The sequence below is a fragment of the Pinus tabuliformis genome, chromosome 9, assembly GCF_031772625.1.
Source record: "Pinus tabuliformis cultivar Carrire ecotype Pingquan chromosome 9, CPIR1, whole genome shotgun sequence".
Lineage (NCBI taxonomy): Eukaryota > Viridiplantae > Streptophyta > Pinopsida > Pinales > Pinaceae > Pinus > Pinus tabuliformis.
The window spans coordinates 1,406,313,853-1,406,385,941 of record NC_142307.1 but is presented as its reverse complement, the minus strand read 5'-3'; positions in this window follow the sequence as shown (position 1 = coordinate 1,406,385,941).

The window sequence follows — 72,089 nt, the reverse complement described above, 5'->3', positions numbered from 1 at the left end:
ACCAACTCATAGAAAAGATAGATCAACAACTTAAAAATTATCCTCTTTGAGGGGTAAACCTCCTTTACATTACATAAATAAACAACTATTTGATGATTCGAATGATAAGACCTCGTTGGTATATATACGAGTCTAAGGGGTCACAATATAATCAGAGCCTACACAAAAATAATAATGTAAGGGCACAGAAATAAAAATAGTGGGCTTCTATGGGGCAAAACAATGACAACATGGGGGATACATGGGCACAACAATAACAATAGGGGGCTACAGTGATAATAATAAGGGTAATACGCTAGTATTATAGGGACCTAACATGCTCCTCTCATTCAAAAAAGTCTTGCCCTCAAAGCTTGAGTAGTTCTAGATGATTTTGTATAAAATTCTCATCCTCCCATGTGGAATCTTCAGCGGGTAATTTCTTCCACTTAATGAGATACTACGGAATTAATTGATTACATAGCTGTCGGGTTCTTGTTTCTGTGACTGCTTTAGGCTTGAATATTATTTTTCCTTATTCGTTAAGGTCTGAAAACACTATTTAAACTGGGATCTTGTCACCGATAACCTTCTTTAAGCATGAGACATGGAAAACTAGGTGTACTTGGGAAGATGCAGGCAGCTCCAATTTGTATGCCATAGTACCAATATTTTGTAACACCTTGTAAGGACCATAGTACTTGGGTGATAATTTATTATCCTTCTTAGCTTGCTTAAGAGACCTTTTTTTGAATATTTGTAGTCGTAAAATTACCCAGTCACCTACATAAAAAAAAAGTTCACTGCAATAATGATCTGCATGTTGTTTCATTTGATTTTGTCCCAAAGTGATGTTATCCTTTAAGAGTTGGAGAACTTCTTGTTGATGCTCGATGTGATCTTACATTGATTGAACCTTAGTATCTTAAAGATGATGTGGTCGAATCATGGTGGATGATATCCATAAAGTGCCATAAATGGGGTCATTTTCGCTGCAGTATGGAAGGAAGTGCTATACCACCATTCAGCTAGAGGTAACCACTTGAACCATTATGTTTGTTTATCCGATACAAAGCAACAAATATATCCTTTTGAATATTTGTTCACTATCTCAGTTTTCCTATCAGAATGAGGATGATAAGGTGAGCTATGAGCTAGTTGAGTACCTAGACAAGAAATAATTTCATCCAAAAATTTCGAGTGAAAATGGGATCTTTGTCACTTATAATAATATTTTGGTTTCCATATAGATTTTGAATTGTTTCCATAAATGAAGTAGAAATTGTACTGGCTTTAAAAGGATGAGATAATGCACAAAAGTGTGCATACTTGGTAAGTTTATCAACTACCACCATGATTACAATATTTCCTTCAAACTTGGGTAACCCTGTGATAAAATCCGTTGAGAGCTCCTTCTAACATTGACCTGAGATGGGTAAAGGTTGTAAATGACCCGGGGTCTTAATTGTCTCAAATATATTTTGTTGGAAAACCAAACATTCTGCTACAAACTTTTGAATATCAGATTTAAGTCCATCCCAAAAAAAGTCCTTCTTGAACCTGTGGTAAGTTTTCAAAAATCCTGAGTGTCCTCCTAATGGAGAGGTGTGCAATTCAAAACTAATCGGTTTCTTGAGTTGGGAATTATTACAAAGATATAAGCGATTTTTGTACCATAATGAATCATTTTTCTAGCTAAATGTATCAGATGTAGTAGGATCTTGATGTAACTTTTGAATGAGTGCCCACACCTCTTTGTCATTCTTCCATTCATGCCTTGCTTCGATTTTCCAATAAGGTTGGATAAAAGAAATGCTTCCACATCTTGATTCTTTCTTGAGAGTGCATTTGCAACAACATTTTGCTTCCATTTTTTGTGGATGATTTCAAAGTCACTACCCAACATCTTCATGACACATTTTTGCTACTCTTCTGAAGTTAATATTTGTTCCAAAAAGTATTTAAGACTATCATGATCTGTCTTTAACTTGGAGTGTCTTCCCATTAGGTAAGGTCTCCATTTCTTTAGTGTATATAGTATTTCCAAACTTTCCTTCTCATAAATAGGTTTGTGTAAATACTTTCATTTGATTGGACAACTTTCAAAAGAAATGGTCTTCCTTCTTGCATTAAAACACCACCAATTCCACTTCTTGAGGCATCACATCCCACAATAAAGTTTTTTGTGAATTCAGGTGTAGCTAATACCAGTGCTTGGCACATTGCCTCTTTAAGATGTTCAAAGGCCTTAGTTGCTTCTAGAGTCCAAGAAAATGCATTTTTATTTAGTAGTTTTGTTATAGGTGTAGCTATTCTTGCATAATTATTAACAAACTTGCAATAATACCTTGTTAACCTGAGAAATCCTCGAAGATTATTTATGGTTGTGGGGATTTTCCATTCCTCAATGGATTTAATTTTGTTAGGGTCTACCTTAACACCCTCATGAAATACAATATGACCCAAATATTCCACCTCTTGTACTCCAAAGAAACATTTGGAGGTTTTTGCATATAATTGTTTCTCCTCCAATAATTTGAGTACCCTGTCAACATGTTGAATATGATCCTTCCAAGACTTGTTGTATATTAGTATATCATCAAAAAATACTAACACAAATTTTCTAAGGAAGGGCTTGAAAATGGAATTCATCAAACCTTGAAATGTCGAAGGTGCATTAGTAAGGTGAAAAGGCATGACCAAAATTTCATAATGACCATCATGAGTTTTGAATGTTGTTTTCAGAATGTCTTTAGTCTTCATTCTAATTTGATGATATCCTCTAAGAAGATCCAACTTGGTGAAGTAAATTTCTCCATGCAATTCATCCAACAATTCATCAATGAAAGGAATGGGAAATTTATCTTTAATAGTGAACTTGTTGAGAACCCTATAATCTGGACACATATGCCATGATCCATCCTTCTTATGCACCAATACTACTGGAGTAGAGAAACAACTTTGACTAGGTTGAATTATACCAACCTCTAGCATTTCTGCAACCATATGTTCAATTTCACTCTTTTGTGCATAGGGATATCTGTAAGGTCTGATGTTTGGAGGAACACTTCGTGGAATTAAATGAATAGCATGATCATGATCGCAAATAGGTGGGAGGCCTTTGGGATTCTCAAATACCTTGGAATGATTGTCTAAGACTTTTTGGATATTTGGAGAAATAGATGATTTTGATGTTTGAACCTCTAGTGAGCATAATTGTGCAATTACACCTCGTTGTTATTTCCTCAGAAGTTTTTTCATGCCATTAGGGTTGATTATCTTTCCTAGTTTTGTTGCGATACCCCTTAATTCAACTTCCTTTCCTTCCCAAAAAAAATTCAGGAAACTTTCTTGAAAATTAAAAGCTATCATCCCCAAAGATTGTAACCATTGGACTCCTAGTACAACATCAACACCACCCATTGGAATGGAAAGCATTGGACTATTCAATACATATTCCTCCATGGTTAAATTGATATTATTGCACTTTCTAGAGAAATTTATAGTTCCTTAATTTGCGAACATCACTTGATACTTTAGTGCTGGATATAGGAAGCAATTCAATTCCTTGGCTATCTTACAATGAATAAAATTATGAGTACTACCTGAATCAATCAACACTATTACCTTTTTCTTCTTGATAAATCCTTCTATATTGAGAGTTTGAGGAGTGGTAATTCTTATCAATGCATTTCAAGGTATGGTTGGATTCATTTCTTCTTTCTTAGGGGTTGGTTCCTTGTGTATATCCTCCTCTTTTGATGTTTCTTGTTCATTTTCTTCCTCCTCTTCACAATCTATGTAGAATAATTTCTTATCATCACACTTATGACCTTTAGTGTATTTTCTATCACAACTGTAACAAATCCCTTCTGATATTTTTTCCTCCAATTGTTGTGGAAACAACCTTGTAGGTTGTGGAAGGCTAGGAGCAGCAACAGTTCCATATTTATAGTTGTGAGTGGCAGACCTCCTTGTTGCCATAATTTTTCTTTCAAATTTTCTTGCCACCCTACATGCCTTCTCCAATGAATCAGGTTCCCAAAGGCGGACCTCGTGTTGGATGTTATCCTTCAAATTCCCTCTGAAGACATCAATCCTATGCTCCTATGGAATATCATTTACCCTGATATTCAATTTTTGGAATTCCTCAATGTGCTCGCCATTGAACCCTTTTGTTTGAGATTTATTAATTGGCTCAAGGACGTGTTTCTCTTTGTATCCTCATTTCCATAAAAATTAACCAAGTGACAAGTGGTTTACGAGAAAAAATCCATCGATACCATAAAAATTGATTGGGTTCTAAATATAAATTTGCAATGCATACCTTTTGTGTGTGTTTCACATCATGGAGATCAAAATATTGCTCCATCTGTAGTATCCATGTTACCAGATTCTTGCCATCCAACTTCCTCATATCTATCTTTGGAATGAAGTGGTTCTTAAACCCAACATTGGAGTCCCTAAAATAATAATTCATATTCCTTTTTCCTCATCGTGATTTTCATGGATTATCTTGTCAACACATGGAAGCCTTTCTTCTAGGAACTTCGCCAAACCTTCCTTCAACCCTTCTATCTTGGCATTCATCATTTCTTCCATGTATTGTTTTAAACCATCATTCAAAACTCCCATGTACCTTTTTATACCATTTATCTCAACATTTATCATGGATTCCAATTCATTTTTTGTTACTTTTTGCGAGAGAAAAATTTGTTGCACTTGGTTTCGTAAATTGGATATATCATGTTGCATTTCTTCTTCTTCTCCATGCCTCATATAAGATATTTTTGTTTGCTTACTAGATGTGTCCATTATTTTGTTTTGAGGCATTTTGGAATCAAACAATGATATCCATGCTTCACTATGCCCCTTGAATCACTTCAAACTAATTTTTCAAGCAAAAGTTATGCAAATTAAAAAACATATACACAACTATTTTCCTTGTTTTTTGGAGCTAGATACTAGAACTATTGTATCTCCTTAATTTCGGCTCTCCAAGATCTAAAATTCGGTCATGTGGTAGTCCTCTGAGTCTTGTTTCCAATGCCACAATTCAGACCAAATTTGGATTCTTCAAGGTAAAGGTATGCCCAATCTCCCACGATGACGGATTATGGACTAGTTCAGTAGAGCGAACTTGTACGAAGTGCCACGTGTCATTGTTTCAACCTTCAGCCCTAAAAACGATAGGAAAAATACTACATTCTGTGAAATGTTGGTCACATTTTACTAAATTCAAATCTGATGCTCGTAGAGGAAGTTATGACATTTTTCCCAAGGTCACCTATTTGAGATTGAATTCTAGAGCATGCAAAAAACCCTAACTTATTCGGAGCATATCACTGAAAATATAGCGAACCAAGATCTAAAATGTTTATAGGATGATCATCAGGATTTCAACTCCACATAGTAAAATTTTTAGTTTATGAATCTTCTTAGAAAAAAATGTATAGCGAAAATTCCAATATGACCTATTTGCAGCAGCAAAACCTTAGAATCCAAAGCTTTGGTCCCAAATGTTATGCAACCACCTCACAGAAAATATAGATCAACGACTTAAAAATTTCTTTCAGATTAATCACATTATTAGGATTTGGTCGGCGTTTCAAACCAACTAATGTGGTTCATCCTCAGGACAAGGTGAAAAAATCATACAATCTTCATGTATAAATAGCAAGGATGCATCATTGCCCCAGGGTCAGCTAATGAAAGCTAGTCGTTGAAATGATGAAAACTAGTTGTTGGAGATTAGTTAAATAGGTAAATAGAAATCATAAAAAGTTAGAAAGGAATTATTTAATATTCTATTTTTTTTTTAATATTATAAATTTAGTTATTAGTTGGTTGATATGAGCACGAATAATAGTTATATATAGTTAAGAAGATTAGAAGAGGGGATACGAATAAGCTCTTAATAAAATAGTTAGGAGATTATATATAATATTAGATCAAAATACAGTTGTAAGGGGGTAAGTTATAAGTATTAATAAAATAGTTGTTATATAATTAATAATCTGGTTTTAGAGTTTAAAATATTCTAAAACGGGGGATAGGAATTATTTACTATAAAAAATTTTTTAGTTATAAATTAACATTTAGGAGACAAGTAATGTATTGTTGAGAATAATCCAAAAATTAATCAGAGGGTTAAGAATGAGATAGGAGTTTATAATTAATATTAAAATAAAAGGTTTAGATCCAAAATCTTATATAAGAAGTAAAGAGAGGTTAAGAGTAAGATTCAAAATATTATATGTTAATGAAATAATTAGGAGCTTAATAATTTATTTTTTTAATTTTTAATTTTTTTAAAAGGATCAAAGAATGAATCAAAGTAACAATAAAAATATAAGTTATAAATATATAAATAAAATGAAAGGAGGGAATGTACTATAATATAAAGTACTACGTAGCTTAAGAAATTATTATACTTGAATTAACAAATAATATGATACAAATATATAAAAAGGGGGAAGGAGGGAAAAATATAAAAGGGGGGACAAAACAAGAGGATATAAGGAGAGAACTGGAATCCAACTCCTACTCAATTTCCAACCATCATATCTATTGATATTTCTAGTATGCCTCTCAATCTTGATAGCCTCCCTAAGCTTCCTATCGTGGAAATGATCAACTCTAGCAATGACTCTGGATTCCTCAATATAGACATGGTGCTTGGATTTCTCTGCATGCTCAGCTAGAGCTGAAGAGTGAGAATGATTGTGCCTTATGTCTGCAGCGTGCTCATGGATCCTTTGGTTAATTGATTGACCTATCTCTCCAATATATGGAATACCACAGGAGCAAGGAACCAGGTAAATGCCTTTCATGTCTTTCAGGTCGATAGGGTCCTTAACTAAACTAAGAGAATTTTGAATGGTTCTTACAGGCTTGAACGAAGAGGAAACATTATTCTTCCTAAGGATATGGGCAATCCTATCCGTGGTCCCTTGAATAAATGGGAGATGAACCTTGGAGATAGGATCAACACGAGCAATTTTAACTCTTGGTCCTTTACAGGCTCTTTGAAAGGCCTTGAGGATCTAAGTTCTATTGTACCCATTATTTTTAAGAACTTCAAGGAGAAGAGATTTCTCTTGCTCTAGGCGGTACTCATCAGAGATTCACAGAGCACGGGTAGCAAGGGTGCTAAGAACACCGATATTTTGAGTAGGAAAATGATGAGAACTAGCATGAAGATATTGTTCCTTGTGAGTTTTTTTGCGAAAAACTTGGTGAGAAACAAAACCATCATCCATTCTAGAGAGGCGAATACCAAGTTATTTCGCAAAAAAACTCACACAGAACAATATCTTCATGCTAGTTCTCATCATTTTATTGCTCAAAAATTCAGTGTTCTCAACACCCTTACTACCCTTGCTCTGAGAATCTCTGATGAGAACCACCTAGAGCAAGAGAAATCTCATCTCCTTGAAGTTTTTAAAAATAATGGGTACAACAGAATTGAGATCCTCAAGGCCTTTCAAACAGTCTATAAAGGACTCGTGTTCATGCTATCTCCAAGGTTCATCTCCCATTTATTCAAGGGACCACGGATAGGATAGCCCATATCCTTAGGAAGAATATTTTGTCCTCTTCATTCAAGCCTCTAAGGACCATTAGAAATTCTCTTGGTTCGGTTAAGGACCCTATCAACCTGAAAGACATGATAGGCGTTTACCTAGTTCCTTTCTCCTGTGGTATGCCATATATTGGAGAGATGGATCTATCAATTAACTAGAGGATACATGAGCACACTGTAGACATAAGTCACAATCGTTCCCTCTCTTTGGATCTAGATGAGCATGCAGAGAAATACAAGAACCATGTTTGTATTAAGGAATCTAGAGTCATTGCTAGAGTTGATCATTTCCACCATAGGAAGCTTAGGGACGCTATCGAGATTGAGAGGCATACTAGAAATTTCAACATAGATGATGGTTGGAAATTGAGTAGGAGTTGGATTCTGGACCTCTCCTTATGATCCTCTTGTTTCATCCCCCACTTTTATATTTTTCCCTCCTTCCCCATTTTTATATATTTGTATCATATTATTTGTTAATTCAAGTATAATAATTTCTCAAGCTACTTAGTACATTATATTATAATAAATTCCCTCCTCTCATTTTCTTTATATATTTATAACTTATATTTTTCTCTTTACTTTGATTCATTCTTTAAAAATAAAAAATAAAATTATTAAGCTCCTAATTATTTCATTAACATATAATATTTTGAATCTTATTCTTAACCTCTATTTACTTCTTATATAAGATTTTGGATCTAAAAATTTTAGTTTTAATATTAATTATAAACTCCTATCTCATTCTTAACCCTCTGATTAATTTTTGGATTATTCTCAACAGTATATTACTTGACTCCTAAATGTTAATTTATAACTAAAAGAAAACTTTTAATAGTAAATAATTCCTATCCCCTCTTTTTAGAATATTTTAAACCCTAGAAATAGTTATTAATTATATATAAACTATTTTATTAATACTTATAACTTACCCCCTTACAACTTTATTTTGATCTAATATTATATATAATCTCCTAACAACTATTTTATTAAGAGCTTATTCGTATCCCCCCTACTAATCTTCTTAACTATATATAACTATTATTCGTGCTCATATCAACCAACTTATAACTAAATTTAGAATATTAAAAAAAAAAATTAAAAAATTCCTTTATAAATTTTTATGATTTCTATTTACCTGTTTAACTAATTTCCAACTACTAGTTTTCAATGTCTAGTTCTCATCATTTGAACGGCCAGTTTTCATTAGCTGACCCTGGGGCAATGATGCATCCTTACTATTTATACATGAAGATTGTATGATTTTTTCATCTTGTCCTGAGGATGAACCACATTAGTTGGTTTGAAACGTCGACCAAATACTAATAATGTGATTAATCCGAAAGACATTTATCTACAATATGGATCACAAAAGTCTTAGATCTGACTTAAAAATTATCCTCTTTGAGGGGAAAACCTCCTTTACATTACATAAATGAGCATTTCTTGGATGATTCAAATGATAATACCTCCTTGGTATATATAGGAGTCTAAGGGGTCAAAATATAATCAGAGCCTACATAACAATAATAATGTAAGGGAACAACATTAACAATAGTGGGCTTCTATGGGGCACAACAATAAAAACATGGGGATACATGGGCACAACAATAACAATAGGGGAATACAATAATAACAATAAGGGGAATACACTAGTATTATAGGGACCTAACAATGTACCTTGGGGAAGTACACAAAAGCCACTTTCCATGATTGGGACAACAAAACACATGCAGTCCTTGAAAGGATCCACTTTGATGTCTGTGCACCTTTCTTGAAAGCATCCAGTTCCAGGCACAAATATTTTCTCATTTTTATTAATGACTTCTCACGGAAGTGCTTGATCTTCTTCACGCGGAATAAGGATAAGACATTCTCCAATTTTGTAGAATTCAAGGCATTGGTTGAGAAAGAAATGAGCAAGAAGGTGAAGACTCTTAGGAGATAATGGAGATGAGCATGTGTCGAATGAATTAAAAATAAAAAATTGTGCAAAAGAAGTCATTCAATGAGAGCTGACAACAACCCACAACCCACAGTAGAATAGGGTGGCCGAGAGCAAGAATCGTAGCATTATGGGAGCAATAAGGGCGATGTTGTATGATCAAGGAATACCCCTACATTTTTGGGACAAGGCATGCAACACAACATTCTATTTGCATAACTAGAGTCCACATCAGATTTTGGGCATGATTACATCGGAGGAGGCTTTGTCGGGGATAAATTCGGATGTGTCACAATTCATTATTTTTGGAGCCTTTGTTTACTGCCATGTCTCCAAAGAATCAAGGAAGAAGCTAGAGATGACAACAGAATTGGGGTTATTTGTGGGTTACATAGAAACTCCCCACAACTACCATGTGTACATGTCATCCCTCAGTATGAACTTGTGTGAAGGGATGTAAAATTTGATGAAGACAAAGTAATGCGATGCTCTCTTGAGAGAGAGATTTAGATCCCACCAAAAGAGGAGTTTTTAGCTCCAAAGGAGGAACCTCAAGAAGTTGTGGAGAAACCAAAAATTTAGGAGAAAAGAGTGGAGACAACCACTTAAGCAAAACCATCCAGAGAAGGCAGGAAAAGGACTTGGGAAGTTGAGATACTTGTGCAGGATGCGAGGGGAAATGTGGGTGCTCCTTCAAATCAGCGCATGCAGAGAAGGTCACTAGATCGATACACTGGCTACATGGATCTAATGATTGAGATTGTAGAGACTGAGCCATCCTCTTTCGAGGAAGTAGTAGAGAAACTTGTGCGGGTTGATGCAATTTTGGAGGAATACAAATCCATTGTAAACAACTGTGTTTGGGAAGTTGTCCCAAGACCAGCAGATGAATCAATTCTGGATTCGAGATGGATCTTTAAGGTAAATCATGTAGCAGATGTAAGCATAGAAAAATTAAAAGGCTATATTCTTGGCCAAGGGGTACTCTCAAGCTGAGGGGATTGATTATGAGAAGACCTTCGCTCTTGTAGCAAGGTACTCATCCATCAGTTCAATTCTTGCTCTGGCTTTGTAGATGGGGTGGAAGATCCATCATATGGATGTGAAAACAAAATTCCTCAATGGAGTTATTAAGGAGGAGGTGTATATCGACCAACCAGAAGGCTTCGAGACTTTTGATCAGGAGTCTCATGTGTGCAGACTCAAGTGAGCATTGTACGGTCTAAAGAAAGCACCCTGTGCTTGGTACACCAAGATCAATAGCTATCTCGCCAGTTTGGGCTTCACCAAAAGTGAAGTAGATGCAAACCTCTATCATATTTTCATAGAAGATAAATTGTTGATTATTATCTTATATGTTGATGAATTGATTTTAACTCATGATGAGCAACTGATTAGATCTTGCATGGAGGACGTTAAAAGAGTGTTTAAAATGAAGGACATGGGTCTCATGCACTACTTCCTTGGATTGGAAGTATGGAAAGGTGATGAGGAACTGTTTATCTCTTAGGGAAATTATGCCAACGTGATATTTTAGAGGTCTGCATGGATAGTTGCAAATCCATGGAGACTCCTTTAGAGATCAAATGGAGGAAAAAGGATGCCACATCATGTGAGGGAGTAGATGCTATTGTTTACCGACTGTTGGTGGGTTCACTAATGTATCTTGTGAACACATAACTAGATATGTGCTATGCAGTCAATCGACTAAGCCAAGCTATGGTTAGGCCAACCAAATTGTTTTAAAGGGTAGCTAACCATGTTCTACATTACCTTAGAGACACTACCTAGTTTGGACTATGGTATAGATGGACAAAGGGAGTGAAGTTTTATGGATTCCATCAAACCAAAAGAGTACATCAAGTGGAATTTTCAGTGTTGGGTCCACAACTATTTCTTAGTACAACAGGAAGCAAAGATTTGTGGCACTCAGCTCTGTTATCTCTCGGTTTGACCTCAGGCTGAAGGAAGGCTATTCCCAGGGTAACCACAAACCAAGCTTAACCTAGTAGCTAGCCCTACTAGGTCAGGAGAGGGCTCTCTCCTTTTGAATCTTAGTCAAGATGACTGGATTAGGAACAAAATTTTATGCTAGGTATAGTAGCTCAAGGGTTTTGATTGAAGTTGTTGGTGTTTCTGCTAGATCCAGAGGAGCTGAGCAATTTGGGTCTGGGAAATTAAGTCAAAATTGCAGGGGATTCTATGGGGCAAGGTAGGTATGAGCTTCATCACCTTAGGCTTGATGGGGTGAAATGCTAGACTGGTGAGGAGCTAAGAAGGGCGTGAGAAAGTCATGAAGCCTTCCTAAACAGCAGAAAATACGTGAAATAGTGGTGTTTTCCCAAGGTAGAGCATTAAAACCTAATGTATTCCACCTATCTGACTTGAAAACAACCAATCAGAAGCAATTATATGAAAGAGGCATACATAAATAACATGAGAACATAATAATAGAAGAAGAAACACATGCTAAAATCCATACCACATGGATCCCATAAAAATAGCTGCAACTTTATTAGTTTCCTGCCAAAACTGCTACAAAGTGATATGTGTTCAGTACATGAGCCTCCAGCTGAATCCAACCCTTTCCAATGACAAAGAAAATACATGATATAGACATTCAAATCAATCATCCTAACCATCAAGGGTCGAAACCATGAGAAGAGGAGCTGTTTCAACCATTTCTAAACAAGGAACAGGAATCTAGGCAGTCAAACAACTTGCCTCTAAAAGAGGGGAAACTGATTCATTACCCTCAAAACCACTTTTAATCTAATGAATCTACCATCTACTAGTGTTTTACCATCATATTTACAAGCCATTACATTAATTACATCATTAAATCCTCCACCATGAGAGAGAAATCAAGAAAATAGTCGAAAATTGGCAAACTAGGCATTCCTGAGAAAAATTGCCCTATGCGCAGCGCCACTTTCAAGCCACTTTTGGAGGCCTTCCCATCATTCAAATTGATACCAGGATAGCTCATTGGAAAGGTATTCAAGTCTACTTTCCAGAACATCTAGAATTTCTTCATTTGGAGCTCATTTGACCCCTCAAAAGTTGATTCTTCCAAGGCTGCTTCTGTGTGTCCAAAAATTAGTAGAAAGGTCAATTTTGGAGTGTTTTTGGACCTTCTGGTGGACTAATTCTGCTCCAAAAATTCTGAAAATTTCTAGGGTGCATGTCCTTGATGCCCTAAATCCAAAAATGCAAGCCATTTGTCCATTGGGTGCCCCTAGAAAAAGCGTAGCACCGGTGGCACTGTGCTTCTGGGCAGTTTTTCTGTGTATTGAATTTCAAAAATTCAAAAATGACAAAATTTTCTCAAAAAATGCCCAAAATTGGTATGAAGCACCACCATCATGTGATTTGATTAGCCAAGGAGGCTTCAACCAACATCTTAAGTCTATCCTCCTCCTTTTTGCCTTCTAAAGCCCTCCTTAACCTAGCCTTCATCTTTTTTATTCTTATGTTGCAAATCTTATTGCGGGTCCTGTAGTGATAAGCCATGTGTCTAAGCATCTAGTTGTCCTTGTTGGCCTTCTTTAATAGCTCCTCAAGGTGTAGGTTGACTCTCTCAAGCCAAGTATCCCTATCGTTTTCAATCTCCTGCTCAATAGGAGTCAATGTGACTTGTGTCTCTTTGCCAATTTTCCTTTTTGCTTTGAGCACTTCCAACTCCATGAGGACTTGTTTGTCACTCAACTATTTGTTTTCCTATTCTAAGTATGTGATGACATACTTGGCCCTCTCTAGGTTATCCATCAAAGCTTGTATTTGAGCTTCCCTTTCCTGTATGATGATGTCCTTGATAGTTTCCCTCTCCTGTATGATGGTGTCCTTGATAGTTTCCTTCTCCCGAGCTTCTAAATCAATAATCTCAGTGTCACGCTGCTCGGGCTCATCATGTTCTTCCAACTCAAACTCCCTTTCTTGCTCATCATCCAAGTCATCCTCCTGTACCTTTTCCTTTCCTTTGTTCAGCTGCTCAACCTGTACCTGCTTTGTTGATGTAGAAGGAAAAGCCCCTTCCACACCCTGTGGAGATAACATATGCCTATGGACTGATGAAGAAGGCAAGGTCCCTTCCACATCTTGTGGAGCAAACACTTGCCTAGTAGCTGCAAACAACTTCCTTGTACCTCTCTGATATGTCAAATATACCGACACCTCAGCAGTTTTTGTCTCCTTGTTTTCCTCTCCTGTTTCCACATGAGTAGAAGGCCCACCTGTTTCTTACACCATGGATGGAGGAATTTTGGGTCCCTTGAACATGTCATGAGCAATGAAAGTCTCCCAAGGGATATTGAGAAGACTGACATGGTGAAGAACAATAATCTTGATCAAGGAGTAATGATATATGATGTTCATTTGTTGAGGGTATGGCTTCTTCTGCACAAGGTAAGCCATCTTATCAATGTTTCTAAACAAAAATTAGGGGAGGTTCAACATCTTCACCCTTGTAAAGTGCATGAGGAGCCTGATATGGTAAGTGTACAACCTGGAAAATTTTCCCTCACAAGTGAAATATTTGATAATAATCCTCATCAAGGGGACATACCTATTCTCCAAGAATTTGAAAGGGAAAAGCCTCTTCACCTGACTTCTGTACTGAGGCTTAATCTAAGGCTCATAATAATGCTCATCAAGGTCCTAAGCCTTATACCATTTCTCACCAACATCAGGAATCCTGGTGGCCTCTGAAATAATAGATGGCGACACTGTGAAAGTCACCCTAGCAAGAGTCACTTCATTGTTGTGCAGGTGGGCTACAAAGAGTCTAGCTAGTTCATGATGAAGTTGTACTCTCTCCACTAGTTCACAGAATTCATAACATCCAAGGTGTCTAAAACATGAAACTGCCAATGGAGAGACCTATAGTTCTCTTAGGTTAGTTGGCTCTTCTCTTGTGATTTTTCCTCCCTTATGAGGTTTTCTATGTTTCCTGCTTCTCTCTGTTGAACTATCACTTGCTGTATTCTCCTCATCATAGTCATAATCTCCTCTATCCATTTTAACCAGCTTCTTAGTTGCATAATTTTAGAAAATGTAGATGGGAATGAGTGATATTCTCTAGGGTTTGTAGGGATGGGTTTTGAGTGAATTTAGGAACTTATAGGTAAATTATGAATCATGAGGGTGAGGGAGAGGGTTTTGGGAATGATGGATAGATGATGGAATGTAGATGAGGGGGAAGAAAGTGATGGGTAAAGGGTTTTAGCTATAATGCTAAGCAATGGGAAGAACAACTAGTTAGGGTTTGTAGAGGAAAACTAGGGTTTGATATTAGGAGTGTAGGAGGTGTCCAAAATATTAAATGTGCAAGCTAAACATTGAATGAAGTAAGGGCACTTACTTGTAAAAGGAGAATTTGCAAGCAATTAGGCAAAATTTTGAAGTTTGGAGTGTTTTGGTGGCTGGCTTCCCTACGCGCAGTGCACTCGCCCAAAAGCGCAGTGTCGGCTCCTACACGCAGTGCTCGTTCAAATTTGAACTGGCAGAAATCCCCCTACGTGCATCGCCCTCTTCCCTACGTGCAGCGCCAATCAAATTCTTCCAAAAGCGCAGTGCCGGTTGCCTATGCGCAACGCCACCTCTGTTTTGCTCAAAACCACTTGGAAATTTCTTCTTTCTTCTCTCTTTTGGCTTCTTTGACTTGCAAGATAACATAATGATATAAAATTAGGATGAGAGGGTTTATATATGGGCACCATTTTTATTTTAACTTTTTGAAAACCCACTTTTCAAATGTTCTTTGCCTTTTTTGAAAACTCTGTTTTTAATGCTTGTTTCACTTTTGCTTTTGCAGGTGGATTAGCTCATGCCAACTTGATTTTTTACAATGCTTGTAACTAGGCAGTAGGAATGAATGATTAGGAGAAGCTGGGAATCAATATTACATATAGAAACATAAAATTACATAAGAAATGAAAATAAAAACAAAATATTGTGTTTTCACCTCAAAACATGTTTTGAGGTGAAAATTACATTTGGCTTTAAAAAGAATAACTTTTGACTTTCAAGATACCATGCTTGAGTTTATTTAGCATCCTCATGTCTTTGCTGATCATTATTGGCATTTAACCATCAAATTTGACTATGGTGGAAACCCTAAAACCTAATGGGACCAAACCCTATGACTTAATGAAATGAATTGCAGAGTGAAAATGAACCATGACTGAAGACTATAGAAAAGAGGATAAACAAGTATATTTCATGAGGGAAACTGAAGTGACCTCAACCATCAGTGGATCCATGACCTAATGGAGTGATGAAAATTTTACAGTATGGGACTCCTATTATGCAAATGCAAAAGAGAATATTTTGATCACTGATGGCAGTATGACAAGACTGACACTAACAAGCTCGACATAAGAAAAATACATGGCTGCAAGTCAAGCAACATGTGAGGCAATATATATGGGAAAAGATACTTATTGGATCATTTGGTTAGATGATGGATCCAACTATGATCTACTGTGATAATTAGAGTTTCATCAAGCTCTCTAAAAATCCTATTTTTCATGATCGATACAAGCATATAGATATATGATATCACCATTTACGGGATTGTGTGAAGAGGCAGATAATGTTGTTCCAGTACATTCCTATGGAGGAACAAGACGCTGACATTTTGACAAAGGCCTTGTCAAGAGGGAAGTTTGATTTCCACGGGTGCAGGATAGGGGTGGTTGATAATCCCTTTATTGTTGAGAGGGACTATTGAAAATGTAGCAAGAAAATACCAATTTGACTTTGCCTTGGTCAAACTAGAGAAAATTTGAATTTCCATTTCAGCATAAATCTTGGAGGTAGTTAAATGAGGTGACATGGAACTTGTCACTCAGTTAACTTAGTTAATTCGAGTTGGGAAATCTTGAGTTCAGTTGAATATGATTGATTGCTAATTTATAGAAATATATTTCATTTAAATTGAGTTATGGTAAGTTAAAATAGTTTTAACTGTTGGAGGAACTAGTGGAAGGTCAAGTTGTGGAAATATAACTCAACCACACTCGGTGATCAACCATTTAACTAATCAATCAACCAAAAATAATTTATGCATGAAGATAATTCGAGTTACCTAGTTGAGATGGATATTCCAAGGCAGTGTACTAGCAGTTGTAGACTATTTCGAAGTGTACAGGTGGTGCGTGCAGTCAGAGGATCACCCTAGAGGAATTGCGTAATCCAATTAAGGGAATTTCCTAAATAATAGGGGCTAATTTCCTCAAGGAATGATGCAAGGAAATAGGAGCTTGGTGGGCTTGAAAATTGGCTAAATGTTGGCCAAAGTCAGCTAGTCAAGCAGAGGAATAGACTATACACTTGTAGGTTGTGCTCGGGCTTGAGCAAGCATATGTATTCATCTTTATTCTTTGATTAATGCAATAGAGATAGGAAGGGGTTTTGAGAAGTTGCCTTCCCCTAGATAAATCATTTTGCATGTCTGGTGTTTCCTTTTTGATGTCTATGATTTGTGTTCTAGATTGTGAATTGAATTCCGCAGAACAATAGAGTAGCTTTGAGTCTCGTGATTTAGTAAATTTCATGAGTAATTTCAAATCTACATCATAATTTCTACACCATGATCAAACAAACATAAACCCTACTTGAAGACTAGAAGAAACTCTATGAATAGAACAAGTTGGATTCCCTTCTTGAACAAACCTGAATGAACCTAATAAGAGACTCCTATGAAAAAACTAAATCCAATGGGAGAGAACCATTTTAAAGAAATAATTCATATGCCTTACATAAACATACACTAATAAAATTGTATTGAATGCTATACTTAAACAATCCAAATAAAATTGGATAGAAATATTATGAAACATTAAAAATTGAAATCTTATAAAACATTAAAAAAAACTGTAATCCATTAGTATGATGGTTTGATTTGTCATTTCATAATTTTTTTTTCTTTTTTTCTCCTAGGCTAAATATTTTGGAAATTTGTTTTATTTAGACCTAATTGTATTTTTGTTTGGGTTCTATTAATTATAAAAGGTATGTGATATAAGCAAGTGCTTATGGGACTAATATGTGTATTATTGTGTAAAAATATTATGATCTTAAAAATGGTTCCAGGGTGAATTATTCTCTAAGATTAAAGGATATTTTTATAAATTTATGCCATGTTATTTTACCCATAATTAATTGTGGTTTCAGGTACCTGTAAGACTGTCGTAGTTTTTATTATATAAATTAAAAATATTTAATGAAAATAAAAATATTTAAGTTTTTCTATGTTTGATCAATGCAAGTGTTGAAAGTCCCTAATTTTTCATCTTACATTCTCATAATGATTGTTATTTTTCGTTACTAATTTTGTTTCACATTTTTTTGTTTCTAAGTAGGGTATACAAATTATTCACTTGAAAATGTATATGCATAGTGCTCAATTTTACCCTTAGTAAATTGATGAAAAAATTGTTAGGAGCATCAATTTTAATCCAGTTATAGAGATAATTCCTTGGTTGCAAAGAGACAAGAGATTAAAAGTTCTTACTATATTTTAGATGTTTTCTCATATTTAGAGATTAAAAGTTCTTACTATATTTTAGATGTTTTCTCATATTTATATTACACCTATGGAGATAGATTTATTTTTTCAATATTTCTTTATAATTTAGAGAGCTCATGTGTTGCTCATAAAAACTAGGTTTACGTTCTTTCTACAACAATGGTTAGAAGAAAATACTACTCTAATGGTTGTAGCTAGAGAACAAATAAAAAGTGGATTGTAAACCCTAGGAGCTAGACTTTTTAGATTCATTGTATTGTTTATAGATATGAAAAATAAGAAATGCAATAATAGAACTAGGAATATAAAGAGGAATAAAGAAATAAACACAACTCCAATACCCAATGAAATGCTTGTATGAAATATCACCTAAGAGTTGGCTTCAAAGATGATGTGATTCCCCTTCACCTCCTCTATGGGAGGGTTCCTTGTAATCCTAGGCATATTGTGACCTTTATGCCTTGGTCAATGGTTAAAAAAAATGTGAAGTTTGAATAACTAGTTTGTTTCCAAGTGAATAATAACAACAATAGTGTGAGAGACAAAGGTTCGGTGATTAAAAATGGTCATCAAAGATAAAATTGTTCATAAGGAGTGAGGAAAAGCTTTTATATTTATAGAAAAATAATGGTAGAGTTGTTTTGGTCCAAATAATAAAATATGATTATTTAACTAAATAAAGATGTAACCAACTTTGATTATTATTATTATTTTTCTTTGATTTTTATTATTATTATTATTATTATTTATTTATTTATTTTTATTTTTATTTATTTATTTATAGTTAAATATGGGAGGAAAAAGTCATAAAAGAGGTTCGTGACTTTAATTTTGGGTACAAAAGTTAAGAAAAGTGGTTTCTCAAGTTAACTATATGAAAACAACTCTTAAAAATGGGTTTTAAGGTCATTTTCATAGAAAATGGGTAAAATTAATGAAAATAACTTATAGATAATTGGTTTTTAGGTTATTTTCACATAAAATGGGTAAAATTAGTGAAAATAACTTAGTAAAAATGATTCATTGAGCTATTTTCATGGGGTATTAGCCTAAAAATTAGTTTTAACATGGGAAACCAATACTACAAAGTGGTATTTTTGGTAATCCTATCAATTTTGGCTAGGTGATCACTTTTTATCTGGTAATAGATTAACCCAAATGTATCAGGTTAGGAGCACATCATATGATTGAAATACATTGTAGTTTTTTTTACAAGAGGATGATCTAGATGAAGGAATAGGGGGAGTCATCATGACAATTAAAACCAACCTTTCATAGAGGATGATTTTGGAGGTTACCACTCATCAACAAATCAAAGTGGGTAATCTTAATGAAACATGGTAGGAATACCCATACCCATCAAGATAACTTAATACGATGAATATAATGGTGTTCCCAACAAAAGGGGGTTAAACAAAGTAAGATGAAATGAAGTTTCAACGAGAATACATCAAATGGATGGTACCAAGAGGCTAGAATATAATACAATTAAAAACATAGTCTCGAATATATGTGCTTGGAACAAAAGAAGCCAGGATTTATATCATGGAAGTTATTGATCTGGATACATAATACCATTTCCCCCTTATTGAGGGAAGGGGGAGGAAATAACCTTAGAAGCCCTACTAAATGGGAAGGGGATATGAGGATCTAATTGAGCAAACTTAAGGGAAGCTCAGGTTGAGGGCTCTAATAATGGTGGAACTGAGCTAGTTAATGAAAGGAACTACTGTTGAGGATGGATCATGAAGTGCTATAGGCCAATCATGTGGGTGACTACCTAAATAAAAATCCCCTCTCAACGTTTGAAATAGTTCACATATGCTCAACAAATTTGGTAAATAATCTAAAGCAAGAAACCATCAAAGTGTATTATTCTCAAGTGTGCAATAATGAGTTAGAGTGAAGAACACGAGAAAAAATGAAGTCAAAGAGTATTTATGTCTCCCTATACATGATATAAGTGTTGGGTTGGTTTGGGTTGACCCGGGCTCAATCTATACTGTACACCAACAAAACCCTCAATCACTGGCCCTTTCGGCAATGACCTACAAGTAGATCATAGTCTCACCCGATGTGACTATCGGCAATGACCTACAAGTAGATCATAGTCTCACCCGATGTGACTATGGGAGGATGAGAACCAGGTTTCTGCAACCTTGAATGATTAGGAGATGTGATATTATTATGTTATCTTATTCTTAGCATTTATAAATAACTTCACCGCATTAGATTACTTACTCAAACATGCCATATAAAACCATAAACCGTCACTATGTTGAAGTAAAATGAAATTGTAATAACTACTACTCTACAACAGATAATAAGCAAATATACACATCAAAACACCAATTTACCATGGTTCACCCAAGTGTGGTGCTACATCCACAAGAATTATTTCTTAATATAATGAATCTTTGGAAACCAAACAGTGCTTGGCCTGCACACTAAGTTGCAGGTTATCTGTGCACTCAGTTGCAGACTCAGGCCTCTACGCACTCAGCTGCAGAGCCTCGCCTTCTCTACTGAATTGCAGATCACAATAATTCTCCCATAACATTTAATTTAATTTTAACTTAATTTAATTTAATTAATTAAATTAAATTAAATAAATTTTAAGAGAAGATCTTCGGCGAAAATCACAAGATAACCAAGGAAATTAACTTTGATTATTGTTAAAATAATTTTAATTAAAAAAAAAAAGAAAAAAAAAGACGAAAGCATTAGAAAGAATTATGAAATAATTCCTTAATTGTTTTTAATTAGATTTTAATTAAATTTAATTAAGACTATTTAAATCAAAATTAATTAATTAAAATGAATTAATTTAATTATTTAATTATATTAGAAGAAAGAGTGAAATTAAATATTAATCAAATAAAAATTTTAAATTAAATAAAAATTAAAGCATTAGAAAGAATTATAAAATTAATTTCTTAATTGTTTTTAATTAGATTTTAATTAAATTTAATGGAGATTAATTAATTAATTAAAAAAACGAATTAGTTTAATTATTTAATTATATTAGTTTTAATTAATTCTAAATAAAAATGAAAATTAAATAAAATTATTCAATTTATTAAACAAATAAATAAAAAAATTAACATTTATAAATAAATAAAGATTACAAATTAATTAATTAGATAAATTAATTAATAAATTAGTTAATTAATTAATGAATTAATGAATTAATTGATTAATTGATTGATTAATTGAAAATTAAAGCCAAAAATAATTAAGATTAAACTAATTAATCAAATAAAAATTTAAAATTTAAATTAATTAATGAAATAAAAGAATTAATCAATTAAAATTAAAATAATTAATAAAAGAGGTACAAAATAAATAAATTAAACTTTTTTATGAATTGGGCATATCAATTAAAATATTTTAGGTTCAGGGTTAAAACAATGGTAATAATTAAACCTAAATTAATAATAATTAAATAATTAAAAATTTTATAAAACTATTATAAAAATAAAAAATAAAAAAAAATAAATAATAATAATAAAATAATAATTAATAAAAATAAGAAATCATATGTCGGTTTCTTTATAAAATTAGGGTTCTTGGTTATTTATACACAGGTCAGAAGGCTCTCTTCTCTCAATAAACTTTCATTCATATTCTGATTTAGTCCTGATGATGGACCCCCTTTGGGGTTTGAAACGTCGGTAGAATGAACAAGAAACTGTGGATAATCCGGATCATGACACTGCAGATCTGGATCTAATTCAAGATGATTCTCTTCTTATTATTTTACCTTATATATACTATTACATCAAAGGGCTACCTCATCAAAATACCATGGTCCAAATACCACAGACTCCTTAAGGCAATAGCAGTACTCGAACTCTCAGGACAACAAAGTGCCAAATCTAGGTGGCACACGACTTTTTATAAAAAAATATGAGTTTCTAACCTCGTGATTAGCTTAGATTATGTTCATTAATTACATATCTATCGCTAGATCTTGTCAAAATGTCCTTATAAATGCATCTGATAACTTTCATTTTTAATGGTCATAGTTTCCCGACGAACTTTGACACATTCCATATTGTAGCAAGCAACCCTTCTTATGCCAAGGCTCCTACGAAATTTTACCTAATCCTTCTGCGTTGAAGCAACCTTTCTATGTCGAAGCTCTTTATGCAATGTAGTTTATGGTCTAGTGCCGACTTTCAACTGCAGGTGGCACTACGACTTTTCTCCTTTCTTTAGAGTGAAGTTGTAGGGGCAAGGTTGTCCCTTTATATCTTCAACCTGCTACCATTTTCTCTTCCTTGAACCAATTCTCCATTTAACTTTGCTAATTGAACTACGCCTCCATTAGTAATATGATTCATAATGTATGAGCCCAACTAATGCATCTTGAATTTTCGTAGAAATTTTACAAACTTACTGTCATAAAGGAGAACAAGGTCTCCTACCTGGAACCTCTTTTTCTTAATATGCCTGTCATGCCAGACCTTTTCTTTTTCTTTCTATATCTGCTGATGGAATCCTATTATAAATCTATATTCCTCCAAAGCAAGAATTTGCAACATTCTTTCCTCCATTATATTAGGATCTGCCATATCTGTAAAAGTTGTGATTCTCAAGCTAGGCACGATGTACTCCATGGGCATCACAACTTCTCTCCCATAAACTAACCTGAAGGGTGTTTGACCTGTTAAATTTTTACATGTGGTCGTATAAGCCCATAACACCATTGGAATCCTAAGGTCCTAGTCATCTCTATTTACATTGCATACCTTAGTAAGTGCATTCTCCAAAATCTTATTAAATACTTCTATTGTTCCATTGGCCTAAGGGTGATAAGGGGTACTCTTCTAATGATAAACTTGGAACTCCTCAGTCAATGCTTCAATAGTCTTGTTTAGGAAGTGTGAACCTTGGTCACTTATCATTTGGACATCCAAATCTAGAAAATATGTACTCAAAAATAAAATTTGCAGTATTCCCTATGCCACAGTCTCTTACTGGTTGTGCTTCGGCCCATCTTGTCAAGTAATCAGTCATTGTAATTATGTAACTTGCACCGGTCATCTTTCCAGGTGGGTTGATGGGTCCAACATAATCAATGGTCCACTTATCAAAGGTCTGTAATTTAACTTGTGGTATCAATGGCATCTCATATCTTTTGGAAGGCTTCCCTGTTCCTTGACACACATCACATGTTCAACAATACTCCTTCGCATATTTATGTAGTGTAGGCCACCACAATCCTGCTCTCAAAATCTTTTACACAGTAGATTTTCCTGCATAGTCTCCACCAGTTGCGCCCCCATGAGCCTCTGTTAGAATCATTTGTCTTTCATGTTCGGGAACATATCTACACAGTATCTCATATGGTCCCATATTATATAACTATCTTGCTATTAATGAAAATTTAGTTGCATTAACCACTAATTCTTTCTTTTGTTGCATAGTATACTATGAAGGGGCCATTGTTGTGGTAAAAAACTAAATGATATCTACAAAATGGTCATCTGCCACTCTGATTGTAAATAACTGCGCATCAGGGAGATCATCCTCTATGCTAGTTGGTTCTTCCCCTGTTTCTAGTCTTGACAGATGGTCAAGTCTTGAATTTAGTCTCCCTAGTTTAACAATGATCTCAAAGTCATATTCATGGAATAATAGTAACCATCTGCAAATATTTCCTCTTAAGACAAGCTTATTAACCAAATCTTTTAGTATAGAATGATCTGCAAACATTTTCAAGTGTGACCCTATCAAAAAGTGTCTAAACTTCTGCAAAGCATACACCATGGTTAGTCCTTCCCTTTCTATAGTGGTGTAATTTTTCTCTGCTTTAGATAACTTTCTACTTGCAAAAGCTATAGGATGACCAATCTCTCCCGCACCAGGTTGTGCCAATACCACTCCCAAATCTATACAAGAGGCATCCAAATGGACATGGAATTCCTTATTCCAATAAGGGAACACGGGTATAGGTGAAACTACCATTTTCTCTTTCAATACATACCTTTTGTAACAGTGGTACACCATGTAGATCAAAATATTTCTCCATCTGTAGTATCCAATTTACTAGATCCTTTCCATCAAACTTCCTCAGATAGCCTTTTCTTGATTTCAGGAGCTCAATATTGAAATGATTGTAACTATGTACTTTCAGATATCAAAGTTCTGAAATTGTCTCCTGCAGTAGCCCTATGAGTCCTCTTTCTAACCCCGCAATTCTGATCAGAATTTGATTCTCCAAGAAAGAGTTATGCCCAATCTCCTAAGATGACCTGATTATATAATGTTTCAATAGAGCGAACTTGTACAATGTTCCACGTGTCACTTTTTCGACCTTCAGATCTGACAACTATGCATAGAAAACTATAATCCGTCCTCTTTTTGTAACTTCTTACGCAATTTCAATTTGTTGCTCAGAAAGAAAGTTATGACGATTTTCCTAAGGTCACCTGTTTAGGATGTAATTCGGGAGTCTGCAAAAACCCTAACTTCCTCAGATCATATATTCGAAAATATAGTGAGACAAGATCTGAAATTTGGACCTGAGATTCAGAACGATTTGTTCTCAAATGGTTTTTTTCTTTAGCTTCTGAAACTTCGCAGCGAAAAGGTTATAGCAAAAAGACCATGATGACTTGTTTTAGATGAAATTCTGGAGCTTGCAAAAACCCTAACTTCCTCATATCATATCTCTGAAAATATAGTGAGACAAGATCTGAAATTCGGATGCACGGTTCAGAAATATTTGTTCTCAAATGGGTTTTTTTAGCTTTTGAAACGTTGCAGAAAAAAAGTTATAGCGAAAATACCACGATGACCTATTTGGAGCAGTGAAACCCTAGAATCCAAAGCTCTGATACCAAATGTTATGAAACTAGCTCACAAAAGGATAGAAAAGATAGATGAACGCCTTAGAAATAAGCCTCTTTGAGGGGGAAACCTCCTTTACATTACACAAATGAACAATTCTTGGATGATACAAATGACAAGACCTCCTTTCTGTATATAAGAGTCTAAGGGGTCATAATTTAATCAAAGCTGACATAACAATAATAATGTAAGGGCACAATAATAACAATAGTGGGCTTCTATGGGGCACAATAATAACAATATGGGGACTACATGGGCACAATAATATAATAAGGGGGTTGTACTAATAACAATAAGGGATTACACTAGTAGTATAGGGACCTAACACTTCATGACTCCTAGATCTCCTATTATACCCTTCATCTCTAAAAACTTAGGGGGAAACAATTCTTGATATTCATGAAGTAACTTTGTAACTTTACTGAATATCTTCATGCCAGTAGTCTCCTATTGTTGCAAACTTCGATTCTTTCTTTGATCCTATGTTCACCTTCTTGGTCTTCAGTGGCTTTGTTATATCTAGTATCTTTAGCTCAGGTCCAGTTACTTTAGGGTATCCTTATGATCTTCTATGTTGATGTTGCGAGGATCTTCTTCTTCATCTATAGTAAGGTTATAACACTCTAGTGCATTTTCTATCTGCACAGCCCAATCAGGTTGCCACCATGCCAGCGGGGTTACATTCTCAAAGATCCTCTTCTTGATATTTTGAAGGGCCAAATCTATGTATGGAAAATCATCGTCAAAGTTGAATGGTAATATGAAGCCATCAACCATGTCTACCTAGTTTATTATACCATGTCAAAGCTTTGTTTCTAGGTACCAGTTCTTAGGGATTGTCTCTAATGTATGAATGAATCCATGTACCCATTCTTGATGTGGAATCTCCTTCCATGTTGTAGTGCATAGCTGAATATGCTTCCTAGGATTAGTTTCACCATGATTGATCCAAGATCTTTTACTTACAGATGCATCAGAATTACATATAATAGAGCCAATTAACCATGGAATTTAAAAACACATAAAAAATGTGGAAAATAATCAAAAGAACATAAAAACCATGACACAATTATTCGATTACGAAGTTCGTCTAGTTTGGACTATGTCTTCGGGCCCTGCTCAATAGTGGGGAGGCCTTTGTTAAAATAGTGGCATAAAAGAGATAAAAGTACAAGCAACAAGTAATTGCAACCCTTATACCTCCAAGCTGATAGATGGGTAGAGAATTGCAAGCCTAACTTCAGAAACAAACAGTACCACTAAACTCCTGACGAAAATTAGTAGAAAAACGCTTATCCAAACTCCCAATTTGGACAATCGGGCCTTCTGCAACCTTCTCGAAACCTCCCTACTACTAAAGGAAAGGTTTCGGCTTGCTGCCAGGGTCAAGGTCTGCTATGTGCAATAGATTTTGAGTATTTTACCATTCCTCTCTACCTTTCTCCCAACACAACAGTCATATATATAATGGCATGGCGGCATCCCTCAAAATTGGGGCAGTTCTTAACATAAAACCCAAGGTTAGTAGGTGGAAGGATTCATGGCAACAACCCTTCTGCAATAGAAAAGCCAATGTCTAATAAAGAAACCCATTACAACAATGCATGAGTCTTGGTGGTGGGTTTATCGACACTTCCATCTTATCGGCAGACAGTCTGATGCCCAAACACAACATCCCGTGATAACAATGGATATGACAGGAGTATTCACCATATGCCATAACGTCTTGCGTTTGGCACTCCCATCGCACTATTGCAATCGGCGTGAAACATATTGATCTAACGCTCTGCCACATCTGCTGACCCACCAGGTGTATTAAGCATAATATATGGTATTTCAGGTCTGGGCCCCCTATCACAATATCGCAATTGGCGCCCATCGCAAAATCGCAATCGACACTTTTCCCTTGAACCACATCGCAAGCACCAGCCTTTTTGTGCGATTGCGATATGTGGGGTTCAGTGGCATCCTACGACGTGGCGCTCCCTTATTCACTGAAACTATGCCATGTCATCTTCTCCTTGCTACCTGGACAAGTCAAACTCAAAATTTGACTTGCTCTAACTTTGCCATCTAGACTCGGATTTGAGTGTCGTTCACACTATTGGAATCAGGATGACGAGCACTTCGATCCGATGCTAAGCTTATCCATATTCTGCCACTTTGAGTTTTGAGTCTGTTATCATGCCACTGGTACTTTTCTAAAGATCCACCTGGATTAATGATATTTTATCTCCATCTCTGTATCTATTTGTCCAAACCTTATCCCCACCAATCTTCTATATTCCTCCCAACCTCCTATATTCTTATTGTGTTACATTCCACCATCTAGCAGGGGTAGCTTTCAGGGCTATATTTAAGGCAACCAACCTTTGATTTTCTGGAACTTGTTCTTCATAACCATTAAGAAAAGTATTTACATCATCTAAGCCATCATAAGTGATCCAAAATGGATCCTAAAACCCTCTAAGTCTTCATATACTTAAAAACTATTGCATGGGAAAAACATTAGCAAATGGTGGAAAACACTATCAGACGGGAAAAACATGAAGAAATGGCCAAAACAGTGTCTATCGGAGGCTTAAACAGCTTCGCACAGGAGCCATTGGATTTGGCTGATCAACGGTACAGATCTAATCGGCGTATCGCAATCGGAGGTGGCAAGCAGAGTCCATTGGAGGCGGTCTTATGGGAAATCGCAATTAAATGAGAGCCATTGATCAAGCGCACAGATCAACAGCCCAAATTTACCCGTGATATCACATCGCTAATACACACACAGAAGGACTTACCAGGGGCCCGAGGACTATGTGATATGTGATTGCAATATATCGCATCGCAAAATCGCATCGCAACAATGCAAAGGAGTGGGGCCGATACATATGCGATGTGCGATATCCAGACCTGATGGGTTTTATGGGTGAAAATATATATATTTTGAGTTCTAGGAAAAGGGTTTTTCTATGTAAATTCGCATTTTCATTAAACAAACTAAATACAAAGGAAATGCACCTAGGGCGATAAAATGGACCTGAAAGGTGTATACATGCAACTACATATATTTTGAGTTTCATAATAAGCAGGATTTTGGGTGGGCCTCAGGTGGTAAGCGGTATTAGATGGGCTTTTCCGAAGCCCACACACTGGCCGACACGTGTCTTGGCGCCGAAGAGAGAAAACCGCCTTTTCGAGCGGGTAATCTCCGTGCGCATAAGCCACCCGAAATCAATAGCAACCGTTAGATCAACAATCACATAGATCAACGGTGGACTTGCGATAGCACCCAAAGACAAATCCGAAAGGATTATAGGGTAGAATTGATAATATTTGAGGTTCGATAAACGACAGTTTGCTGGATTTTACAGCGTTTCTGTGTATTTCTCTGTGAAAAAAGAGAATGGTATTTTTTGGGATTTCAACGTGCCGATGGTCCCTTCTGTTTCATAATAGGTGGCCACGATACTTGAAGACGTTACACCATGATTTGTTAGTGCTCAGAGGGGATTTGAACGGACAGAGGCTGAAAGCTAGAGAGCCCGAAAGAGGAGACGAACAGACAAGTGCCGATTGGCTTAAAAGCCACTGAATGACAGAGACAAGAGTAGGAAGTGCTGAGATAGAGAGAAAACAGAGACAGAGAGCGAGAGGGAGAGTCTATGTACTTAGTAAGACTTGAGAGATTCGAGAAAACCCCTGTTATTTGTTCCTGTTGTGTTGAGACTCAATTTGATCTCACAATTGTAAAAGCTCTGCTCTTTGAAGACATAATAGAGAGGTCACCACTGAAATCTGGACCAGGAGATGTAGCACAAGAGTTTTGGGTGAACTCCTTGATTATTTGTTGTGTTATGTGTGTGTCTGTTATGTTTCTCTAACTGCTTCATTGTTTATGTTATTCACAATCTTTTTGATCTGTTGCACTAAGTAATATAGGCAAAACCTGCACATGAGTCTGTAATACCTTAATATTTAGTCTAAGATCTCATTTTCAGATCAAGTGGTATCAGAGCTTTAGGTTTGCTAAGGTTAGACAAGCTTGTGTTGGATTTTTGAATGCTAACTAGGTCAAAGATCAAACTAGGATAAGGAGAACTTGTTGAGGCTAATCCAGAGATTGGAAGAGTCTATCCTAGGAGGAGAATGGCAGAACAAACCCCATTGGAATTAGAATCTCAGTTCATGGACAGTTTTATGGCCATGCGAGCCATGGTGGAAGAGATGTATCGAGAATTCAAGAAGGGTCGAGACAAACAAGACAAAGGAGCAGAGGAACCTTCTCTAGATGCCCCACCAGAGGGCAAAGGGAAAGGGGAAAATCCTCCTCCATCATCTCCTCCACCATCACCTCCATCATCCTCATCTCCTAGCCCTGAAAAGAAAAAGAATAAAAAATCTTTGATTAAATTAGATGTAAATTTTGATTTGCCAATTTATGATGGAGAATTAAATGCAAGAAAGATAGATAACTAGCTTAGATAGATTGATGTATATTGCAGGGTGTAGAACATTGATTCAGAAAGGAGAAAGATTCAGCTGGCTAGCCTTCGCCTTGGAGGAACTGCACTAGTGTGGTGGGAAGGCAAGACACAAGTTGATCTGAAGAGACATGGTAAAATTCTTTCTACCTGGAATGAATTTGTTTCTGCCATCAAAAAACAATTCTATCCTCTAGCTTATATGCAGCAAGCAATGATGAGTTGGCAAACTCTTCGCCAATTAAAGGGCCAAAGTGTACAAAGTTACCCCCAGGAATTTAGAAAAAGAGCTTTAACTCTAGGCATATCTCTAGACTCACCTGAAACTTTGTTGAAGTATATAGGTGGTCTAAATAGCTATTTGAAGCACACCATTTTCATGTTTAATCCCACTAGCCTAGATGATGTATCAGTTCATGCTACACATCTAGAAGCTAGAGGAAAGAATGTGAACCTAGAGATTGGGGGATCATCAAAACCCTCTGCAAGCAAGAACAAGGAAAGGAAGAAGCTGAAATGGAAAGAGAGGAAGACAAACGCTGTACAGAAGGACAAACCTTCATGCACTTACTACAAGAAGGATGGACATGATGATGAACACTACTAGTCTTTACATCTAGAGTTGAAACCTAAGAAGTTCAGTGGTAAGAAGAAGAAGACTGCTGCTGATATTAAGAAAGACTTGGGGTCAGACTCAGGTGATGAAACAACAGTCACAACCACAGGTATAAAAGCTAAAATTTCTAAAGCATCTACAAGTAATTCTGCACAATCTATTGATAATGAAGATAATGAGAGGAAAAGACATGAGCTTTTTCATATTAGAGTTATTTCCAAGAACCAAAAGATTGATACTTTATTTGATAGTGGATCACAAGTAAACTTGATTTCTGAAACAATTGTAAAGAAGTTGGGCTTACTAACAACACCTCACAAGAAGCCATATCCATTAGGTTGGGTATGTGATAAAGCAAAGCTACAAGTAACTAAACAATGTAAACTTAGGTTTGCTATTGGGTCAACATTTGTAGATGAGGTTGAGTTAGACATAGTTTCCTTGGATATATGTGGTATTGTTTTAGGAAGTCCTTACTTGTATGATAGAAAGCCATTTTCTATAGAGCTAAAAATAAGTATCAACTCACTAAAGATGGAATAGAATATATTGTAAGAGCTCATAAACTCAAAAATAACTATTCTTTCATAAACTTAGAGCAGATGAAAAGAATTGTAAATTCATGCAAGCAATTTTTACTAATGGTTGTAAAGGAAAAGAACCCTGATAAAACTGATGCATTTGAAGGCTGTGATGCTAAACAGAAAGCTGATTTAGTTAAAGTTGTTTCAGAATATGATATCCTATTTCAAGAACCTAAAGGTCTACCACCCAAAAGGGAAATGGTGCATGATATTCATTTGCAGCATGATGCTCCATTACCTAACATCGGAATGTACATGTTATCCGCTTTAGAGAATGCGGAGATCAAGAAGCAGGTACAAGAGCTGCTCAATAAAGGGTTCATAAGACCAAGAACATCACCATGTGGATCTCCAATCGTACTGGTGAGAAAGAAAGATGGTTCTGGAGGATGTGCATTGATTACAGAGCACTGAATAAAATAACGATCAAGAATCATTATCCTCTTCCTCGCATTGATGATCTATTAGATCAGTTGAAAGAAGCAGTTTACTTTTCGAAGTTACACTTGCGTAGTGGCTATCATCAGGTCAGAGTTGCATAACAAGATGCATGGAAGACTACTTTCAAAACAAAGCAAGGGATGTATGAATGGCTGGTTATGCCTTTTGGCTTAACTAATGCTCCTGCCACTTTCATGAGAGTTATGAATGATGTACTCAGACCTTTTAATGATGATTTTGTAATTGTATATTTAGATGACATTATTTTTTTCAGTAAAACATGGGAAGAACATTTGAAGCATGTAAATCAGACTTTAGATGTTTTGAAAAGAGAAAATCTCTATGTGAAGTTATCAAAATGTGAATTTGGCAAAGCATCTTTAAATTATTTGGGTCATATTGTAGGGGGTGGTGAATTGAAGATAGATCCCTCTAAGTTCGAAGTCATTGTGAACTGGCCTAAACCCAAATATGCTACCGAAGTTAGGAATTTCCTAGGAGTAGCACAATATTGGAGAAAGTTTATTGCTAACTTTTCCTTGATTGTAGCTCCCTTACATGCTTTAACAGGATTGAACAAGGTGTTTCAGTGGGGAGGCAAACAACAGAAAGCCTTTGACACCTTAAAAGAAAAAATTAGTACAGCACCAGTACTAGCACTGCCAAATCTTCAACGACCATATGAGATTGAAACAGATGCCAGTGACTATGCCATGGGAGCAGTTTTGATGCAACACGGTAAACCCATATGCTATCATTCTAAGACATTTACTTCTGCAGTAGTTAATTATCCCACATATGATAAATAATTGTATCCATTAGTACAGGGTGTGAAAAAGTGGAAACATTACCTAATGGGTAAGGAAACAATCATACATACAGATCATCAACCACTTCAATACTTGCACTCACAAACTAAATTGCAGCAATCAAGACATTATAGGTGGATGGGTTTTCTACAACAATTTCATCTTTTCATCAGATATAAGAAGGGCATACACAATAAGGTTGCAAATATGTTATCAAGACCAATCATAAATGCATCTACTATACTTAAGCATAACTCAGTAATGCATGAAATCTACATTGAACAATATGCTCAAGATGTAGATTTTAAAGATGTATATGCAACTTTAAGTCATGGCAAACAAGTAGAAGAATTGGATTATTATGTTAAGGACCAACTCTTGTATCATTTGGGAAAGTTATGCATTCCACAAACTGAAAGAGTTAACATAATCTGAGAAGCACATACCTCTCTTATATCAGGTCATTTTGGTGTAAGTAAAACAGTTGCATAGTTGCAAAGGTTCTGTTATTGGCCAAGAATGCATGAAACAACTTCTAGATATATTAAAGGGTGTACCATATATGCTAAAAGCAAGCCCAAAAATAGAAAAATAGGCTTTTACACTCCACTTCCAGTTCCTTCTCGTCCTTGGGAAAGTGTTTCCATGGAATTTGTTGGGGGATTGCCAAAATCTAGAAAAGGTCATGATTATTTATATGTTATTGTGGATAGGTTCAAAAAAATGTGTATTTTGATACCTTGTAACAAGCAGGTTACAACTGAACAAACAACAAAGTTGTTCTTTCAGCATGTATGGGTTCATTTTGGGTTACCCACTTCTATTGTATCTGATCGAGATTACCAATTTGTTGGGAGTTTTGGTCAAGTCTATGGGAGTTGATGGACACCAGATTGAAGAAGAGCACAACATTTCATCCAAAAAAAGATGGCCAAACAGAGGTGGTCAACAGAACAATGATCCAGTTGCTCAGAGGCTATTGCAGCAAGCATCCCAAGCTTTGGGATGAATATTTGTGTTATGTGCAACATGCTTACAACCGTGTCAAGCACTCTTCTACTCAGAGATATCCTTCTGAGACTTGTTTTGGTTTTATACCAAAGTCACCCTTGGATTTTGTCTTTAGTAAAGACATAGCAATTGATGGACACAATGATGTAGACAAGTAACCAAGTTCATTGAACAAATCCAAGAAATTCACCAGGCAGTGCAGGAACAACTGGAAAGAAGCCAGGCCAAGTACAAGGCAAGGCATGACAAGCATCGATTTGAGCATAGCTTCTGAGTTGGTGATCAAGTCTAGCTGTACATCAACAAAGACAGAATGCAAGGTGAAGGTAAGAAGCTGAAACCAATAAGGTATGGGCCTTTCAAGATACTTGAGAAAATTGGTGAAAACGCTTTTTGCCTTGATTTGCCAGCTTATATGCATATTTGTTCAGTTGTTAATGCAGATAACTTGAGACTGTATGAACCTTCATTGATTGAAGGTCCTGAAGAGAAAATTTAGGTTCCTTCTATTGATGATCTATTGCCTGAAGATCTCAATGAGTTGCAGGAAGACAGGGTTCTGGACAGGAAGGTGAGAACTACGTGCAAAGGGGATGTTGAGTACCTGAGAATTGGAATCAAAGGTTCAAAACCAAGCAATGAAAGATGGATAGAGATTGGATAAGTGAGGAAGTTGTATCCTCACTTGATCGATGCTTAAAAACCAACTTTTGGTGGTCCAAAAGATTTTTCAGTGGGAAGGCATGATCCAAAATGGATCCTAAAACCCTCTAAGTCTTCATATACTTAAAAACTATCGTAAGGGAAAAACATTAGAAAATTGCAGAAAACACTATCGAACGGGAAGAACATGAAGAAATGGCCAAAACAGATTCTATCGGAGGCTTAAGCAACTTCTCACAGGAGCCATTGGATCTGGCCGATCAATGGTCCAAATCTAATCGGCGTATCGCAATCGGAGGCGGCAAGCAGAGTCCATCGGAGGCGGTCTTATGGGAAATCGCGATAGTGATCAGTGTGATTAAATGAGAGCCATTGATCAAGTGCACAGATCAACGGCCCAGATTTACCCATGCTATTGCATTGCTAATACACACACAGAAGGACTTATCGGGGGCCCGAGGACTATGCGGTATGCGATTACGATATATCGCATCGCAAAATCTCATCGTGAAAATGCAAAGGAGCGGGGCCGATACATATGCGACGTACAATAGCTAGACCTGATTAGTTTTATGGGTGCAAATATATATATATTTTGAGTTCCGGGAAAAAGGGTTTTTCTATGTAAAATTGCATTTTTGTTAAATAAACGAAATACAAAGGAAATGTGCCCGGGGCGATAAAACGGACCCAAAATGTTTATACATGCATCTACATATTTTGAGTTCCGTAATGAGTGGGATTTCAGGTGGGCCTAAGTCAGTAACTAGTATTGGATGGGTTCTGCCCGAGCCCATACACTAGCCGACATGTGGCTTGGTGCCGAAGAGAGAAAACCGCCTTTTCGGGCGGGTAATCTTCATGCGCATAAGCCACCCAAAATCAATAGCAATCATTGGATCAACAATCACATAGATCAATGGTGGACTTGCGATAATGCCCAAAGACGGATCCGAAAGGATTATAGGGCAGAATTGATAATATTTGGAGTCCAATAAACGACAATTTGGCAGATTTTACAGTGGTTCTGTGTATTTCTCTGTGAAAACAAAGAACGACATTTTTTGGGATTTGAACGTGCCGATGGTCCCTTCCGTTTCATAAAAGGTGGCCACCATACCTAAGGACGTTACACCATGATTGGTTAATGCTCAGAGGGGATTTGAACAGATAGAGGCCGAAAGCCAGAGAGCCCGAAAGAGGAGACGAATAGACAAGCGCCGATTGGCCTAAAAGCCACTCAATGAGAGAGACAGGAGCAGGTAGTGGTGAGATAGAGAGAAAATAGAGACAAAGAGTGAGAGGGAGAGTTTGTGTACTTAATAAGACTTGAGGGATTCAAGCAAACCCTTGTTATTTTTTCTTGTTGTGTTGAGACTCAATTTGAGCTCATAATTGTAAAAACTCTGCTCTTTGAAGACATAATAGAGAGGTCACCACTGAAAGCTAGACCAGGAGACGTAGCCCAAGAGTTTTGGGTGAACTCCTTGATTATTTTCTATGTTATGTTTCTCTAACTGCTTCATTGTCTATGTTATTCGCAATCTTTTCGATCCGTTGCACTAAGTAATATAGGCAAAACTTGCACATGAGTCTATAATACCTTAATATTTAGTCTAAGATCTCATTTTTAGATCAATAAGAAGGCATGTTACATACCTCAGATATCATATAAAGAATTGTTTTGGTAATTATTGCACAACACCTTGTGGATACTTCATGCAACATATTCTGCCAGTTCTCCAACTCTTCTTCTGAGTTAGTAAGGTACAAGAACTATCATGCTCCCAACTCAAATTTCCTTCTATAGTAGGGTTAATACAATCATATTCCTTCACTTTAATTTGATATATATATATTGTCTATGTTAGCTGCACAATATTCTTCTTTGACTGGTTCTGTATATATTACTCCTTCTGATGGATCCAAGGGAAAAATTTCTTTCATATTTTTTCCTTCAAATATCATCTGTCTCTTCTTCAGATTAATTATGGCCATATGGTCAAATGCCCAGTCAATTCCAAGTAATGTAGGATAAGGGTTATTGTCATCGACTATCTCTATTACTTCAAAATCAACAGTACTGCGAATTCCAATATCCACTATGACACCTGGTAGTCTTCCCATAGGGAATATATTTTGCTAATTTTCTATCCCTAACTGAATAGGTGACCACTATAGCTTCGGCTTTACCCATTCATTAGGGGAATCTTGAGGTCTAAAATGGGCCTCCTAAGGAAATTATGAAACAATAGTGGAAATAATAAAATAAGATTAGATTGCATCATCGAATTTTAGAGGGAAAAAATAAAAAACTATTTTTTCAACTTATCTCCCTATGGTTTAGTCAAATTTTGAGCGATAACACTCACTAGATGCAGAATTTGATTCCTCATCCAAGGAGTACCCATGTTGCATACTTTCGATGGATCCTGCTACATGAAAAATGAGAAATACATTAAAAACGTGATTGCAATTATGCGTTTTCATGTAGCAGGGTCCATAAAAAGTATGAAACATGGGTACTCCTTGAATGATGAATCAAAATTTTCATCCAACGATACTCCCACTCGAAATTTGAGTAAAAATTTAGGGAGATAAGTCTAAAATATGAGTTGAAAAAGTAGTTTTATTATTTTATTATTTTTTAATCTTTTTTACTTTTTTACTCCAAAAATGGTGAATCATCTCCCGTGGTTGACATCATCATCTTAAATCCTATTGGTTCTTATAAAGTTTATTTTTGTTGTACATTTTTCTTAGGATGCCCATTTTAGACCTCAAAATTCCCTTAATGAATTCCCATGTATGCTTCATCAAGATATTAGCATCAGATCCTAGATCCAGAATAATTTGATCCATCTCATATTCTCCTATTTGCGCATTAGGCCTCATTTATCTTCCGGTTCTCTTATGACGATGAAAATTATTGATTGCACATATCTCACTTCGCGGTGTTTCTTTGGATGCACAGGAATCTATCAACTCCTGAAGCCCTTCTACAACCTTTTGATCTCTTAACAATTTCATACAAGTCTGCAAAAAAGACTTTAAAATACCTACTTGATTTGTTGAATCATGGTCTTGTGTCAGAACTTGATCTTATGTCGGAGCTCAGTTTTGTATCGAAGTTGATGGCGTGTCGTAGTTACTTTTTTTATTGAGCTTTGGTTATGCACTAGAGGTCAAAGCTCCAACATCCATAAAAATTTTCTTTACTTCCAAAGATACTTCTTTTTATTTCTGAATATAAAAAACAAGAACTTTCTCAGTAGTCTTTCTGACCCATGCACTTTCAGATTCTTTCTTTTCATCTGCTCTATCAGTACTGGTCGCAGCTTTGCTTCTAGTGACAATACTAATTCAAGGTTCGTCGGTCCTCCTTTTAACAGTCATCATTTGAATATTTCATGTCAGTTGTTGATTCCTTTTTTCTTGCATCTTCACCATAAGTATATGACATTCTTAAATTACATGGTTAAAGGATTTACAGTACTTACATGTCATTGTGGGATTCTGGTAGTCTCTCGCAAAATGACCTGGCTGGCCGCAGTTATAGGAAATGATCTGTCCATGTCCTCAACCAGATCCACCAACTTGACCTCTTCCTTAGTAACCTCCTCGACCGCCACATTGTCCATTGTCCTCATGTTTGTGCTCTTTTGCTTGCATTCTTTAAGTGTCAGCATCGTGCTCCATCACTAGTTCGTAAGCCCAAAAATTATTCTCATCATGTCTTAATGATTTACTGAATTTGCAATATAGATTCCTCGAAGTTTGTACATATTTCTGTAACAAGTAGCAATCTTATGAACGATGTTGGCCTCTAGTCTTACATATTTTTCACCACAAGCTGGATCTTGTATTCAAGGGATTCGGTGCCCCACCAACCATGTAATTTCTTAAGATAGGGAAGTGTTCTTTAGAATGGCCCTCTGATCTACACTTCATACACCATACTTCTTCTCTAACTTCTTTTCTTTTCTTGATGTCTTATATCTATAGGGTTAGGTTCACAAACTGATTCTGAATCTGTTGCATGCCTGCATTAGTATCTCCTATAGGCGAAGCTTCCAATTTCATCACAATCTCTAGAGCTTTAGCTTGACTTTATATCTTTTGCTGCAACAATGGAAATCTAATATGCGGTAACAGCGCAACTATAAACCATTCTTGATTTTATTGTGGAGCTATGTCAAAGCTTACTTGATCTAATAACACCTTAAATAACTGATCAAACTCCCAAACAGACTCATTATGTTTCTGTTTGATCTCTTTCAACTCAATGATGCACTGCTACTCCAACTTTGAATTCTTAAACTCTTTTACCAGTAATGTTTTAATATATGAAAACATTATCTTCTGATTATTTGAATACTTCATATACCATGTCAATGCTCTATCTCGGAACATCGTAACGAGATGCGCTTTCTTTATATTCTCATCGTTGATTTGCTTCGTGGTCCATAGAGCTTCACATAAAAACCAAAATTATTTTGGATCCTCCAATCCAGTCCCTTTGGAAACGGGTAGCTTAATATCGGCAACCATACTTCTTGTTGGAGGGGGAGAGGGAAAGCCAAAAATACCCTAGCTTTGACTGGATTATGGCTTCAGCGAATTCTCAGACTAGAAGGGTGAATACCAAAGCTACCTAGGGGCTATCAGGGTGACTCTCTTCTCTTTCACTTTCAGATTCACTTGAAAGAGGACTATAACCAATCTCTATAAAGGTCTTCGGGTCTTGTCCAGGAGATTTCTTTTTGGTATCATCTTTATATTTTTTTCCACTTCACGTTACTCTGATCTCTTGCTTAGATTTATTCTCTGTTCTTCCAAACATAAGTAAACTAGAAATCTTATCTTATCTGTAAAATTCCCTTCTTGCATAGAAGAATATTAATCCAAAGTTTCAGAGATTTAAATACTTACCTCACGGTCCTTTGAAGAATTCTTGTTCCACTTCACTGTAGGACACGGTTGAGTCTATGGCCAACTCATTAATGGATCCTCCCAAGATGATATCAATCCAGAAATTGACAGCCCTTGAAATCCGATTGTCAGTGAAAATGAGTCGTTGTGTCAGTTTAGGAGTCCACACTATAGGTTCTTCACCTTTAAAACAGTTCTTCCTTTTGGTCAACCTTGATATCCACTTGTATAGCTCGATAGGAAATGAGGTGAAGAAAATATCGTGTTGATATATAAAAATATACTTCTGTGTCCAAGCTTCGGATGTCAGACGAGGGTTTATGTTATCTTGATCCACAAATTCTCACTCTTTTAGGTCTATCCAGTCTTGAATATCCTTCTTCGATGGGTACCACATCCACATATCCATCAAACATATCCCGGTCCTAGAAACAAAACCCTTTGTTGGCTTGGTTTGGGCCAATCCAGGTTCAATTTATACTGCACACCAAATAAACCCTCAATCACTAGCCCTTTTGCCAATGACTTGCAAGCAGATTGCAGTCTCACCCAAAGTGATTATGGGAGGATCCAGGACCATATTTCTATAACATTGAAGGATTAGGAGATTTGGTATTATTATGTTATCTTATTCTTAGCAATTATAAATCACTTCACCGCATTAGATTACTTACTCAAGCATGCCATTCATGCCATTTAAAACCATAAACCATCATTTTGTTGAAGTAAAATGCAACTATAATAACTACTACTCTAAAACATATAATAAGAAAATATGCACATCAAAACACAAATTTACCGTGGTTCACCCTAGTGTAGGGCTACGTCCATAAGAACTGTTGCTTAATATAATGAATATTTGGAAACCAAATAGTTCTTGGCTTGTGCACTAAGTTGCAGGCTTTTTATGCACTCAATTGCAGACACAGGGCTCTGCGCACTCAGTTGTAGAGCCTCGACTTCTTTATCGAATTACATATCATAATAATTTTCCCATAACACTGATTTGGATCTAATTCAAGATGATTCTCTTCTTATTATTTTACCCTATATATAATATTACATCAAAGGGTTACATCATCAAAATACCATGGTCCAAATACCATGGACTCCCTAAAACAAGTAACTATGACCCCAAAACCCATTGACCGTTTACAAAATCGTGCACTTCTACAAAACGGAGGGACTTTGAACCACCTCGAAGCCCTTAAGATATCTTGCGGTGTTTTCAAAATGTTCCAATGTGCGGTCCATGTTGCGCTTCATTGTGTGCTCCACCCCACAAAATGCGGAGTCTTTTCCAAAATCTAGGCCAATTTGGGTTGCACCCAACAATGAGGTGCCTACCAAGGATAAATATGATCCCAAATTATATTTTACTCTAGGCCAAACCCCTACAATATAGGTGTTCAAGTTGACAGGGGGAGGCTTGTTAGAGTCAAGGTAGCGATGAATTCTTCAAACCTACACGAGGTAGAAATATGATGTTATTGACAAAGACTAACACCATATTAGGGATTGGAATATGCTAATATTTGAACTTAAGACTTTTCTTATTCAGAGCACAAATGAAAAGGCTAAACTAGCATTGACTAAAAGCATTCCATGAGGAATAGTTAATTACTAGGCAAAGGAGTTTTAGAGATATATCAATAAACCAATGGGACAATTGGAGGTCAAATCTCAAAAATATAGGATGGGTAAAAACCATGGAGGTGCTAAAAATATGAACAGACTCCACAAGGCATAAAGGCGACTCACCGTAGATTCTTTAAACAAGGGAAACTAAATGATGCTACCATGAAATGAACCAACTATTTGAGCAAAACAATCTTCTCTTGGTAAATGCTATGGACAAAAATGAGGGAGTATAGGGGGTGATTAGGTTACCAACGTGATGAGAAGAAATGTATGTGGCTCAAACTCTAGTATGAAGGCAATCTAGACTCCTAATCCAAAGGGGATTGGATGACATGGGTACCAAAATGAATTAAGGGTCACTATCCTAGGGCAACCAGATAAGGAAGGATCTAACACTTGAAAGATGGAAAATTCAAAATATGGATGGCATGATCCATATATGAAGGTGTGGGGGTCCCTATAGCAAATTTATAGGATATTATAGGTAAATGAAATGAACTATAAATATATGCTCTATGCTAATGCCAGGGTTAAGGGGCCTAATAGAGATCCATAAATGTGAATATAAGTGGTTATTCATGGTGAAATTCCACCCCTAATTTGATAATTTCAAGGATAAAGTGGTTCCAAATTAAGAGGGATAAATGAGTAGAAATATATGAAAAATGAGAACATTCTTTAAGACTTCTTTGAAAAATGGTTTCTGGGTGAAGTATCAAAGTGAAAAAATATTAGAATGCCCTTTTGAAGAGTTTGTAATTATGATTCCAATAGTGTTAATGGTGTGTCAATTAGAGACTGCATGAGCTCTCAATGACCAATAGAAAAATATTGATTTCTCTATAAAGGGGGGTTTTCCCTCCAATTCCAAGTCATTGTTGTACTTATTGGAGAAAATCCCGGAGAGAGGGAAAAGGCCCTAAATCTTAGTGAACATGTTGTGAACAAACCAATCATTGAAATTGAGATCTATGACTTTTATGTTGGGAACCTAACCCTACTTGTCAATTTCAACAATTTAATGGTTTTTATTAGGGTCTAAACAACCCTTGGGGAACTCTCACCAAAATTTTTGGTGCCAATGCATATACGGGGGAAATTATTCATATGGGACAAATATTTTAAGGGGATATATACATTGTTCCAACATATTAATTGGCCCAAAAAGTGCATTGGCGAAGTATGGCTTCTTGGGCTTAGATTGTTGGGGAGTAAGGACTTAGAGTATCATAATAGATATGGATTTCATGGTGACTTAAATGATGATATGTAACTAGGAAATGATGGTTTTATTAAGGCATGAAAGATTTTAAAGTGATAGCAAGAGAAAAGGAGTTTAGGGACATTTGTGCCTAAGTTCAGGGGAACCAGGTATTTAGAGGATCTTTGACATACTATAGGTTGCTCAAGTTTGTTGAGAACCCATTGATGAGGGTAGGAAAGAAACTCTTGACTTATAAACTGAGGTATTGGGACCAAAATGTGGATGAATTTGTAGTCTATGGTATATAGATACATATCACAATCACAAATATCTACTTTCTCAATGGGCTTCCTCTAATGGGAGTGATAGGGGAGACTCAACCAATGTTGCATCATGGGAGGCACTTGGAAGAGTATGTGGATATGAATTGTATACCATGGGAGAGTGTGGGGGACTTTATTATCTATTTGGTGGATATTGAGAGGTTGGAGACATGGGATATGATTATAGTTGTGATTTGTATATTGGGTAACCATTCACTTCATAAAGTATCTGGAGGCAAGACGATTTTGGTGGAGAGCGTAATTGTATATACCTAATATTGGCAGGCCCAAATGATGTTGATGGTTCTCAAGAACCAATTGATGTCCTTCCATATATCCATTATATCATTTGACATATTTTTCAAAGCTTTACTGATGCCATTGATGAGTGCACAATGGAAGCCTAATAATGTAGATTAGCCTTGTTCATTGGGATAGTTTTATCATAATCAAGATGTAAAATCCCAGTTGTTGTGCATTTGATGTAATATATTTCTACATGGTAGATGCGAGAAGTCTCACTCCACTAAAAAATACTTAAATCAATTCATTGTAATTGCAACAAATGATTGTATGTTTGACAATAAAGGACTTCTATGAGTTAGTTGGAGAGACTTGAACCATTAAATTTTCATTAAAACTATGTATTGTATTGTATTGTAAATAAAGGCCATACATTCAATGATCATGAATTCGACATGGGATTTATACAAAGGTTTGATCTACCACGTGGAAGATGTAGGGAGATTTAATCCACCATTTTGGACATATATTTCACTATAGATCTTATCCTTGGAATAGTCCCATCATCTGAAGCTCCATAAAGAATGAGTTTTCCAGAACTAGTCGAACTAAAATTATACTTACAATAGTTGTTAGAAAAAAATATATTAGGCCAAGTGTGTCACCTTGGGGTGCATTGGTCTTATTTGTGAAGAAAAAGGATGGAATGTTTAGACCCTACATAAACTACTAAAAACTTAACAAAATGAAAATAAATAATAAGTATCCATTACCCATGATTAACGACTTGTTTGATCAAGTCAAAGGAGTCATTATCTTTTCAAAGATTGACTTAAGATGTGGATATCATTAGATTAGAATCAAAGACAAATACATTCATAAGACAACTTTTGTGTCACAACATGGGAATTATGAATTCATCATACTTCCTATCAGAATAAAAAATGCACCATTATGCTCTCTCATCCCTGATGATGGGTGGAGTGTCCACCCAAAATATTGGATGGATTATAAATCCTATTAGCATTTCTCTCCAGAAATATTCTCACACTTTTATGTGTATGATGAATAGTGTACTTAAGCCATATTTATACAATTTTGTCATTGCGTTTATCGATGATATATTAGTCAATTCAAAGAACAAAGAGGAACATGATCGACATTTGTGAATGGTTCTCCAAACATTATGAGAAAATTAATTGTATGCCAAGTTTAGCAAATGTGTGTTTTATCAAACAAAGATTCATTATTTGGGGCATGTTATATCTGAAGAGGGGATTGTTGTAGATCTAGAGAAGATTAAGGCCATTATGGAATGGTCATTGCCTAAGGATGTGGCTAGCATCGGGTCCTTCATGGGGATCATGGGTTATTATAGGAGGTTCACAGAAGGTTTTTCCAAATTATCTTACCAAATCACTTCCTTACAGAAGAAGGGAAATAAACTCGATTAGAATTAGAAATGTTAGGAAAATTTCGAACAATTGAAGAAATTATTAACTACTACCCCAATTTTAAGGATATTTGACCCCAACAAATACTTTTTTAGTCTATACTAATGCATGTAAAGAAGGTTTTTTTTTTTTTTTTTGGGTGGGGGGGGGGGGGGGGCGGCGGCGGCGGGGGGGGGTTATTAATACAAGAAGATCATGTGGTCAACTATGCATCTCGAAAACTTAAATCCCATGAGAAAAATTATGTAACCCGTTATTTCGAATTAACAACAATTATTCACGCCTTGAAAATGTGGAGGGACTACTTTATAGGGATAATATTTCAGCTAAAAACTAACAATATCAACCTTAAATATCTCTTTGACCATCCAAGCTTAAATTCTAGAAAATCTCGATGGTTGGTAATCCTTAGTGAGTATGATTTCGAAATAAAACACTAAGGGAAAATAAAATAAAATAGCATATGCTCTTATGAGGAAATTAAATCAGAATTTTTCTATTTCTGGAAGTAGTTGGCAAACAAAGTTGACTTAAAAGGTGAAGAAAATTGCAAGTTTTGATGAGGAAAATGATAAAATCAAGGGAAAAATTCAAAAATAAGATCCCCAAGATGAGGAAGGAAATGGTTTTTCAGTTAAAGAAGAGGGTTTGTTGATGTATAGAAACAAAATTTATATACCCAATGATCAAAATGTAAAACTGTTTATCCTTGATGAGTTACATAAAAATCCTACAACTAGACATCTTGGCTATCATAAACTGATAACCATGTTAAGAAAGGACTTATATTGGCCTAACATGAAGTCAGAAACAACAAAATATGTAGCAAAATGTTTAGAGTTTCAACAATTTAAAGCTTCCCATCAACATTCGGCTAGATTATTTCATCCTTTACCTGTCCTAGAGTGGAAGTGGGAAGTAATATCCATGGATTTTAGCACTGGTTTTCCAAAAATTGGAAAACAACTATAATGGTTGCTGAGTTGAAAAATTTAGTAAGGTGGAACATTTCATACCTGTAAATTCTACTTTCAAAGCCATTAATATAGTACATATATTCATGAGGGATATGTTTAAATTACGTGGTATGTCTAAGGCTGTAATTTCAGACCATGATGTGAAATTTACCTCTAAGTTCTGGAAAGGTTTGAAGGAATGGGTACAAAATTGAACTTTATCACAACTTATCAACCCCAAAATGATGGTCAAATAAATAGGATCAATAAAATCCTTAATGACATGTTGCGGATGTATGTTATGGCTAAGCACACTAAGTGGGAAAATTATTTGAATTTAGCTGAATTTTCCTACAATAATGGTTATCATACTTCCCTAAAGAAGAGCCCTTTTGAAATAATGTATGGGAGATTGTGTAAAGTTCCTTTAAGGTTAGATCATCCTAAAGACAAAATGGTTTTAGGACCAAATATGTTGAAAGAAATGGAGGAAACAGTCAAACAAGTAAAATATAATTATAATATAACTCAAGACTGAAAGAAAGTTGCACAAATTTAAAGAGAGATCACAAAAGTTTAATGTTGGTGACCACATTTATCTGAAAGTGAAACCTAATAAAATTACTCTTAGACTTGGTAGTTGTACCAAGTTATCACCCATATTTTGTGGACCCTTTGAAGTGTTAGCAAGGATAGGTCCACTTGCCTATTAGCTTACTCTGCGAGCAAGCACAAAATTTCATGATGTGTTTCGTGTGTCTATATTAAAAAACTATGTGCATGATCCAACTCATATTATTGATTGGAATGTGGTATAGGTAGAACCAGAGGGCGAGTTCCTAGCAGAACTTCTATGCATACTAAATTAGAGGGATGTCACACTTTGGAATAGAATCATAGCCCAAGTCAAAGTACCGTGGAAACACTTCAACCCAAAGTAGGCAACTTGGGAATTGGAAGATGCTTTTAAAGAAGCAGATCCCTATTTATTCTAAGACTGGGTTAAAGTCCAGTGCAGTACATTGGTACAATGTCAAACTAAACTGGGGGAGAATATGATATCCCCTGGCTTAGTATTAATTCCGAATTTGTTTATGTCAAGTGTAATGATGTTGTGAATTTAAGACCTAATGGGATTAGTTTATCAGTAACATAAAACATATTGTTTTTTATAGTTACTTTATATAAATATGTTTTTATTAAGTTATTAATAAAAAAATATAGAAAATAATGTTGAGGTTGCAAATGGCTAAAGAGAAGTTATGGAATGAAATCCAATGGTTGGATTTGTTTACCCTTGGATGGTGTATGACCTAGGCATATAATCTAAGGATTATATTATTAATTATGGAATATTAAATTGATCAATAATTCCCTTAGATAGACACGATGATTTCTTAGGAAGCTAGGGAGAGTGGAACTCATTAATGAGAAAAGTAATTTCTTACCACCTAATGGATAAGGGATGATGTGGTTACTAACTAAAAACTAAATCTTGAAAAAAAGGACTTTTTGTCTTATGTTGGAGTTAGACTCATGCAGTGTGGCGCTGGGGTGAGGAGGTATAATAGACAAAAAGGAAGAAGAGAACATAATTTTTGGTTGCATTCCATTGAAACTCGAGGGGACTCATGTGGGGGGAAGAGTCAAGGTTGGAGGGAGTGTTGCAGCACCAATATTATTTTCCAGAACAATTTGAAAAGTCAGTATACTAAATACTTTAAATTGTAGTAGTTGTTAAATGTTAAGTATTTTATTGTTGGATATATGTGTAGAAATAATGTTGTTACAATTTGCAAGCTTTCTGAATATTCACATGAATGAAAAGGAAAATATAATTATATTCTAGAAGTATTTTGAAAAAATATATCATATATACACATAACAATAAAGATCATGCTACAAGTATCTAAAAAGAATATTCATTTTATTTACAGTGTAAGGAATTTTATGGAATAGCCTATGATAACCAATTACGTTTGAATGTGCTGATAATAACAAAATTTAGAGTTAAGTGCATGTGTAAACATAAGAAAGAAAGATTAAACTAGAAAATGATGCATTTGAATAAAATTATGATACAATTTACAAAGGGTACATTGGTAGCGTCCCTTTTTTGTGTGCAAATCCAATTAAGACAAGATATAAACATAAAAGTAATGAATTCAAATGGTGAGGCAAAATTGGCCTAATACATCAGAAAAGAACGAAATTTGAGCCACGGTTCTAGGCCAAATACAATTTTAACTATAAAAGATATGGAAAAATAAATGTATCTAAATAAGTCTTTAGAGAATCATAGAATTCTCTACCGAAAATCCTAGGTAAGTCTAGTGCAATAATGTAAGTGAGCAAAGGAGGGCGGTAGTCAACCTCTATAGTTCGAGATGATAAGAGAAAATAATTCATCAATGAGTAAAACTATCCGACAACGTTTATCCTAGAATTTCATTAAAGCATGCAAATATTGAAAGCTAACAAGAGTATATATTGTTATCTCTTATATAGCAGAGAAAAAGAAAGTACAATTTAGGTAACAATTTATTTTGAATTTCTAAACAAAAACTTAACATACAATGTGGTTTATAAGAAAAATGCTAACCAGAATTGGTCGTAAAGGCCTCTGTTGCAATTAAAATAGAAAAATACCAATTGAATGAAGGCTTTCATCCTTAATAATTTTAATAATACAAACAAATCATGACAACCTTTAACATCAAGATTTCCCCTCAAGGTAAAATTATAAACAACTTCCATGATAATTAATTTAGAGTAGAATATCTAGTGTCTATATCCTCGATGAGAGAATCAACTACATGAATAAGAAGTGGCCATGGAGTTCAAGAGAATCCAACTTGTAAGGAAGGAAGCCAAACTCATTATGGGACTTAAAGGGTTCCATATTGAGTATAAAGAAAATCGTTTGAAAATGCAAAGATTTAGTGTACCTCAGAATTCCCAACAATATGAAATATGAATCATGGACTATCAAAAGAAAATATTAGCAAAGAGGAAACCAAAAAAAAAAGAATGGGTGAAGATTATAACTGAGGAAAAAAAAACCATGTATGAGGACTTATATCCTTTACCTATAATAGAATACAAACTCTATCTAATATATTGCAAAATAATATCAAATTAACAAGCTCGGGTAGGGTCAAAACCCTGAGAAATAAGTAAAGTTTCCACATAAGGAAGTGTAACCATGACATATTATTTACATACCTTAACATGGCAAAAAATATTTAAGCCAATATTTACCCATGGCTATACAAACACCATGGTATGCTATGGTTTCAGTTTTGAAGCCCCAATTTCAAAAAATTGATAAAGAAATAACCAAGAAATGCAAGGAAAATACTTAGGTATTTTTCCCTTTGAAAGAAATAATATAAAAGTTACCTTTCGAAATCCTGCCAAGAGGAGGCTGAAAGTGACTCCACATCTCTGTATTGAACTTGCATACAAAAAGAAAAAGGGTTAGTTCAAAACCTTGGTTTATTTAGTAGACCAAGCGCTGTTGTATACAAAGGAAATGCAAATCAAAGGTTTAGCTTGAGAGAAAGGGGAAAGAAGTTAATCTCCTACAACTAGTTCAATTAAACCATAAGCTAGATAAAGGAGGTTTCATGCCTACAATAAAGATCGAGTAGAGTCTCAAAATCATTAGGGAATAATCTCTACAAAACATGTAACTCCAAGCAAATAAACAACTGGTTAAAACAATCATACAAGAAATTGATAAAATAAAGTAAGGAAATCATAAAATTGACCTCACACTTTGTTACTTATCGATTAGCCCATTAGGAACCATAAAGTATTTCCTCCAAAGGTGAATGGCAGATTTAAACCAGGTCATAGAGTAGAGCAACACTTCATATGTAAACCAAATGAAAAGAACCAAGAATACGAGTGTGGAGAAGGTCATTAAGGTCAAAATGAAACCCTAGCATTTTCACCATTGATCTAAGAACGCTCATTTATGTTTTTTTATTTCAAAGTTCACACCTTTCCATGCAAAGCCATGTGAGTCTAGGTGGGAAGCTTTGTTGTGGGCAATAGAAATGATGCATGTGATCATAGCGTAGTCCACGTGTTAACATTCAGAAGTTAATTCAAGTGTGGAGGTAACCTTTATATATATGTATATATCCTTTAAACCTAGAATGTATAAAACCATATGTTAAACATAAATGATGATGGGGCCTATTAGTTGGCCTCAAGACTTTGACTTAAATGTTGTATAGTGTATGAGCCATGGATGCGAATATACAAATATGATATGCAATTAGACCATAAACTCTTGTCCCTCTTTTTTTGTTCTTCTATATGTCTACTAAGTCCTACCACAACATTATTGACCAAACTCTAAACAAGGCATATGATATTTGATTATTGAAAAGTGTTGCCTCTATCTCTTTAGGCTTTCGGACCTTCACATGACAACTATTGTCATATATTTTAGGTTGCTTTCAACTATTCCCATGACACTCTTCAGTCTATGGTTTGTGTTGGTGGCATATTAAAATATAATTACTCTTAATTTCAATATGGGGTCCTTTAGCCACCATATATTTCAACTTGACTTTAATCTTACACATATATAACCTGGCCAAAATGTTCTTTTTACTACTTAATGAATTCATATAAGGTTTGACACAAGGTTAGTTTCATAAATATGATATGCAATCAAACCATGAACTATCACCCCTCTTTCTTTGTTCTTCTATGTCTAGTCCTACCCCAACATTATTTACCAAACTCTAAACAAGGTATATGATATTTGATTATTGGAAAGTGTTGTCTCTATCACTCTAGGCTTCCATACCTTTGCATGCTAATTATTATCAAAGCCCAAGTCTTTATACCCAAGTATTATAAAGGAAAAACTGGTCAATTATCAAGCTAATATCATAGAATTAAATCATAGACTTTTGAAGTACCACTTAAGAACTGAGATTTAGTTAGCAAGATTTTTTTTAGGGTGTGTGTTGGCATTCATTACAACCATGTGAAATTTATACATAGGTTCTATTTTCCAAGAATTCATCACACATATGATATATACGGTAGCATAATTCTGACATAAAAAATGATGGGTTCAATTTGTGATGCACTATCCTATAATATTCATCACAAAGTGATGATGGGGAGTGAGAAAAGTCTATTGGAGGTGGGTATCAAAGTGAATATGTGCTAGCAAAATGTTTGACACATGTAACACCACCTCCCACCCCCTAAAGCATATCCAGTTATGAGAGGTGTTACCTAATGAATTGAACCGAAATCCAAGTTTTATTATGAATATGGGTCACAAAATTCCAATTTTTCCAATGCCATTAAAACTTGAAATTGATGTCACCATTGCATTTAGTTTTTCAATAGTTTTATGGCGATATAAATTTGATCTCAATCTAACTCCTGATTTGAAAGTTATGCACTATTGAAATTTGATCAATCAATTAACGCCACGTTAGCATTAAAATCCCATGTGGCTCTTGTTTGGCCCTCATGGCACTGCCAAATCATCATCATGTGTTTCCACATCATCTTAATACTTCCATATGGAATCCATGTGTAGTCCATGTGGCACTACCACATCAATATAATACTAGTCCACATCATTGCGAGATCCTTCATAGCACTCATGTGGCACTTTCCACGTCAACTTAGGCGTGGGACCCATTTCCCATTTTTAGTGGGGTCCATGGACCCTCATCACAACAGACTAATCATCGCCCCAATGCTTTTTGTTTCATTTATCTAAATAGAGAAAAGTGTTTGATAGCAGGTGGTGGGAGGTGGACAAATTTACATACTAGAACCACTTCCTGTCATTGCCTCTTGACAGACGTACATCTCCAAGTGCTCGATGACAGGCAATGAACAGCGGAAGGGTTCCACAGTAGAACCATAGCTAGGTGGGCCAACTCCCATCAACATGTCATTCACATAATGCAGTTATGTAGAGGTATCAGTGGCAAGCATTGGGTGGTGGCAAGGTTCTGCACCAGAAACTCCACCGGGACAACCAATTCCATTTATCTCCTGTTATAACATTAACCATAGCACTAGCAGTGAGAGGTGTTCGACACTTCCCCTCTACAAATCCAATGCCCTGAAGGCCGAGAACCAATATCAACACATTTGGGTGTCAGGGTCCATTGGCTCACTTCTCCACTCTATCCATTCAAATGCGCTGAAGACTAGAAGGTCGAACACCCAATGGGCCCACCCTTGGAGCCTTTCAGCATTGTGGTTTATCAACTTGCTCTATGCCTGATTTATTTGAAAGTCCGGAAGGTCCAAAGGCCTGCATCCTAACTTATACCTAAAATGTCATGGTTTGAGGCCATAACTTATACCTAAAATATCAGTGAGTGCAAATGATCAAAGGGGAGATCCTAGTTGCTAGTTGCAGAAATACTTGTCCAAGGGTTGGAACCATGGCCCTCACAGCACCTTGCCATATATGGTAACGAACAAGGGTCCAAGTTACTCCTTCAGAATTTAAGAGGAGGGAGAGCATCCCTAAATCAAATCCACATAGATTTCTAGATAAATAAGAAAGTCTGATAGGAAGCGTGACTTCGTCGACTCTAAGTAGGTTGGTTTACCTATCTGGTGGAATTCATTGACCAATTAACTAATTAGGGCTTTATACACGTTCAAAAAGGGTCCATTCATTAAACAATATAACATCTTTAAACATTTACACTATTATATTTTTCCTCCATAGTGACATGAGTGTACATAAACCTACATTTTACCATATTATTTATGATATATGCAATTATCATCATAACCCAAGTGTTAATTTAGTAAAAAAAAATGCAAGTTATTTGCAATTAATGAATGGGACAACAAACTCCATAATCCAAGTAGTCAAGGTTGATAATATTGTGTAAGGAGTTATAAATCCTCTGGCAAAACAAAAAAATTCCATTAAGTACATATCATATTCCATTCCCAAGGCATACCAGCCAAGTAAAATCCTAGCAATACACATTGTTAACATATCAACCATAAACCGAATATTGGATAGTATAGTCCAAACATTTATGTATCACTGAAAATATGACTTAACCTGTAAATTTTGAGCTCCACAACATAATTAATAATACTAGGTATTCCTATAGCCATGGACATATAATACAAGTATCAACCATGGATACATAGAGATTTAAGAATTCATTCATGAATCATACACAAGCATATATCATCTTGTTATTACATTAAGCATAACTCATCATTTTCAAACCAAATGCACACAAACCATTCTACTTATTTGAGCAATTTAAAGCAGCTAACAACTTGAGTTGGGACTTCAACTCTCCACCCAGCCATAGGCAAGCTACACTGCAATATTTCTTGCATTTGACCACCCCTAAACTAGATCCAAATTCTAAGGGGATGCTTGCCCAAGAAAATCACACTAAAGGCTGGGTCGTGCACCCAACAGATGAAGCCCATTGTTCATGGGACTTGTTAGTGTCAGTCTTTCCAGCCTTCCTCCAGTGATCAAATATGCTCTTACAAAGTGATTTTGAAGTGTCAAGGTCAAATTTTGTCATTTCAGTGAGTCTTCAAGCAAAATTTGGTCACTAGGCATTAGGTCTAGGGTTTGCTTTTACTCTTTTCAAAGTTGCCCAAATGGCGGTCCATGTCATCATTCAGCTGAGTCTATCATCATTCATAGGGTTTTCATTATCATCTCAGTGTCTAATGAGTCTTTTTACACCTTGTCCATGCTTCAGTTGCGCCTAGGTAAGGTCATTTTCCTCTCCTAGGGTTTTGAGGGCAATTTCTCTTGGACGGTCAAATCATCGGCAAAACTTGTATCCTGATGTTCATACACCTTCCCCTATCCTTAAAGTACCTTACCAAATGCTTCCCATCACTGAGATCCCCTAAATTCCTCATTTTTGCACAAACCCTAGTTTCTAGCTACAACCTGGCAATTTTCTAGGTTGGGCCTGTGTTTTGCCCTTTTGGACCCCTTCCCCTCACTCAATCCCTGATATTCCACTTTCCCCTGCTTCCTAACATCCCTCCCTACTTCCAAAAAATTTCCCCAAGAATTTAGAAGCCCCTTATCCCCTTCATTTCGCTTCATTTCGACAAAATTCCTTATTTCACACATCGGGGCAAGTTTCACTCAAATGATGTTTCAGAGCAATCAAAGATGAATTTTGCAAAACTGAGAGAGGTTTTTGTCCACAACATGCCAAAGAAGAAAAACCTCCTTCACTTTTTGCACAGGTGTCATGGTTTTAGAGAAATGTCAAAATTACAATCGCCGGATCCGAGGAGGTTGGCCAAGGCACTAAAACGACGGAAAAGGCCCGATCCACTCCAAATTTTGGCCAAAGCCTTTTTGATTGAGCATGGTACTTGATTGGGGACTCCCAGCCCAAATTTCAAGAAATTTGGAAAAAATTTTGTCATTTGTGAATTTTTTGTGCCATAAACAGGTTTTTCCGCTTGACGGGTCTCACCCCCCGCGCGACCCTTTCATTTGGCAACTCCGTTCTGGGAAAACTCAGCATTTCTGGATTTTTCATGAAAATTTACACATTCTCACCCATTTCCAAGAGATTTTACGAAGTTTTGGGCCTCCAGAAAGTCAAAAAACAAGCAAAAAATGACTTTCTGCCACATTTTTGACACACAGAAAGCAGTCTTGGGAGATTGCAATTTTGGAGGGGAAAATGACCATCAAATTCAGAAATTCCACTTGGGTTGAAAAGTAGACATCCAAACCTTTCCAACAAGCCTACTCTTGCCTCATTTGGACACCTGGAAGTGCCCCAAAAGTGCTCTCAAATGCATGCGACCCGTCAGGATTTGGCGCGCGACCCATCAGGCAAATTTCACAATTTTTCACCTACAGCTCATGGATTCGCCCAGCTTTTACTAGTTTTGACTTTTGATGGGATTTTTCACCCTCTTTGATGTAATTTATGTATTTTTATGTTGATGTGACACTTATTTACCTATTCTAGAAGATTCATTCATGAAATAGCAAACATTTAATGAATGAATTGGTTTCCTAGCTTATAGAGGCAAGTTGTTTTGACTGCCTAGATTTTAGTGCTCAGTTTAGAATTGGTTGAAACAGCTCCTAGAAGGATGAGCTCGACCCCTAGAGGCAGAGAAAGATGTTAGATGATCTATATTATGTACTTTCTTGGTCATTTTCATGGTTGGACTCTTGAGGGAGAAGCTATCATTGTATTATTCACTGTATCTCTGCAATTTTTGGCTAAGGAAGACCAGGGTTTTGCAGTCCTTTTTGGGATTCTTGTGGTCACATGTGTTGATGGTGTGTTTCTTTTTGTACTTGTAAGTGTGTTATGTGAATCATTCCCTTACTTTTCTTTCTGCAAATTAGGCAAATGAAGTGTTAAAGTAGAATTCATGACTGTCATGCTCTGCTTTTAAGTTTGCTTAATATCAATGTTTTCAACTGTTTAAGGGGAATTCAAGGTTATTGCTTGCTCTCCTTAACTCCTCATCGGTCATTCTCATCCATCCATCTCTATTGAAGGCATCAATACTGTTTCCTACCTCGCCCCAAAAAACCCCCTGCGAAAACTGTGTCCAATCCCCGCACCCAAAATTGCCATTTCCCCAATTTTCCACCAAAAACCCTAAAAATCCCAAATCAACCCTTTTGATTAGTTTACTAGCCTAAAATCACTGTTACCCTATTGGTTATCTCGCCCATTGAAGATTTTGACCGAGATAGACCGGAGAGAGCCCTCTCCTGCCCCGTAGGGCTAGCTACGAGGCTAAGTGGTTTGATGTTGCCTTGGAGTTTACCTTTTTCAGCCTGAGGTGAAATTCCAAGCGCTAACATACTGGCGACCATACTGGGGAGAACAAACTTGTTTGTTGGTTGATGTGTTTGTTTCATAAGTCTTAGACGGAGCCTGAAGTTATGCCAGGTAGCCTTCGAAACGCTTTTGCTTTGCATAAGCGGAAGTAGATAAACGCTGCTTCAGTCAATTTCTGTGAGCTTGTGAATACAGCACTTCATTTGCATTTCACCCCAGTACATGTATCAAGTTTAGATCTGATTGTTGATGGTGAACAACGATCAGACACTTGAAAGGCTAAAATCATTCACTAGGCGACTCTAGATCATTTTCGAGATCAGATCCAAAGACTCCACTGGAGGATGATCCCGACCAACAGAAACATGAAAGGAGAATATGGCAAGATCAGGTACTCAAGTTGGAATTTCATCCAAGACATTTTGTTCTTTGTCATAAATTATTTCTTCTCTTTTCCCAAGAATGTCAAAACTTCTTTGCAAAGTATACTATATTTGAGAAGAGATCCTCGGCTTGCAATTGATTCTTTCCCTTTGAAGATTGTGAATTCCAAAGATTTGCATACCTTTGAGCGTGATCAAGATCCTTTTTCCGAATTCTGTGATGACTATCTTCAGATTGATGAACCTCAAAAGACCAAGACTGATTCTATACCTGCTGTACATACCCCTATACCTTGTAAAATTCCAGATCGGTATAAACCTCTTGTTTTACCTTCTGTTCTTCATGCTTTCCCCAAAAACTATGATCTATACTTGCCGAGGTTCGATGGTGAAAGTAAGAATGTCAACACTGAGCAACATGTGCAAAATTTTGAGAATTTTCTAGATCTTTTTGAAGCTGATGAAGAAGATGTTAGTATAAGGCTTTTTGCTCTTTCTTTGCAAGCCAAAGTGAAGAGTTGGTTCAAAGCCCTGCCTGACGCAAGCATTTCAGATTTCCAGCAGTTTGTCAAAGTTTTTCTCGACAGGTGGATGATCGGGCAGAACCTTTTCTTGATTGTAGAAGAGTATAACCAGCTGAAAAGATTGCCAGGGGAGACAGTACAACAGTTTTCGGCCAGATTTAATCAAGTTTATTATTCAATGCCAGTTGATATAAGGCCTACTCCTAGATCTGCTCTCTTGCACTATCCGGGTGCTTTTGATCCGGAGATGGAGTTTCAGCTGAGAGAAAGGGATATTGCAACACTTCACGAGATGCAAAACAGTGCAGTAAACATAGAGGCGCATCTGCTGATCCGACGGGCAAGGTTGAAGGAAGAAGAGATGAAAAACATAAATCCGGAAAAATCGACATCTCTAGAGGTGAAGCTTGACATTTTGGTAAGTGCAGTAGAAAAGATGATGGACAAGATCACCGCAGGAAATGCTTATGATGTTCAAGCTCATGGCTCGCTGATTGAAGAAGAACAAGTTGCTAATCCAAAACATTTTGTTTCTTATCCTAGTCGTCATAGATCTGATAATGATTGTTTTGTAGATCACCTTGGCGAAGAAAGAACTGTTGACATGACATGCATGCTTGATGATATGTTTTATACCGATGATTTGCCTCAGTATGATCAGTATGATGATGATTATGTTCTCCAAAAAGAAGCTAATCTTACAGACAAATCAGCAGCTAGTTTGTGGGAGGAAGAAGTTCATTTTCAGCAGTTTGAAAACAATGTTCAACCATCACATATCAGCTATGACAGTGACGAGGAAAGTACAACAAAGTTTGAAGTAAGTGAAGGATCTTTGCCTTTTTGTTTTGATTCATTTCAGTTCATCAGAGATAACTACCATGCAATCAGAAATCAAATGTCAACAAGTCTTGATTTGAATCATCTTGAGAGCAATGAAAATTTTGTTCAAGACTTCTCATATTCAGATTTGCAACCCCCGAAAGCCATTGATTGTCAAGTTGCAGCTGAAGACTTGGAAGTGGACATACATGATTTAATGATTCAAGGTGACTCTGTACCATTCTGTTTCGAATCATTTCAGTTTTTGAAGGGTAGATTGCATAGTAAATCTTCAAATGAACAACCTATAACAAATCAGCAATCTCTCAGTGTTAATGTTGAGGATGAGACCGATAACAAAATTCTTGAGCAGACTGTAGCATCAGATTTGCAGCCACCAAATGAAATTGAAGGGCAGATTAAAGATGAAGCTGTGGAAGATGAAATACATGATTTGATGATGCAGGAAGATTCTATACCCTTTTGTTTCGAAGCATTTCAGTCTATAAGGCAGAATCTTCGTAAAATCGCTCAAGAAAAAGATGAACAGCTAGAAGGATGTCATGCATTTTCAGTGGATACATTACAACAGTCTTTTCAAGTTTTTCATGATCCAATAGCTGATGTTTTGGATGAGGTTTGCAGTCAAAGTCTTTCTCCATTAACTACATGTGAGCTTGAAACATGTGCTGATATGAATTTGATCCGGAAGCCGGTTTCTTTGTCATTTTCAGCAGAGGTCTCGTCACAAGGCTCAGATCAAAGTTTGCATTCATGGTATGAAGAGAAGAGAAGTAATCCATTGGATGAGCTAACTTCTAGTGTGCTTGAATTTCAAGATCCTTATGCAGTGTTTTTGGAGGTGGATAGAGAATTCATATCATTCTACAGATTTGTTTCTAAGTTATCATGGGAGTTGTCGTTCATTAGTTCTCTCTTGTTGTTCATAAGTGAGCACTTGTGGAGAATTCGAACAGCAAACGGGATACTTACTTGGTTGCATTGGTTGTTTGATTTCACTTGATCAGGTGATGAATGAAACTGTTAGAGTAGGTTGTGATGAATAAGCTCTCCTTTGAGCATCATTTCTAGTTTGTTGGTTGTGTTTAAGTATTGAGTCAGTTTTTAGTTGAGTGAGAGTCAATTTGTGTTGTCAAGTCATCAGTTTTCAGTCATGCATTTTAGTTTGAGTTTTTGACTCCATTGCCCAATGGATAAGGCACTGGTCTGCTCTCCCAGAGGTCTGAGGTTCTTGGCACCTCCAAGGAGCTACCATCCCCATTGGAGCCAATGTTAGTGTCAGTCTTTCCAGCCTTCCTCCAGTGATCAAATATGCTCTTACAAAGTGATTTTGAAGTGTCAAGGTCAAATTTTGTCATTTCAGTGAGTCTTCAAGCAAAACTTGGTCACTAGGCATTAGGTCTAGGGTTTGCTTTTACTCTTTTCAAAGTTGCCCAAATGGCGGTCCATGTCATCATTCAGCTGAGTCTATCATCATTCATAGGGTTTTCATTATCATCTCAGTGTCTAATGAGTCTTTTTACACCTTGTCCATGCTTCAGTTGCGCCTAGGTAAGGTCATTTTCCTCTCCTAGGGTTTTGAGGGCAATTTCTCTTGGACGGTCAAATCATCGGCAAAACTTGTATCCTGATGTTCATACACCTTCCCCTATCCTTAAAGTACCTTACCAAATGCTTCCCATCACTGAGATCCCCCAAATTCCTCATTTTTGCACAAACCCTAGTTTCTAGCTACAACCTGGCAATTTTCTAGGTTGGGCCTGTGTTTTGCCCTTTTGGACCCCTTCCCCTCACTCAATCCCTGAGATTCCACTTTCCCCTGCTTCCTAAAATCCATCCCTACTTCGAAAAAATTTCCCCAAGAATTTAGAAGCCCCTTATCCCCTTCATTTCGCTTCATTTCGACAAAATTCCTTGTTTCACACATCGGGGCAAGTTTCACTCAAATGATGTTTCAGAGAAATCAAAGATGAATTTTTCAAAACTGAGAGAGGTTTTTGTCCACAACATGCCAAAGAAGAAAAACCTCCTTCACTTTTTGTACAGGTGTCATGGTTTTAGAGAAATGTCAAAATTACAATCGCCGGATCCAAGGAGGTTGGCCAAGGCACTAAAACGACGGAAAAGGCCCGATCCACTCCAAATTTTGGCCAAAGCCTTTTTGACTGAGCATGGTACTTGATTGGGGACTTCCAGCCCAAATCTCAAGAAATTTGGAGAAAATTTTGTCATTTGTGAATTTTTTGTGCCATAAACAGGTTTTTCCGCTTGACGGGTCTCACCCCCCGCGCGACCCTTTCATTTGGCAACTCCGTTCCGGGAAAACTCAGCATTTCCGGATTTTTCATGAAAAGTTACACATGCTCACCCATTTCCAAGAGATTTTATGAAGTTTTGGGCCTCCAGAAAGTCAAAAAACAAGCAAAAAATGACTTTCTGCCACATTTTTGACACACAGAAAGCAGTCTTGGGCGATTGCAGTTTTGGAGGGTCAAATGACTACCAAATTCGGAAATTCCACTTGGGTTGGAAAGTAGACATCCAGAACTTTCCAAAAATCCTACTCTTGCCTCATTTGGACACTTGTAAGTGCCCCAAAAGTGCTCTCAAAGGCGCGCAACCCGTCAGGATTTGGCGCGCGACCCATCAGGCAAATTTCACAATTTTTCACCTACAGCTCATGGATTCGCCCAGCTTTTACTAGTTTTGAATTTTGATGGGATTTTTCACCCTCTTTGATGTAATTTATGTATTTTTATGTTGATGTGACACTTATTTACCTATTCTAGAAGATTCATTCATGAAAGAGAAAACATTTAATGAATGAATTGGTTTCCTAGCTTATAGAGGCAAGTTGTTTTGACTGCCTAGATTTTAGTGCTCAGTTTAGAATTGGTTGAAACAGCTCCTAGAAGGATGAGCTCGACCCCTAGAGGCAGGGAAAGATGTTAGATGATCTATATTATGTACTTTCTTGGTCATTTTCATGGTTGGACTCTTGAGGGAGAAGCTATCATTGTATTATTCACTGTATCTCTGCAATTTTTGGCTAAGGAAGACCAGGGTTTTGCAGTCCTTTTTGGGATTCTTGTGGTCACATGTGTTGATGGTGTGTTTCTTTTTGTACTTGTAAGTGTGTTATGTGAATCATTCCCTTACTTTTCTTTCTGCAAATTAGGCAAATGAAGTGTTAAAGTAGAATTCATGACTGTCATGCTCTGCTTTTAAGTTTGCTTAATATCAATGTTTTCAACTGTTTAAGGGGAATTCAAGGTTATTGCTTGCTCTCCTTAACTCCTCATTGGTCATTCTCATCCATCCATCTCTATCGAAGGCATCAATATTATTTCCTACCTCGCCCCAAAAAACCCCCTGCGAAAACTGTGTCCAATCCCCACACCCAAAATTGTCATTTCCCCAATTTTCCACCAAAAACCCTAAAAATCCCAAATCAACCCTTTTGATCAGTTTACTAGCCTAAAATCACTGTTACCCTATTGGTTATCTCGCCCATTGAAGATTTTGACCGAGATAGACCGGAGAGAGCCCTCTCCTGCCCCGTAGGGCTAGCTACGAGGCTAAGTGGTTTGATGTTGCCTTGGAGTTTACCTTTTTCAGCCTGAGGTGAAATTCCAAGCGCTAACAGGACTTATCTATTTCCCTTTGATAGCATGCACCAAAAAGTCTTCCTCACTCTTTTGGGCTCAATTAGAGGGTCTCAACCTAAGGTTCAACCTAAATTAAGCCCTTCAATATGGTTCCTCGAGCTCCTCCACTCCTTTGTGACAATTTTACTTCACTATCTATTTCTGTCTCAAGTCCTCCTCCTTCAATGCTTCCTCCTTTTACCCCTGTGTGGTCTCCTCCTTCCTCTCCCAAAGATGCCACTTTTTTTCTTCCATCAAATTTTTCATTGTCACCACACTTATTTGCAATTTTTTAGGTGGTGATTTGATCTGTGATGCAACCTCTACTAGCTTAAAGGTGAGGACGACATCCTCACTTCTCCACTCTCCCACTTTGATGTTTGTCAGGTATCGTCATTTTCAGGACATACAATAGGCCCCCAATAAGCACACAACAGGCGTAACCATAGGAAACCAACAAGCACACAACAAGAAACCCCCTCAAAACCTTGGATTCGTGTGTTCATTTGTTCACTACAACAACCAATTGATTTTACATTAAATTTATTTTGTTTTATGTTTGTAACACCCTCCTCCCACATCTATCCAAGAAATCGATGAGCCAAGGTAAATATGCGACGAGAGGATGCTATGATATGATTTTACATCCTAAGTGACATTAAGGAACTGGAAGCGATGGAAACACACCAATGTACAAACATTCATCATCATCCTTAGGACCCTCAGGACCCACTCCAACACTTCAGACAACATACCCTTGGGTTCCACTAAACTTTTGAACAACTTTCCCTCTGGACGTTCTCGTGCTATGGGCATGCCAACATCCATGGACCTCTGGACCCTCTCACAAGCCCACAAGCCAGCGTCTATGGACTCGTTTTCTTAATTTTGTGCCAGTGTCCCCAAGAACTAAGCCATATTTTTAGGCCCATAACCCAAGTCATTGCCCAGAATTGAATCATGCCTTCAGAACAGTAAATTAACAAGGAAATGACAGCGAAAAAGCAATCATTTGAATGAGAGCTTGACTAGACCCCTACTAACCATGACAGGCATTCCATCAAACATATCACGAATATGTAATCCATAGGTGTAAATAATAAATCTAAGCATAGGGGTCTCATACTTAGCTGAGAATCACTAAGAATCATTGATGCTTCAACATATCAACTTCTATTTCATCCATTAGGTCATATATACATTGATCATTTATTTACAATTAAAAACATGATGAGATCCATATCTAGCTATTGTCATAAAACATATAAATAACCAACATAAAAGCAACAAAAATACTCATGAAATAATATCCATATAAACCACATATAATCCAATATATTACTCATATAAATACAAGTATAAATAACCTCATATTGATGATGAAAAATACAAACCTGGGATGTGACTTCCATGTTCCACCCGAGGGTAGAATGGCTGAGCCGAATCTCTCTTCATCCACTCACCCCTGTGCCATATTCCAAGCATGAATGTGGGATCTCATAGAACACATCAATCAAAAACCATTTAGGGCTTCCAAAGGCCATCCACCTCAACCAATCAAACAATGATTCTACCTCACGGTCAAACATCAAAAAACCATCATCAAATTGGTCTCTATCACAACCATCCAGGGCTCTAGATTGTTTGTTCCAACCAAGGCTCCAGGACTAGTAACTCAACCTACAGTTTCCACCGAGCTCCAGAGTGTTTGTCCAACCAAGGCTCCAAGACTAGTAACTCAACCAACCAAGGGCTCCAAATCATTTTTCAAACCAAGGCTATGGGACTAGTAACTCAACCCAAGTTGTTACGGGGCTCTAGAGCATTTTTCCAACCAATGCTCCAGGAACTAGTAACTCAACCCAAGCTAAGGAAACATGAGAACCAACAAAAAAAAAAAGGAAATAAACCCACAATCTCCATGTATATCCAGGAAATGGAAAGGCTAGGAAATCCACTGTCAATCGAGGAAATCCTCCATTCCAATGACAAATCATGACCAACAATCCACATGCATATTCCATGCATGCCAAAACTAGTGAGGAAAACATACATGCAACTCGGAACCTGCAAGAAAATCCCATTATAGCTGCTGATCCTGATGTCCTCTTACGCTTTCCTGCTCTTCCCTTGCCTTCTTGCTCCAAAAATCCAAGTATGCTACACCCTCCAAGAGTGATCCAAGAAAACATTAAGTCTCCAAGAGTATGAGAGAGAGAGAATAATGAGAGAGCTCCAAAACTGAATTGACAAAAGGTTACTAATTGATCCTCAGAAGCCTTTTTATGAATGAGACCTTTATTTTCTCCATTTTCCATAATTTTTCTTCGTTTTCCTCCTCACATGAGACCTGTGACCTTTCACCTCCCTTTTCTCCTAATTTCCATTATTTTCATAAATAAATGTGCCAAAAATGCCATTTTTCCTTTCCAAAGCCTTCGCCACCATTAGACTCAGTGGTTTGTTAATATCTAGCGCTATTCAAATTGATAGAGATGACATTACAAGGAATAACCCCTTCTCTTCTTTATGGAGGTGGTATTCTTTAATATGATATAATAAATACATAAAGAAATAAATGCCCAAGATATGACCAAAGCTAATCAAAATAAATATTCACAATAACATTCACAAATACTACTATTATACAATACTAAAAAAATAAAATGAGGAATCTCAAAGCACAACAATTATAGCATAACATGAAGTAAACTAAAACATACGATTGGGAAATATGAAAGCAAAGGACCACATATGTAGATAAATTAACATGATATTTCAATTAAATCATAAAGGAATTGAAGAGGAATAGACTTGAAATCTCATGCTTTAAACTCAAAGTCTTGAGATAATACTAGCTATGTGCCCCAAATAGTTCTCTTGGAGCCTTTTTTTAACAGATAAATATTTTAATTAAATGTTTGTAATATCTAGAAAACAATAAATGCATTAGTCCATACGGACTAGGATGGGGCTCTTGTGTACCATATATAGACAAACAAGACCTAGAATAAAATGGGAAACCTAACTATGAATTTCCCTTTGATGTTCAAGACTTTGAAATGGAAAGGTTGGATGACTACTAATTGAGAAGAAATGGAAACCATTAATGATTATTGAAATAATTACTCTACTTACTATGTTGGAAGTCTCTCTCTTTAATTTTCATGTTTTCTTTATATTTGTTTTGTTGGAGGTGGCCTAACTATTGTGACTTCTTCTTGAGACTCAAGTTCGAACACTTTAACCAAATCCTTCTTTAACAATTGTATGATGTAATGTTACAATGGTGCAATTGTCAACTCGTGCTTGATCTTGAGTTCGAAGAACTCATCCTTGATAACTTTGAATTTAAAGCCTAACTAATGGATTGTATCCATTTTATCTCCATTTTTGTTAACAAAGTGGATTAATCACTTTTCACCTTCATCTTGAGAGAAATCAATTAAGTCATTAAACTCATTATCCCATGAGATCATGGAAGCATCCAATTGATCTTACATTATTACTGAGCAATATAGTATCCATTAATAAATGGGATACCTCCAATTATTTAGTTATATCAACAACCTTAAAAAATAAATCAATTGTTTTGGAATTAATGGTTTCACATTCTTCAATCATTTCTGTTGGGATGGGGTCCCCTGGGGCAGAATGGAATTAATTAGTCATTTTTTGTATATAATTTTGTAAAAGATGTAAAGTATCCGCGATTTGTGGAACCGGGGGCGTGTGGATGAATAAAAGTCAAAGGGGCTTAGCCCCTTGTTTTGAGTCAGTTTTGAGATTCACCCATGGTCCGCAGACCATGGCATTGTATGAAAAAATCTATAAATAGTTGAGTCTTAACGAAAGAAAGAGGTAACTAGATGGAACTAAGATAGAGGATTGGGTTGATTGAAGAGTCTTGGGTAGGAGCTAAGGCAGGAAGGCTCTACTTCCTGCGCTTAGATAGGGAAAGAAAGGCTCTACAACTAAGTGCGCAGAGGCCTAGGTAGAGTCCGCAACTGAGTGTGTGGACCCCTGCAGCTATGTACATTGGGAAGTTTGAGTCTGTAATCCGTGAATTGAAGATCAATAAAAACTATTTTCCGAAGAATTATTGAGTATTTTTGTTCATGTATGTTTATGTTATATTGACTTGTTTTATGAAATATTGAATGAATTTTATGCGACTATCTTGAATCAGTCTTATTGATGTATGCAATGCATGTTTAAACACTTCCGTGAAGTCTCTGGTGATTTCTCTTATGTTTACTAACCACTTAAGTAGATATGCGCTAACGTGAAATTGGGATTGCTTTCTGATGCGTGTAAATAGGTAGATTGTCTGTTAAAGGTATGCAAGGACTAATTGTGGCCCTTCACAAAGATCTGAAGGCCGCTTTAATTGGGTTGCAGTAACGTACCCTAAGAGTTTATTGATCTGTGCAAAGGAAGATCCAAGGTGTTGGAAGACATCACACTAGTCTTTGGATGCAGAAACTTGGTTCTTGCATCCCCCATACTGCTTCGGATGAGACTGCAGGCTATGCTACGCGGGTTATTGCCGAAAGGGCCAGTATTGTAGGGTTTTGTTGGTTGGCTTAACTAACTCTAAACTGGGGTTAGGACCCCCTAAGCTAACAAATGGTTCCGTTGCCGGGACAAGGATCTGCTTGAAAGAGATGTCTGATGTCGCATCATTGGAACTCGACCAAGAAATAAATTGAAAAGTGGTTGGATAAGAAGATTCACAAGTTCACGGCACAAGAAAACAAGAATCTATGTCTGTCAGAGGAAGATTGGTTGAACATATATCTCTATACAGAGATACACGAAATCTTCTTCTGCACCTTCCCCATTGAATTGTACGAGTGGTTAGCCAAGTTGACAGACAACCAAGGAAGGTGGAAGCTTAATAGTCCTATAGTGTGGAATCCTTAATTGGTGCGACGACTAGAAGCTTCTGAAAACAAGATCATGAGGGTTGTCGATCACTGGCTCGATCGAATTCTAGAAGTATTTGTTATAGAGTTTGCAGTTGATACCACAGTCAGTTATAGTGAAGCGGAGCAAAAATTCTTTAAAGGACTGTGAGGTAAGTATTTAAGATCATTTAATACTTGGATTAAAATGTTCTTATGTGAAAAATGGGTGATGCCATTACCTTGATGTTCAGAGCTACACAAAGTGGAAGATTCTTTAGAAATTGTGAAGGATCAGGACCAGAGTATAGTCCATTGATTGGACCTCCTTCAAGTGACGACGAAGGGGTGGGGCAGACTACACCGTGCAGCGTTGTTCAGCTAATCACTCAGGGGATTCCTAGAAAAAATCATCCATCCACTCCACCTCCACCTCCACCTCCACCTCCATTGCATACACCTTCTCCCACACCTCCACCTCCATCGCCAGCTTTCAACATGGAAAACGCAATGAAAATGCTGATCTTCAAGGGCATAGGAAGTGAAGATCCAGAGTAGTTCTGGTTTGTTGCGAATTTTTTGTGGACAACTCAACAGATCACTAATGATAACATAAGGAACATAAGTTGGTTATCGCTTTGCAAGATTGCATGCTAACCTGGTACATTAAGTATTGTGCTGATAATCCTCTTGCAATGCTAGCAGAAACTAAGATGCCTTTGAACAAATAATTTAGTAAGCCTAAGTCTGACTCACAATCAGTGATTGAATTCAAAGATATCATGATGAAGGTGGAAGATACACCTTGGGACTTTGATTAGAGATTGAAGTGCTAGATTAGACAGGTTAACATGCATATCTTTGATAACCGATGTCGTGACTGGTTTATCGCGTTGCTTCTACCCCATTTGAGAATTGCTCTGTCACAATAGAAGATAGATACATAGGCAAAAGCCTTGGAGATCGCAATGAGGTGCACACATCACCTATTCAAGATACGAACCTGGGAGTACAGTAGATCCACTCACAATTAGTGAGCTTACACCTAGAATTACAAAGTTGGAAGAAAGATAAGAAGACTAAACCAGAAATGCATGAAGAAGTCATATGTTAGAAGTGCAAGGGCCACGGGGATGATAAGGATCACTGTCCTGTGTACGTGAATTATATTATAGGAGGGGGTTCAATTCCCCTGAAACCAAAAGCCCCAGCAGGGCTGAGCATGGGGATTGCATTGTGGTGCATCATTTGTCAAGTTGTTGGGAAACATGCGACAAACAATTTCCATTTACTTTAGAAGTTCGTTCAGACACCCCAGTGGTTGTTCTATAATTTCTGCAAATCTGTGGGCCACGATGAGTGCCATTGTCAAAGTTATGAGCTGATGATGGAAGGAACCCCTATGTATCATATACAAGCATAAACGCGGCCTCCAGATCAAGGAGTCGGAGGAGTGCGCAGAGGTTATTAGGGTCGAGGACAGGGCTGTGGAGGAGGAGGACCTAGTAGAGGTTGTGGTTAAATTATCTGCTACAACTATGGACAACCAGGGCACTATGCACAAGACTGCCAGAATCATACACAACCGTCATGTCAATACTGCAGACAGTTCTATCATACTATAGAAGAATACCCAGTGCTAATAGCTAAAATGCAAGGTAAGAAAATATAACCTCAGCAGCCGACGCAAAATTTACAAATGATGAGGGCTGAGCCCCATGAAGAAGATCAAAGCACTAATATTGTGCTAAGAAGTGGAATGATGATTGGTGCTGATAAAGGTAAACAACCTGAAGAAGAAGGATGGGTTCGCAAAGCGCCAAATAAAGAAGTCAGCTTTGACCTGGACTGCGTTAAGGAAATTTTTATGGAAGCCAAGAAGAGCTTCATGAAGGCCTGCACCTCAGGAAGTAGAGGGCAAGATACAAGAACTTAGTGCGCCTGCAGATGTTGACCCTTCTGTACTAACTACGTTTTTGGAGACCTGCATGAAATTGTTGTGTGATAGCAAGGCTATGATAGACCTGCAGGAAGTAATAAATAAATGTGCCAAAAAGGAAAAGGCCTCTCATGAACACCACACAGTCAGAAATATTGGCAAGCATAAGCCATGAATAGGGCGAGAGTTGAGTCTAACAGTGAAAATAGGTGATTATGAGATGGAACAGGTCATTTTGGATATGGGGTCCGATGCGAATTTATTACTGAAACGGACATGGGAAAGGATGGGGAGACTTGTACTGTAGTGGTCTTCGATTCAGCTCAGGATGGTAAACTAGCAAAAAATCATCGCCATGGGACGATTATATGGGGCAATGATGGATATCGATGGTGCGAGTCTAATGGTAGAATTTGAAGTTATAGAAATTATTGATGACAATAATCCTTACCCCGCATTCTTCGGAATTGATTGGGCTATTGATGTGAATGGGGTCATTAATTTGAAGAAAAGAACAATGTCATTTGAAAGAAAATCGCTTAGGGTTCTCATGCCACTAGACCCTGTAGAAGGGGTGCGCTATACTGAACTAGTCTGTGATTATGAAGAAAGTGACGATGAACTGGATCATATTTACAAGATAACAACGTGAGATCAAGACTGGATCAATTTGATGACAGATGGGCACATTGCACAGGACCGGGAGGGTTCCTTCACCTCTGATTCAGATGAGGAGTTAGAGCATTGGCATAATCACTTACATGAAGTTTCTACATTGCGATGCAATATGATGATGAAGTCGCTGCACTGTGTTTCGTCGGAGGTAAGAAAATTACCTTATTATGATAGTTTAACTAACGTAGATTTGTTTTTGGAGGAATTTGAGCGTGAGGTCCCTGAGGACCACCACTTCCAAGCATTAGAGTTGGCACTATGCACTACACTTACACAATGGTGGGGTACACATAAGGATAGTTTTGCTGGATGGAGAGATTATAGAAGAATGATGAAACTACGGTTCAAGCGTGCTAACACTAGAATTACTGAGAAGTATAATGGAAGGGACAATCTGCGTGATCACCTAGCGAAGTGGACTAAAGTGTGGGGAACAGAACCGCAGCCAGAATGGGTACACATATTTTGTCATACCTTGGACACAATTCCCATGAACTGGTATCTGGAAACGGAGCTCCGCCATGGCACTGCAAAGTGGGATGTATTGAAGGAAGGGTTCTTATTGACTTTCAGCTTTGAAGATGGCTTTGCAAGCATCGATGAAGCACTGCAAGAGATTAAGGCGGTTATCTTCAGAACACCGAAGGAACCTATGGAATGGACCCAACCAAACTGGAGCACCTAGTTGCGCCACACATTAGAATGCTATAATGTGACCGCTGAAGAGGGAGAAGAAGACCCAAGGAACATCAATATTCCGGAGGCAAAAGGGCATCGTGAAGTCAAGGGACCACAAATAGAAAACCTGGACATCTCCATACCTTTGAAAACAAAGCAAGTAAACATTGGCACTGAGGAAGAACTAAAGTTCGCGAAAATTGGAGATTACTGGGACGACGCTACAGTAGATAAAGTTGTTGAATTACTCCGTGAATACCAGGATCTCTTTCCAACTAAGTTTTTAGATCTAAAGGGCATAATTGGTGATTTGGGCATTATGAATATCACACTGAAGCTGGACACGAAGCCTGTTAAACAAAGGCCTTACCGCCTTAATCCTAAGTATAAGGAAAAGGTTCGCCAGGAGTTGGATAATATGCTGGAGGCAAGCATCATAGAATCTGTTGAAGAATCTGATTGGGTGAGCCCGATGGTGGTTCAAGAAAAGAAAAAAAAAGGTGAAATAAGGGTATGTGTACATTTGTGGAAGCTTAAAGATGCATGTGTCCATGATCCATTTCTGATGTCGTTCACAGACGAAGTGTTAGACAAGGTTGGAGGGCAGGATGCCTATTCCTTTATTGACGGGTTTTCAGGGTATCATTAAATCAAGATCGCACCAGAGGATAGAAGCAAAACGACCTTCGCAATGGAGTGGGGTTGTTTCTAATACACTATGATTCCATTTGGACTAAAGAATGCACATGCAATATTTTCCTGTGTAGTCATAGCAGTGCTCAAGGAGTTCGTTGATAAGTTTCTAGAGGTATAATTTGATGACTGGACGATGTTTGGATTAGTGAAGCACCATGTAGCAAGTCTGCACCTGATGTTGGATACATTTCCTTTTGGGATCTTGTTGGGTCATGTTGTGTGCAAGAAAGGATTGATGGTGGACCCTACAAATATTGCGGTAATTGTGAACTTGGAGGCCCCTAGGAACGTCAAGCAATTGCGTGCAATGCTGGGACATATGGGATACTATAGAAAATTTGTCAAAGCTTATGCTCAAATTACTACGCCCATGGAGAAACTACTAAAGAAGGATGTGACATTATGTTGGGACGAAGAATGTCAATGCATCTTAGATATGTTGAAAGAAAATATGGTCACTACGTCGATCTTGGTATTCCCCAATTGGAAAAAGGAGTTTCATGTACATGTGGATGCTTCTTGCATTGTGATAGGTGCAGTACTAGCACAGGCCAATGAAGGAGAAATGGACCATCCTATAGCCTTTGCAAGTAGGAATTTATCAAAGGCCGAGAAAAATTAATCAACGAGTGAGCACGAAGGGTTGGCCATGGTCTATGCGCTACAAAAAATCCGACATTATCTGATAGGAGGAAATTTCAAGATGTATACAGATCATTTTGCCTTAAAATACCTAGTCAACAAGCCTGTGTTGGTGGGGGGGGGGGGGAATTTGTAGATGGTTGTTATTATTTCAGGAGTATGAATTTGAAGTCATTGTGAAGCCAGGAAGGTTAAATGTGGGACCTGACCATATGTCGCGGATTGAAACAAGAGAGGAACCTAGTAATATAGAGGAAGGGTTTCCAGATTTGTAGCTCTTTGTGGTGCGTGTAGCGGATGACCATTTTGTAGACATTGTTCACTTCTTGACTACGGGGATGGAACTGAAAGGATATACAAGTCAACAGAATAAGGAATTAGTAGTGCATGCGACCGATTTTTCAGTTATTGTGGGACATTTGTATAAAATGGGTGCAGACGAAATATTGCGAAGATATGTGCTAGACTTTGAGCAGGACAACATTCTCATTGAAGCTCACGAGGGAGTTGCAAGAGGCCATTATGAAATCATGGAAACTTTGCAGAAGATTTTTCGCACAGGTCTATGGTGGCTGATATTGCATAAAGATTCCAAGGCATATTGTAAGGCATGCGATGCCTGTCAAAGAACTGGTAGACCATTGTGAAGAGATGAGCTACCACTACACCCTCAGGTATCTTTGCAACCCTTTGAGAAGTGGGTGATTGATTTTGTGGGGCCAATTCAGCCCCCTGGAAAGAAAATGGGTGCGCGCTATATTATCACTGTGATGGAATATCTAACCAGATGGCCGGAAACAAAGTCGATTAAGGATTGTACAGGGGCTATGGATGCAAAATTATTGCTCGAGTATGTCTTACAAGGTTTGGAAACCCAAAAGTGTTGATGAGTGACAGGGTTACGCACTTTCTGAATGAAATGATCAGCACATTGACTGAGGAGTTTCAAGTCTACCATCACAAGAGTACACCATATCACCCGCAGGAAAATGGAACTGTTGAACCCTTTAACAAGATTTTGGAGACCGCGCTGATGAAGATCTGTAACATGCAAGGGAATGACTAGGATGTACACATACCTATAGTGTTATGGGCTTGTAGGACTACTTGTAAGAAGCTGACCAAACAAACGCCATTTACATTGGTCTATGGGGTCGAAGTCGTGATGCCAATGGAATACATTATACCTAGTTTGTGCATAGAAGCTTTGACGGATATGGTAGATCGCGAGGCCTTGGAAGAATGGCTCGCACAACTCATGAAACTCAAAGAAGACCGATTTTTGGCAGGATTCCATCAGCAAGTATAGAAGGAATGCTAAAAAGCATGGCATGATCGCCACATCAAGCTTCAAAAATTCAAGGTAAATGATCTTGTCCTGTTATATGATAGTAAATTCACTAAATTTCTGGGTAAATTCTAGATGCATTGGTTCAGACGATATATTGTCAAAGAAATTATAGATGGAGAAGCATTTCAGCTCACGAAGTTGAATAGGGAACCCTTCTCGGGAAGAGTGAATGGGAGCAGATTGAAGTTGTATACAAGGGATCCTATGAAATGACTATATGGCAGCAAGATAGTCTTAGTGTTCCATGCAGTTGCAAGGGATCGTGGAACTATAAACTACACTACCCGCATTAGAGGACAAGGCAGTGACCAGACTGCATGGAGAGAGATGAAGAAGCAACAAATGAAGTTGCGCTCAGGAAACTGTGCCATGGAGGGAGGTACTATGCAGACGAGCAGGAAAATGATCATTAGATTTACTGTTCATGACTTGACGGCTAGAAAATAGTTAAGAGGAGTGAGGTGGTGGAAATTAAGGCAAAAGACTTTGAAGATCTATCGCCAAAATAACATTTATCATCTGAATTTTGGGGGAATGTCAGATTTGAATTCAAAAGCACCTATAAATATGACATGTTGGCCTGCAAGAAAACACTTTGCTATCTAAGAATTACAGTTGACCACTATTGCCTTTTCTGGATGAAGCGTCAAGGTTGGGAAGATTTAGTTGTGAGCCAAGTGTTTGCCAAATTTCTTGAGATAAACCGAAAGCTTATTCTTGAGAAAATGTCTGCAACAAACCCTGATGAAACTATTAGTGGTGATGATGTTGTCTCTGATGCAACAGCCTCAAAAGTTGTAAGTATGGAAGCTCTAGTTGTTATGCCTACGGCACCGAGGTTGCCTAGGCCGAAGCACACCCCTACCATATAAAAACAACCAGCCAAGCCAGAACAATTTGCGAAGGAGAAGTAGAAGAAGGTTCCAGTGAGGACATCACCGAGGAAGCATACCCAAACATAGGCAAAGAAGAAAAAGGAGAAGAAGCCAGAAAAAATAGTGGACCTGAAGGAGGAATAATTCCAAGGCATTGAGGACGTGGACGTTGAGGGGATTGAACCCATGATGAGGCTACCAAAGTATATCCCTCAGTGGAAGGGAAAAGAAAAGCTAGCAAAGGACCCTGATACCGAGAAGTTTATAGTATCCATGCCCTTGCTACCTGAGTAGGTCCCCTTTGAAGGTCCTGGGCTTGCACGGATCCCGTTGTTAAAGATGGAGTATTGGGACCTCGCAGACCACACTAAGTTTCCACATTTGGCAATGGATAAATATGTGAAAGATATATTATGAAGAAATAGTTGTTACAACATTAGAGCCGATGGAATGGGTCCGGGGAGTTGAGTAGTCAGGATTATTGATCATGCTACTAGTGTTGCATTATCACCACTCTAACATCAATACCGTGTGTGTGCACTAGCTCCTCAAGCTAGTGCCTGATGGGTGCTTATGGCTAGGAGAGCCTATCCCCATCACGGAAATGTTGATTCACATAATCACGCGGCTACCTTACAAAGGCACAAACCCTACCAAGGAGTTTGGATGGAAGGCTGAGGAGAAAGAGCTTGCAGACAAGATGAAGAAGGAATACGTCCTCCTCAAGAAGTCGTGAGGGTACTCCATTGTCTTTATTTCATACCAGGCAGTTTAATTTTTTTCCCAGATTTTGGAAGGAAAGGTTATGAGAAAATGTCGTGTGGACGAAGTTTCGACACCA